This window comes from Akebia trifoliata, chromosome 11 (assembly GCF_017979445.1).
Source record: "Akebia trifoliata isolate Shusen 1 chromosome 11, ASM1797944v1, whole genome shotgun sequence".
NCBI classification, from domain to species: Eukaryota; Viridiplantae; Streptophyta; class Magnoliopsida; order Ranunculales; family Lardizabalaceae; genus Akebia; species Akebia trifoliata.
In genome coordinates this window covers 7,507,099-7,579,187 of record NC_141385.1, presented here as the reverse complement: position 1 = coordinate 7,579,187, position 72,089 = coordinate 7,507,099, and the positions used below count along the sequence as shown (strand labels likewise).

At 34.0% G+C, this 72,089-nt stretch overlaps 5 protein-coding genes across 6 annotated transcripts in view; 3 read left to right on the top strand and 2 right to left on the bottom strand.

Moving 5' to 3' along the window:
* The window catches only part of ERD4 (Early-responsive to dehydration stress protein (ERD4)), an 8,637-nt gene extending 720 nt beyond the window's left edge, over positions 1-7,917 (bottom strand). Inside the window, exons 1-5 of the mRNA XM_086458204.1 lie at positions 7,560-7,917; positions 5,164-5,312; positions 3,948-4,223; positions 1,475-2,319; positions 7-262 (exon numbers count right to left, since the gene is read on the bottom strand). Of these exons, the coding sequence (XP_086314330.1) occupies positions 7-262; positions 1,475-2,319; positions 3,948-4,223; positions 5,164-5,312; positions 7,560-7,827 (1,794 nt within the window). The 5' untranslated portion in view covers positions 7,828-7,917. The remainder of the gene's footprint in view (positions 1-6; positions 263-1,474; positions 2,320-3,947; positions 4,224-5,163; positions 5,313-7,559) is intronic.
* A 6,105-nt stretch (positions 7,918-14,022) lies between these two features.
* On the top strand, positions 14,023-16,059 carry CYP703A2 (cytochrome P450, family 703, subfamily A, polypeptide 2). Its single transcript, XM_086457964.1, has 2 exons — positions 14,023-14,925; positions 15,294-16,059. Exons 1-2 carry the CDS (start codon positions 14,023-14,025, stop codon positions 15,930-15,932), a joined length of 1,542 nt encoding a protein of 513 aa, XP_086314090.1. The 3' UTR covers positions 15,933-16,059.
* A 2,983-nt stretch (positions 16,060-19,042) lies between these two features.
* Positions 19,043-20,961, top strand: LOC147390672 (non-specific lipid-transfer protein A-like). The gene is made up of 2 exons (XM_086457559.1): positions 19,043-19,415; positions 20,933-20,961. The coding sequence occupies exons 1-2, from the start codon at positions 19,075-19,077 to the stop codon at positions 20,940-20,942; spliced, it is 351 nt and encodes a 116-aa protein (XP_086313685.1). The 5' UTR covers positions 19,043-19,074; the 3' UTR covers positions 20,943-20,961.
* A 724-nt stretch (positions 20,962-21,685) lies between these two features.
* Positions 21,686-31,306, bottom strand: LOC147390671 (Galactosyltransferase family protein). Its single transcript, XM_086457558.1, has 7 exons — positions 29,979-31,306; positions 27,191-27,423; positions 26,580-26,870; positions 23,704-23,832; positions 23,283-23,456; positions 22,800-22,907; positions 21,686-22,155 (listed from the first exon to the last, which is right to left on the bottom strand). The coding sequence occupies exons 1-7, from the start codon at positions 30,892-30,894 to the stop codon at positions 21,949-21,951; spliced, it is 2,058 nt and encodes a 685-aa protein (XP_086313684.1). The 5' UTR covers positions 30,895-31,306; the 3' UTR covers positions 21,686-21,948.
* Positions 31,307-41,060: 9,754 nt separating this feature from the next.
* Positions 41,061-51,408, top strand: PTAC12 (plastid transcriptionally active 12). 2 transcript variants are annotated; one of them, XM_086458455.1, is made up of 11 exons: positions 41,061-41,215; positions 41,332-41,411; positions 41,508-41,578; positions 45,032-45,703; positions 46,479-46,591; positions 47,738-47,997; positions 48,331-48,452; positions 49,616-49,684; positions 50,084-50,137; positions 50,284-50,391; positions 51,145-51,408. In XM_086458455.1, the coding sequence occupies exons 2-11, from the start codon at positions 41,378-41,380 to the stop codon at positions 51,241-51,243; spliced, it is 1,602 nt and encodes a 533-aa protein (XP_086314581.1). In that variant the 5' UTR covers positions 41,061-41,215; positions 41,332-41,377; the 3' UTR covers positions 51,244-51,408. The 2 variants fall into 2 exon arrangements, with proteins under 2 accessions (XP_086314581.1, XP_086314580.1); XM_086458454.1 differs by having other exon boundaries at positions 50,081-50,137.
* Positions 51,409-72,089: the final 20,681 nt, after the last annotated feature.

Here is a 72,089-nt window from a genome sequence, read left to right as displayed (position 1 = left end):
CTATACCTGATTCCGAAGAATAAGCCATCCGAGGCCAAAGTAAACCACGCCAAAGGGAATAATTATTGGAGCAATTACGGAGTAACAAAGGACAATAGTAACAATCAACATGTCATTGGGAACCCTAGTTGAATAACTGAGATTTCCAGGAGCCCAGGCTTCTTTCAACTCGGCTTCGGTTTTACAAAGATACCTTCTCTTCAGATGATAAATAATCAGAGGAACCAAACGGGACAGCTCGAGCCCATACCCAACAAAGAATCTGAAATCCAAATATTTTTGACAAATAGTTATTATCAACTATTTTTATTTACTCGTAAACTCAGCTCAACTTGGATGTCCATCAAATAGAGTTAATTACTCAGACAAGTCATTAACATGTCAACATTTTTTTATATAAAATAATATTATTATTTTATTTTACAAGGGTACTTTTGTAATTAAAAATTTATTTAATCTGGATTCTTGTATGCAATAATCACCCATCTAGCATTATTATAGTATATAGCCATATTAAATTGTTATATTTATTTAATGTTTTTTAAAAAAACAATTAAATATAACATATAATTATGATCGATCAGTCCTAGGTTTATAAGCTGGTTGATCCGAACCCCTTGCTTTAATCTGGCAAGGACAAGGGACCAAAATATGGTGTGGATACATATTTACAGTTAAAATTGTAGTATTTGTTGTGTATGTCACCCAATACAGTTTTCTCTATATGGTCCACCTCATTAGGACCATATGTATCACCCTTGTAAAGACAACAGTAGATGCAGAGAAGCTAAAATTTGAAACAAAAATTTCCTAAAAAGAATATTAGTTAATAAATATAAGAGAATGTTAATTATAAACTGTGAAACCATGTTTGCTCAAAAAAATTATTATAGGGGCTATTTAATTATCAGACTCCTCTGGGCATAGTAACCAAAATCTATGACTATTGAAAGGTTGCAATTAAATCATGACATTTTCATTCACTGATTTAATCGCGACTTTTTATTAAGTTTCGACTTTAATGAATCTTATGATTAAATCACTAACTTTGTGATTAAATAAAAAAAATAGTATAAATGATGTCCTTGATGCACTAGTTAAGAAGATGACCACCAATGAAGTGTTGGATAATGAAGATGACATTGATTTGACCAATTGATGAGTCTTAACTTTACACCCCTGATTGTTGTCTTTTTATATTTTGAATAATATAAACCTTTAATATGAGAACACCACCTAGTGGGAACAATTACATGGTCTTAACCCTAGCATGATTTTTTCCGATTGTTTCCCGATTTTACATTAGTTTTCAAAATTTTCCCTCGTCAACTTATTCCTAAACCCTGACTTGGTGACTATGCCTCAGGGTGCAAATATATATATGGTTAGATGAGAAAAAATCGAAACTCACTCTGAAATATAAAAAAAGAAGAAAAAAAACACAATAAGGAAAAAAGAGTACTAGAAAACTTACTTCAGCGCCACAAAGGTAAGGAAGAAGGTTGCATTTAATGGAAGATGTTTACCAAGCAAAGATATGATCAAGTCTGGCTTCTTTTGGATGGACTTGAACGTACTGAACAGGGTTCCACCTATTGTAACTCCAATAAAAACATTCAAAATTGTGAAATAGAAATATTTTCCAGATGTTGCTCTTGCCACATGGCTCTCCGAAGGGATCCCCTCAGCTTTGGATAAGAACATAAGAAACTTTGGAAGCAAAGCTAAGAAAACAAGGAGTGCGATCTGAGGAAGGTAAGCTTCCAACACTGTTTTAACTTCTGGTTGGTTCACAACTGGCTTCAAGAATGGGAGAAGCTTCTTCAGATTCTCTAGAGTCGTGAACGCTGAGATAAACCCAATTGGAATCATGTAGAAGAATATGGTCAAAGCCACTATGGCATACACGATATATTGCCTTATCTGCCTTTCAAAGAACTTCTTTCGAAGATTGCTCCATATTAGTTGGCGTGGTTCGGGAGCTTCTGACACCGTCCATGTGTCAAGCATCGAGGCATGGATAGACTGAGCTGCAGAGGCCGCAGCCAACCTAGTGTTGAAGAAGACGAGAGCCGCAGCTTCTTGTTTTTCTCTGATTGTGATTTTCTGTTCAGATTCTAATTTTGGGATAAGTTCGTTGATCTTCTCATTGCAGTAATCTATCGTGTCTACTTTTTTGCCTATGAGACCAAGGAAGCCAATTTTGTTTGTGGGTTTTGTTCCTTCTGGTTTGCCTGTTGCTTTTGAGGCTGCATATATGGCTTCGGCATGGGCAAGCTTCTTTTTGTACCCTTCCAACTCTTTCCAAATTTTTTTAACCTGTGTAAATTAAATCAAGAGATATTTATGACAAAGTGATCAACTTTTGATGAATTTACGATTCCAGCTCACTGTTCATTTTAACTACCAAAACGTGAACGATAACGAATTTGGAGGTTTTTAAAGTGACTATTTCGCAGGTTTAAAGTGAAAATCAAACCTGCAAAATAGTCACTTCGTTCTGAACTTTTTTTTTAACAAAAACACAATTGTTCATTTTTTGGTAATTAAAATGAACAGTGAGCCGGAATCGTAAATAACTCATTTTCAGCTCACGAAATAGTAATTCACCCTTAAATCAAAGAAATGAAGATGTAAGTCGAGCAAAGTAAAATAAATAAATAACAAAAAGAAAAGGAAAATATTGAAGGTAAACTAAATGAATCCTGTTCCTCATCCATTATATTTCAGATCCACATTTTCTATATTGGAATCCAGGTATATTTTATTTTATTTTTTGATATCGTGGGTTATCCCCACCTTCGGGTGGGTCTAAATCCCGCGGTCACACACAACGCCCCCTCGGAAAGACCTACGTGCAGCAGGTTGACTTGAGGGTTAACCAGACCCTGGAGGGTGGCCACAAGAAATTCATAGCTTCGTGGGGTTTCAAACACTTGACCTCCTCTTCCTATGGAGTGGCCACAAGAAATTCATAGCTTCGTGGGGTTTCAAACACTTAACCTCCTTTTCCTAAGGAGCTTATCAAGGTTCGGCTTGCCACTAGGCCAACCCCTTGGGGCTGGAATCCAGGTACATGCATGGTTTAAAACATAGACAAGTCCAAGTCAACTCGAACGAGTTGAAACTAATTTGGTGGGCACCGATTAATTAGGACACATTGGAATTTCAAAGATTATTACTTGCATGTGTTATGTGTGCCTAAATTTATAGTCATTTCTTGAACACATTGGAGATCATGTTGAAGAATCCAACATTACTATAAGTTGGCCTCCATGTTGACGATGACGTCAAATACCACTATTATGACAATATTATCCAAATGAAATGTTGACCTAAAGTAACGATGTAATTGGAACAAGTCCAATTTTTCAACTTCAAGTCAACTTTCAGAGTGTAAATATGTAGCAAGGGCGGCATTGGGTTGGCTTATCTAACATTATCTACATGTGTGCTCCGTCAACGGGTGTCAGAACTGCGGGAAAAAATAGACCAATTCACCAACTCTATATATAAAATTACAGACACCAGCAAATGTATACAACTATTTCATTACACATACAATTACTAAACTCAAGCCGATGAAGCAGAATTTAAATGGCAATCAACTTTTTCTTTTATTTATATTTGTAATATAGTAAACCGTGAACATCTCAGTGCAAATGCAAAGGAAAGGAAATTGGAAAGAGAGAAGAAGAAGAAGAAACGATAAATCACACCATTTGAAACTGATTTTTTATTCCTTATTTCTTTCTTTTTTTCATTGCTTTCTTATCTTTTCTTAATTATCAGAACAATTACTTTTTATTTATCAAAAATAAATAAAAATTCAGAACAATTACTTTTTGAGTCAATAGCAATTCATATACTATTTTCTTCAACAAATGGACTTGACCCATAAATATGTAAATAACAATATTTAAAGAGAAAGAAGACTAAGAACAGACCTCTTTGTGATTTGTGACAATCATTGATTTGCAAAACGTTTCCGTATGGATTGTTTTGAAATATGAATCAACTTGTTCTTTTCGGGTTTGCCCTTGAGGAATAGGAGGTATATCTCTAACTAGAACGGCAAATTGCTCAGGTTTGACTCCTGGAGCACTTAGAGTTGTACCTCTCAGATTGGAAACATGCTTGTAGGCTTTCCATAATAGGTAAAATGTAACAAAAGTAACCCAGTACGTAGCCATCAGGAATGCCCACAGCCTCATACTTTTTTGCTGAAATACATGCAAGTAGATCAGATAAACAAACACATAATGATAATAACATTAAAATACCAAATTAACAAACAAAAACATAGGGAAAGCTACCAGCAATAAGGTGTCTTGCAAGTTTCAACAAAATGAATAGATACACAATCATGGTGTCCCAACCTTTCTCGAGTGAGACGCGTACTTTATGGCCATTACCCACCATGGATAATGATATCAACGGTTTGGGAAACTAAATGAGCATTTTATTTTAATGAATATAAAAAATTCTCAAAACACTGGAGGATTTCCCCGATTAAGCATTCAGTTGTTTGAATATTTGGTTGCCATCAGTATTTGGACCTTAGTTACCGAAGTGCCAAGAAGCCCAACTCCATGTTGAAATCATTAAAGACATAGTAAACCGAAAAACCAAACTATTTTATGACCATAAGTGGGATAGGCATTCCAGTAGAAGATTCTTGCATCTAGGATTCGGACAAACCACCATTCGCCAATACATACCAATAGAAATAATGCGAAGTCACCCCAAAAAAAAAAAAAAAAAATTTGCTGATATTGGCACCACAACTTACTTTTTACACCCCAATTAAAAGTAAAGAAAATAAGTGAATGGTTGAGAATAAGTAAAACTTGAGGTGCCAATAGAAACTCTATCATTTTTTTTTTTTTTTGGTTTAGGATTTGATATGAGCTTAATCATAGTTGTAAACAATTACTGAAATTGTTCGAACGAGTGTAATAATTTTTTGTTATGTTGAGATTATAGTTTGAGTGAAACCTTCGTAATGTTTGAAGAGTGAGTTTTAATCATTAATTGGGGTGTGATAAGTAATTTAAGAAATTAAGGTGAAAAAGTAACAGTTGGGGTGCCAATATAGTAGCTCTCAAAAAGAAAGAAAGAAAGATGGCAAAACAAATGGAAGGAGAAAGACATATGTCTTACATTCACGTGTGCCATGGATATCTTGTCAAGTTCGTTGAAGGTCCCATTGCTGGTGGTATCCAATTTTGACGTCAGGATTTTCTCAGTTGCAGAAACCGGAAGAAGTACAGGTAGCAGAATAAGACCAGATAAAACCAATATCCCCAAAACTGAAAAGTGTAAAAGCAATTAAAGTTACATAAAATGACAATCTAAGTATGCCATAAACCTTATTACTATCCAATACAAAATAAAATTTCTAACTTAATAAGCATGTATTTAGGATCCCATGATTGGCGAATCAAATATAAATGTTTTGTATCACTCAAAAGTATTCAGAAATTCTAAGGCATGATTCATTTACTGTGCATCAGAGGTCACTCCCATAGTCACCAAATCGTCGTTCGGGAACAAGTTGGCAAGTTGGGGTTAGGACTCTGTAATTGTTCCTCGTAAGTGGTATTCTCATGTTATATCATTAAATACCATATTGAACTTTAATAATATATTACCAAACCCCATATTGATTCCATCCATACAGGCACAAGAAGTAATCATAGGTCCACAATATAGTCAAGATTTATATTGTTCAAAATATAAAAGATAACAATCATAAGTCCGAGTTAGGATCCATCAATGTCATCTTCATTCACATCATTATTATCCTATGTTTTATTGGTAAAATGCTCACCATCATCTTCATCAAGGTCATATTCTCTTATTAGTGCGCAATATCATATTTAATTTTTTCCTAATTAAATTGCAAATTTCGTGATTGAATCGCAAAGTTTGTAAAAGTCGTATCTTATTAAAAAGTCGCAATTAAGTTGATTAAATCGGTGAAGAAAAAATTCACGTAATCGCGACTTTTTCAATAAGTCAGACTTTGGTGACTATGGTCACTCCAAGCACTTAACAAAATCATGGACTACATGGTACAAAGCAGAATTATCAAATAGAGGAGACATTTGACATGAACATCCGTACAAATGAAAAACTGATGTGTCATCTTAATATCATAGTTAATTCCTCTATTGGTGCTCATAAGCATTGTTGAAGGTCACCTGTATTATCAGTTATAGTTGTAAACTTCCCCAAGAACATGCAATTCAACAGTCTCTCGCACATTGTTAGAGTTGGGTTTATAATAAATTACAAAAAAAATAATTCAATTCGAATATAGGGATTTTTGCAGCCAAATATCACCCGAAGGTTTAAAAATATACAGTTTTCGAGCACCCAATGATTATGGAACTAGTTGCTATATGAGGAAAAATGAGACGAAAAGGCATCATAGAGCCTTATTTGGATTGTTTGGTTCCAACAATAGCTCTCTTCAAATATGGTGAAGTTCTAAATCTTCGTAACGACATGAGTTTCTGCAATTTTTGTTGGTGTTGGGTATAAAAACAAAAGAAAATTCAGCCCAAGTTAGAGAGAGAAAAAAAATATGCACTGTTGAAAACCTCTGAAAGAGATGCAAGGGAAACGTAAGATAAATACAGAAATTATCACAAATTTGAAGAATTTTTTTTTAAAAATGTAGTCCCCAGCCCCAAATCATTCCATTTTTTAAGTAAATCATTGGTTTAGTAAGGGGAATTGGAAAGAGACGCTAAAAATAATAAATAAATAAAGCAATAAAAAATAATAAATAACATTATGAAAACCACCTGAGTCCTTGAGATAGCCAACCAACCAAACAAAAGGCACAAAGAAAACAAATTCACTAAAAATCCATCCTAACCCATAAATCAATATAACAGAGAGAAGAAAAATAGTTACAGAACCCTCTTAAAATGTCATCAAAACTTCTCATTCATCCTCAAAATTTAATGCCAAAAGTAACAAAATTTCTTTGAGGAAGAAGAGTAAGAAAACAAACCCAAAATTCCACAAAACACAAACATAATCTAGCCAAATACCCATTATTACTTGGTGAAAAAAGTAACCAAACAAGCTCCAAGTAAGCCAAACTCACCATTAAAACTTTCTAACCCCAAAAGATAAATGTCAAACACTACATAATCTCAAAGGAAACAAAATTTCTTCGAAAAAGAGAAGTAAGAAAACAAATCCAAAATTCCTATAAATAAATAAAAAAAAACCTTACATAATCTAGCCAAAATACCCATAATTATTTAATAAAAAAATTAACCAAACAAGCTACCATAAAAACACTCTAAAAATAAATAAAAACATATCCCCAAAAAAGAAAGGAAATAAAATTCTCAAACACTATATAATCTAAGAAGAAACAAAATTTCAACAAAAAAGGAAAGTAAGAAAACAAACCCAAATTTCCACAAAACCCATACATAATCTATAGCCAGAATACCAATAACTATTTACTAAAAAAAAAATTAACCAAAAAAAAGGGAGGGGGGCAGAGAGAGAGAGAAATCTCAAACACTAACCAGTGCTCAAGAAGACGAAGTGGACAGCAGTGTCAACCCCAGACATGTTGATGACATCAGCTTCTGTGGAACTCAGAGACTCGGTAATCCAACCAAATGCCCTTCTACTCCTTGAACCCTCAATTGGATCCAACCCTTTGAGAATCCTATTTGGGTAGTAAATCACATAGTTTGAAGGCTTCCTTGAAAGCCAAGTGAACACCAACACCAAAATCACAAATATTAAAAATGATGTTCCAAGAGATGTCAAAAATGAACTGAAATCCATCTCTTCTTCTTCTTGTTTCTTCCTCTTCTTCTTTGATGAGTGAAACTAGAAAAAAAATTTGACAAACTAAGAACTGTGGAAAAAACCCATTTTTTTTTTTGGTTCTTTAAAAGCAACAAAAGTAACCGTTGGACAGATTAAAGGATAAGGGACCCATATTTATGCCATTTGGAGAAAATATACATAATTTAGGGCGACCAGCTTGGCTTTGTGGCGTTACATCCGTGTTTCTAATTTTTTATTTTTTTCTCAGATTTTTTTAATCTCAAACGAAATTTGAGGTATAAGTCTAACGTGCAGTCCTTATTTCCTAGAGATTAGTCAAGCGAAATCTTTAGGGTAAGTGTTTCATATCAGCCGTATGTTTGACACTATGTGTCAATCGTCGTTTGATACTATACTTTACAGTTATTTAATCGATGAGAGAGAGAGAGGTAGGTTTCAACTTTCAAGCGAATTTGAGTGTGACATAGATTACAAGGAATGTAAGTAAATGACAAAAATGTCCTCCGTCGACAACGTAATTTACTCTTCGAACCCCCTCACATTCTCGTGGTCGTGGGCTCGTGGCCACGCACGACATTTGATCATTCGCACGTATAGCACAAACATTTGACAACTCACCAGTAAAAAGAAACATTAATAATGCCATTGTTATAAAATCCGATCGAACCGAACCAGTGGTCTGACCAGATTAGACCGGATTTTGTTTTAAAATCGATTAGATCACGAACTCTGGTTTTTGTGAATGTAATTTTTCTATGAAAATAAATTAATTTAAGGAAAAAAAAAATTATACATATTTATAGATAAATTTTTAATAAATGTAAATTGGTTCAAAGAAATTGAACCATTCCAAATCTCAAACACGTGTTAAAGAAATTGGATCCTATGGGTCGACTTGAATCTTTAGGTGACACGTGTTTTCATCTGATAACTTACAAATTTTATCCTCCACAACTTTCATGCATCATATACCCATTTTGTTACAAAATTAAATATATAATTATTTTCTTAAATACTTAGAAAAAATTACTAATTCAATAATATTAACCAAACGCATAAATATTTTAGTAATTTCCTCTACAATATTTCGTTAATCCAACACACAACATACAGATGGAGAAGAAAGGCCTTACTAGCATACATTGAAATTGTGTTTCTAAGTTAATTCCTATTACACCGAATCTCGAATTTATATGAAACGAACCAATTTACAATACGATTCACATCAAATATTTAGCACTCAATAAATTCATATCTAACCAATCTGTGAAGCCAACTATTCTAATTAATTGGATTTTGTGCTTTTGTTCAATAAATCAAATAGTAAAGATATAATATATTTTTTTTAATAAAAAAAAATCGATTATTCCTCAATCTTTCCTCTTCTTCATGTCTATATGAAGAAAATTAAATCTAGATTTTTTTTTAATTAACCTCTTACAACTTTATATTAAATAATATGCATGTTTAAACGACTTATATGTATATTACTCGTATGAACGGGGTCCATTTAAAACATAAGACTGCACATACAGTGCACTTTAAGAGTACATGTAAAACAAGGGTATTTTTGTCAATCTAAAAAAGTTTGGGTCAGCCTTATCTAGCTTTTGTTGGTGATTCCGTGTCTTTGTTCAGTGGGTTTAAAGAGAAATGTCGGTAGATCTTACGTGGCAGGAAAGATCGAATACGGCCTTTTTGAGAGTGACACGCGGCAGTATTGTATTGTTGCCGACATGAAGGTCCAACCTTGTGCGATGGATCAGATCCCTACAGCGAATAGTACTGTTTTGTCCACATTTGTAGGTCACACCTTCGTTTGTTTGACATCAAATGACAACCAATAATGATCCTCCATGTGGACCTTAGACAGATAGATTATCACTGCTTGACACATGTCACGACAGTTATAATGGTTGTCCGTCAAACCCAAAACTGTGACGTTTAACTTTTATCCAAACCCTGACAACCGTATACACGAGCCTCAGAGTCTCAGACTGGTTGCGTTATTAATAGGAAAAATTGCTTAATGAACCCTGACACAGGAATTTATTTTTGAGTCGTGATTTTCTGATGTCTCCCACGTGTCATGGGTTAGAATCATAAAATTTCCTCGGGATTCTAAGATGGGAGTGTAGGTACACCAACCTTTACTTACGCCGCAGCAACCGTGTGCAATTCTTTGGAATTGGTGATTTACATATGATTTGGTGTGGTCTTAGTAAAAGTTGGTGTGGCAATACCAACTCTCAGTGTTTAGATACACTTGATTGTTTTTCCTTATTAAACTTTCTCTTAGTCAATGCTAGGACTTGCTATCGATGGATTGGGTTTGGATTAGATGGGGGTTGATTTGGTACCGATCCAATATGACTCAAATCGGGTCAGATCCAGGATTGATCCAATAAGTATTAGATGAGACACTTATTAGATCAGAGTTCTTATTAGATCTCAATATTAATATCCAAATCTGATCCATTAATAATTGGATTGAGACAAAACCTATTATATATATAAAATCTAAGTAAAACTTCATATATCTTAACAAATATATAACATATTATTGACTAGGATCCTTATCCGATTGGAACATGGTTGATTTAGAACCTATCCAATAAGATATTGAATCAAATCTTATCGGATCGGATCCATATTAGAATCCAAAACACTGATCCATACTCAATGTTTCGAATCAGAACAAATCGAATTTCGAGCTTGATCTGATCCATTGGCAGTCCTAGCCAATGCCCCTCACCCTTTCAATTGTATTTTAAGATCAGTAGCTAAAATCACTGAGATCAACTTTTGATTCAATTGTGAAAATTGATCTTTTACAATTGTTAAAGTCAATATTTGTAATTCGTGGAATTCGACCTTTGAACATGAATCATTGAAATCAATTAATTACTCAAATTATTGAGATTGATTAATTAAATGATTTGTCTAAGTAGTTTGGGTCATCGATCTCGACAATTTGAATTTGACATTTTATAAGGGTGAGGGGTCACTTAGAAAAAGATATTTCAATAATGTTATGATATATCCCTCCAAAAGTCAAAGGAATTTTATGATCTTGCCGTTGGGTATGTTAAGTAATTTCCTTATTAATAATATTTTGTAACAATGTGGGGCAACACCCTCATTTATTAACATCAAATCTAAATACTCTTAAAATGTCTTCCCTTGAGGAGGACGTATTGTCTAAAAGAACTATAGAAACATCAAAGTGAAAAAGAGAGGTTTCCTCCTAATGATGTCTTTTGGTCCATAAATCATACTATTGAAGTTTATATCTCGAGGCATCCTAAGTCGATTTTGTTGAAATATTCTTATTTTAGTACGGTCCACTTGTATTTCGTATTTAGAGAATTTTACAATATATAAATAAGGATGTATCTCCATCACTTTAATAATCTAATTCACGTATGCTAAGCATCCCACGAGAATTAGAGAGAAGGAAAGATTTAAGCTTTATGATTACGAAGTCGTGCATTTATTGCATCAAGAAAAATCTATCAAAAAAAGATAATGATAAAGAGATTAATTTCATGTTTTTTATGGTCAAACTCTGGTTCGATTAGTTGCTTGTAAATAAGTTGACTAAGTCAATATTAATTTTCACAAAGTCAACTGGAGTTGAGTTTATGAAAATAGTGGTTTTAAGTTTGATGTATTCATCTATTAGAACTCATTCTTGATCTGATTTTTTTTCAAATAAATAGTCCATTCGAAGTATTTTCATACTCTGATATGAGAATTTTTTGAGCATGATTTTTATTTATTATTATTATAAATAAGCAAGGGTTAATGGGACCCCACCCAAGACTTACGCTGTGTTTGGATTGAGAGAAATGAAGAGAGTAGAAAATAAATGAGTTTCTCTCCATTTCTCTTGTTTGGATTATTAAGTGGGGGAGAAAAGAAAAAAATTAGAGAGAAGAAAAAGGAAAAAAATGTGACTTTTCTTCCTCTCCAAAAGTAGAGAGATTTGGAGAGAAATCTTTTTAAATAATTTTATAATTCCAATTCTACCCCTAAATCTCTTTTAAGACATTTTAAAATTCTAAAGATGGTGGGGAGAAACTGAATTCTCTTCTCTTCTCTTAATGGGTTTCTCTTCTCTCCAAACATATTGTTAAAAGAACAAGGAGATGGTTTCTCTCCAAAAGAACTCAAAATAACATTGAGGAAAAAAAGACTTTGTAATCATGAGATTTGTTTGATTTGAGATACATACTTCTGTGAAGGATTCAAGAGATTTCTATTAATTATGCAACTAATAGCATGGTTTTGAGTCCAAGAAAATAGCAACACAAGTGCAACCTTCCATACAAATTGCCTTCAGTGCCTAAAAAAAATTCCTTTACATAATCAATGCGAGCTATTTCACGTATTTTATCGATTGTAGTTTATGTTGATCAAATTTGATTAGTACATCCAACTTGAGAAGATATTCATATGATGAAAGCTTGGCTCAAGTTTGATTTGAGACAAATTGAGTATCAATGTACTTGCATGTTTCGATAAAGTATATGAAATGGGTGAACTATACAATTTATCGATATTCTTATTTTATTTCAATTTTAAATTTTGGAGCCAATTTTTTTTTTTTTCGACTTAAGGTGATTATTGTTTAGTTACGTCTATATCATTCCTAGGAACATGGTGATTCAAATGGGGTCAAAAAAGGGCATCTAATTGGGAAAAATAATTTGTATTATTTTCAACATTTTCTCAAACATCTTCTATAGGTGTAGTACTTGCCGAACACACTTTGATGTTAAAATCAAATGAATCAAAAACTAAATCATACTCCTATTTATAGATTGATTCGATGGTATTACTAATTACGTGGGTTAAGTATCTTATACTTAATAACTCTTTCTTATCTAATATTATCCATTATATTTTTTATAATTCTTGGAATCACGATCTTCTTCCACTTCATTCCATTGTTCTAAGTTCTTTTCTTCACTTGATCCTAGTTGAATAGTAAAATGCAATCATGACTTACTTGTTAAGATATAATCATGTCAATGGTTAATTTACCACATTCCTTTTTAATCGGGTTAGGGTTGAGCCCTCAAATAATGGGTCCACCCGAGGATTTCAACATTGGAAGTCGAGCTGCCCCTACATTTTAATAGAGAGATTTTTTGCTCATAGTGCACACAAACGCTTTTATGTGAGCCACGTTAAGCGTAATAGGGATGCCATTCAATACACTAGCTCATGTAATTGGTGGATTCCGGATTCTGTGTGCAAAAATTTTGTAAGATTTTTTTTTTTTTCTCATTTTAATGGTGCCTTTGGTCCAAATCCAAGAATGCACATGTGGATTCAGCGTGTTTGTTTCAAATCTCAAGGATATACATGTGGATGAGATTTATTTCTTTTGCCCCAACATCACTCATACCTTCAAAAAGAAATGAAAATTACATGTACAAAGTGTGAGACTAATATTATGTGTCTATGGGCACATAAGCGTGTCAAGTAAAGTAGCATTTATAATCAGTGGACCCACAAGAGTCTTCTGAAGCAATTTTGCGCTTTTGGTCACTAAAATATCTTAGTAACACTGGCCATAAAGACACGCAATCTTCATTTCCTTGGTAGGTAGAGTGCCCATCACTTGGTCGTGTCCCACCAACCATCACTAAACTCTCACCTCTGAATTCCATACATTATTGCTTGTGCATGCCAAGATTATGATCTTTGGTTAAACTTATTTTATTGGGTTGGGATCTTGGACAACCATTAACACTAAATTCAACAATCAAAAATGTATTCTAAGGGTATGTTACATATTCTCGAAATTCTATTTTCATCCCAACCGTTAGATTTCGTATTTTAATGGTTGGGATTACACGATTTATATGAGTTATTTTATTGTGGCTATTTTAGATAGGTGTACAAAGAAAGTTAAACATACAAAAGTCGTGACATTTTCTCTATTAAATAACAATCAAATTCAACCTTCCCCTCTTATGGATCACACAAAAAAATTTGAACCCAATCGTGGAGAGGGTAATTTTTTTGGAATGGTTTCATGTTCAATTAGTCAAATTTCAAAATCATGATCATCGTTCATTTCTCTAAATTTAGTCAATCAGTGGACTAATTTGATAAATTCTTTCGTTGAATTCACCTATATGTGAAAACCCATCTAACTTGTTGATCAAGCTACACATGGATTTTGGCATATTAGGCTCAACTCTTGTTTGTGTCATTCTCTTCACCGTGATATTATGCATCAGGTTCACAAGAAAATCTCATGAGGGTAACATAAGACTCCCACCGGGTCCACCTAGATGGCCCATTTTTGGTAATCTTCTCCAATTGGGCCCACTTCCACATAAGGACTTCGCTTCTTTCTGCGACAAGTATGGACCCTTGGTTTATCTACGACTCGGGAGTGTCGATGCCATCACTACTAACGACCCTGAAATCATACGTGAAATACTACTTCGACAAGATGAAGTTTTTGCCTCTCGACCCCATACCCTAGCCGCAGTCCATCTAGCTTACGGATGTGGTGATGTCGCATTGGCTCCATTAGGCCCACATTGGAAGCGAATGAGGAGAATATGCATGGAGCACCTCCTAAGCACTAAGCGACTTGAGTCATTTGCGGACCACCGAGCCCACGAAGCTCAGCACTTGGTCCAAGATGTGTGGGCTCGGGCACAAAAAGGGGAGGTTGTGAACTTAAGGCAAGTCTTGGGGGCATTTTCTATGAACAATGTGACTAGAATGTTGTTGGGTAAGCAATACTTTGGAGCCGGGTCGGCGGGTCCGGAAGAAGCAATGGAGTTCATGAATGTAACCCATGAGTTGTTTTGGCTTCTTGGGTTGATTTATTTGGGTGACTATTTACCCATTTGGAGGTGGTTTGATCCATTTGGGTGTGAGAAGAAAATGAGAGATGTGGAGAAGAGGATTGATGAGTTCCACAAGAAAATAATTGAAGAACATAGGAAGGGAAATGGAGAAATAAAAGATGAAAAGGATTTTGTTGATATTTTGTTGTCTTTGCCCGGTGAAGATGGGAAGAAGCACATGGATGATGTGGATATCAAAGCTCTAATTCAGGTGGGATTGTTTTTATTAGTGTTTTTCATGGTTTTAAAAATCGTCCGAGACTAAGATGACTCGCCCGAGTCAACTTGGTATCGTTGATGAATGACAAAAATTAAAAGTTATCATCGAGATTCATAACAAGATTAGTACTGAGGATGTCGTTCCATTTTTTAAGTTATTGTGATGGGCCTATCTTCCAAGATCAAAGCCTGGCCCAATAACTAAATAGGCCTGGCAACACTATCCATTGACGGGTGGGCCAAATCCTAGCCCATTGATAGCCCTAAATATCTTCACCTCTCAACATTACGATTGATGCTCTTGAAGACACATATAATTGTGTCCACAGACAATTTGACTTATATAATTTGTGTTTGCAGGATATGATAGCTGCGGCCACAGATACGTCATCAGTAACAAACGAGTGGGCCATGGCAGAGGTAATCAAGCATCCACGTGTCCTTCTTAAGATCCAAGAAGAACTGGATACAATTGTGGGCCCCAATCGTATGGTCACCGAATCAGACCTTCCCCACCTTAATTACTTACGCTGTGTTGTACGTGAAACATTCCGAATGCACCCAGCTGGTCCATTTCTCATCCCACACGAATCCATAAAACCCACTAAAATCAACGGCTACAACATTCCCGCCAAGACACGTGTCTTCATCAACACACACGCTCTCGGACGAAACACCAAAATTTGGGATGACGTAGACGAATTCCAACCAGAAAGACATATATTGTTGGATGGAAGCCGAGTCGAGATAAGCCACGGAGCCGACTTTCGAATTTTGCCTTTTAGTGCTGGTAAGAGAAAGTGTCCTGGCGCGCCACTTGGTTTGGTGTTCGTGCTCATGGGACTAGCTAGGTTGTTTCATTGCTTCGATTGGTGTCCACCAGAGGGAATGAGGTCGGACGAAATCGATACGACTGAGGTGTATGGGATGACTATGCCAAAGGCAAAGCCATTGATGGCTATAGCTAAGCCACGCTTAGCTGTCCATTTGTATGGATGAGGAAATGGCGATGTCAGTGATAATGAAGTGGTGGACCGGTTTGGCTCGTGACTTGAGTTGGCCATGTTGTGATAATGGAAGTGGTGGACCGGTTTACCTCTCATGACTTGTTTTCAAAATTTTAATGTTCACAAATATTTCACATGTTTGGAGTTTATTTGGCTCCCCTTAAATTTTTAATTTTTATTGGCCTCAAGTATAGGTATCAACTGGAGATTACTTTTCGGCCCTGAGATATTGGATTTGATTTTGTCTCATATTTTGGATTCGGAACAACAGGTGGGGTTAGGATTTTCTTCTTTGATAGTGTGTAAGGTTGAAGAGCTTGAACATGAATGGTCTTCGAGCGAAGATTTTCTTTGTAACAGGTTCGAACTTGTAAGGCTGACTATGAGGGGTAAGACGATCGGCCTCTTAGAATTTTGAAAACAAATGTGGGGTATCTCAAAATAATCTACATAATTAGGTAAAGAAATGCTATGAAATAAATTAATGATTAAAAATTGATGATCCACGATTCTTCAATTTATAAATTAGGGTTATAAATTTTAAAATAGACTAATTTTTTATGATGATGATTTCCTCACCATATAGATCATCTTCACAAAAAATCAAGTCATTCCAAAACTTTTAACTCATATAGGACAAAACACTTTGTCTACAGAACCTAACCCTATATATATATAGGTAGAGTTCAAGGGACAACAAGATGGACAAAGTTTTTTTTGTAAACAACTTTTAATAGGGTTAGAAGGTTCGAAATAGATTGATTTTAGAGATCAATTATCCTCCTGAACATCAACCCATTCTAAAACTTCTAGCTCATATTTTACAAAAAACTTTGATTATCTTATTGTCCCTCGAACCCAACCCTAGATATACATAACTTTAAAGAAAACGATTAGTTGCATGTTTATTAGTTTTTGTCTCCCTTCAAATTTATAGGAAAAAACATTGATTTCAACTTGTCACATTTTAAATAGGGTTAATATTTAAAGGTTAAAACAAGACTTCATACAAGCATTGAGAGGGGAAAAGTCTGACATAGTCACCCCTTTGATATGGGTTTTCTTGGCTCAAAGTTAGAAATCAAGACCTTTTTTATTTTTATTTTTTATAACAGGATGTCCTGATCGTAGGCCCGATTTAGGCACCATATCTTGCCCAAATCCCCCAAGTAAATGCAATACCCCCACAAACTATACATACTAGGTAAGTTAGGATAAATTCATGTGGGCAGCCAATAAGAGGATTTGAACTCAAAACCTCTCCCTTTTTTAAGGGAGGCCTTGGCTACTATGCCCAATACTCGTTGGTTGAAACATAAATTAAGATACGGTTCATATGTAAATGTGCATTTGTAGGATATTCTTTACATAGTAAAGTTTGTAGATTCTAAAGTCTAGATTCATATATTATCATTGAATATGTGCAGGCTGGCTTATGAGGACAAAATTAATCCAAAGAAATTGATCAACTTTAAAAAGAAATACCAGAGACACTATGTGAAAATTGAAAATTTTGACAAGAAAATTCAACGGGTCAAGGCCCACAAATTTAGAGACCAAATTTCGACAGCCCAGGGTCATTAGAAACCCTTGGCAAATAACTTTTGGATTCTGGTATATTTACCACTTGATTCAAAATCAATCCAAAGTCAAATGGATGTTTTTTAATAAAGCTATAATCCAATGATATTTTAGATAATTGCAAAGCCAGATCTCTAGTATTATAGAGGAAGCTAAGGCTGAATAGGTCTTTGTTGACACTAAAACTTTGAAGGTAAAAAAGTCCTCACTTTTTCTTTTAACCTAACTATTATTAAAGATCATTTTCATCAAAACAAATAAAATTACAATCTCATAACTTCTATAGGCATGCTAGTTTTCATTTTTTTTTAAAACTGTAGAAATATTATTTTCATTAATTATATTATTATCAAAATTACTTTAATTAATATTTTAAAATATTAAAAGTATGTTTGTAATGTGTTAAATAATAGACGATGATATGAATTAGGATATCTATTTAACATTTTTAATATTGTTAAGGTCCATGGGCCTAACTCAATCTCACAAAACCGGCTTGTAAGGTGAGGGTTGTGTCATTAAATACCGTACAAATCAAGCACCCATGATCGATTTGGGACTATAGTTCTAACACCCTCCCTCACGTGAGGCCACCAAGTGCAAGAATTGAGAAAGACCTCCACACATCTAGAAACAGTAACCCATTAAGGTCCATGGGCTTAACGTCTTGAAAAACCAGCTTGGAAAGTGAGGATTGTCTTCACCTCAAATACCACACAAAGTTCTAAAATAATTAAAATCACAATTTTTGTAATACATGTGTGTTTTCACACGCCACATACTAGTTGATTGCAAAAGGATGGGAAGGTATTGATTTTTCGGCACATATTTTGCTCAAATTACTTACCTCTTTGGCATTCATTCATAATCCTTTGATTCAACATATTGATGTCTCATAGATTTTGAATAAATATGTGACTAAATTTGATCAGAGATCAAGAGTAATCATTTGCTTATACAAAAATGATGTGCTCATATTCAGAATCAATCTAAATATTACTAATGAAAATAAGTATTTGATAATAAAATTTGACAAAAGAACTTGGAGAAGTCGACGTTACCCAGAAAAAAGGGTTTTCTTAGCCTGTGCCCTAAAGGTGCATTGAATACACCTTGGAAACAAGCATTTGATGGTGTTTTTGGGAAGAAAATCTTTGTAGGGCATTGTTGGTAGGAAAATAAATTTTCATGGTGTATTTAGTACACCTTAACTTATGGCCTTAGGGCACATCACACTTTTAAAAGGCATCTTCTCTTTAAACGAAGATACGTTACACTTTTGAAAGGCACTGATGGGTCAGTTAGCCAAGGCCAAGGGGCATAAGCTGCCAAATCAAAACGCTTAACAGCTCAAAAACCTACAAAAAAGAAGAGAAGAACAAAACAACTCAAATATTGTCTCTATTCTCTTTAGGTGCTCTAAGTGTCCACTTAAGAAAGAAATAAAACAAAAAAATTGTAACTGCTACCAACTAAGCCTAAAATCCATCTACATATACCCCTCAAGCCAAAAACACAAACAGATATAGAGATTTTAATTTGTAGAAGGAAAGATGAAGGGAGTGGTAATATGTGGTGTGGTGGTAGTAGCCATGATTCAATGGATGATGAGGCCAGGTGCGGCAATTACTTGTGCAGATGTGGTTGGGTTAGTGGCACAATGTCCTCCTTACTTGACTGGAGCTGCACCTCAACCAAACCCAGAATGTTGTGGTGGGTTGAAGAAATTGGTGGGGATTGTGACTACAGATCCCGAAAGGCACCAAGCATGCAATTGCCTTAAGCAAGCAATATCTGGTTTCCCTAACTTAAAGGATGCTGCACTTACCTCTCTCCCTGCCAAGTGTGGCGTTTCAGTGCCATTCCCCGTGTCGAGGGACGTTAATTGTGACAAGTGAGTCTCATTTTATGTTACGTTTTAGATTCGGGTCAAACTTAAATTGATAATTCTTGGATAGGGTAATTATAAATATTACATCAACCAAGATATGTATAAAAATTAATCTAATACAACAATTCTAATTATCAGTACTTCAAATATTCTTATCGAGTGACCTTAAGATTGTACCTCATATCTCACTTTCCCGATGAGTGAAAAAGCATCTGGATACAATCTTTGAGATCACTTCAGCATTATTCATTGATGTATACTAAAGAAAATGTTGATGTGACTGCGCAAGACATTGCATTTAACACTGAACTGATGTAAAGATGTGCACAGAACGACAGATGCTTTTGATTGAGATACGTGTACACCTCCATGTCAGTTCAGTGTTTAATGCAATATACCGATATATATTAAACATGGGAAATGTTCAACACTCTACACTTTACCCTACGCTTTACTAAACGTATTTTGTCCTACATGGGTTAGAAGTTTTGGAATGGGCTGATTTTTGGTGAAGATGATCTTTATGGTTATAAGATCCTCCTCACTAAAAATCAGCCCATTCCGAAATTTCTAGCCCCATGTTTACAAGTTGAAAAATCGTGGACCGTCCATTTTTTGTAAATCATTTTTTATGAGGTTAGAAGTTTTGAAATGGGCTGATTTTTTATGAGGATGATCTCCTTACCATAGAGATCATCCTCACCAAAAATCAGCCTATTCCAAAACTTCTAATCCATGTAGAACAAAACACGTAGGGTAAAGTGTAGGGTAAAACGTAGGGTGTTGAATGGGACCCATTAAATATAATTCATATACTACCATTGAAGATGGGTATCATCTCTCTCTCTCTCTCTTTGGGATTTGCTTTAGCAAGGTGCCATGTGTTTACGAAAAAGCTAGAGAACACAAAACCATAGCTTCAAGAAAAACACTTCGGTAATTAAGTTAGTCATGAAAGTTCCAGAACTCTAAAATTTAAAAAAAATATAAAAACCGAAGAGCATCTAAAAACCTGACCAGTAATCCGATAAAATCAGACCAGCTTTTGTAATAAAATTAATTCAATTAGTAAACCATCAAGAATTTTTATTTTTATAAAATATATGCTGATGAGGTGATCATTTAAGGGGGGAAAAAATGTGTAGTTTTTTTTTTCTTTTCTAACTGGGTATCCATGTAGACAGCAGATTGGGCCCATATCTAGGCTTTGCCCAGTCTATGGACCAAGGTCTTGTCCAAGGATTAGTCCTGGGGCACATGCAACGCCTACATATCACACGCACCAGATAAGTGAGGGTGCGCCCTCACGGGTGGCCCCTGAGGAATTAATGCTTATATTGTGTATCAAACTCACGATCTACGGGACCATCATCATCATCCATAGACTTTATCAATTAAACTATTATTCATTGTAACATCTAAATCCTTGAAAATTATTATGATATAGTTTGGATATTTTCATTGAATTTCCAAAATATATTTATATTTTCATTTTTTTTGCATTACCTTCTTTTGTACAGGATCCCTTAAGTTGAGGCTTTTGGGGGGGGGGGGGGGAATAAAGTGAGGAGCATTTCGGTTAGCTTCCTAAGTTGTACCTATAGTATGTTGAACTTGATGTTTATGAGAATAAAAGGCAAAGGTTCTCCCCTATGAGGAAAAAATTCGATTTGTTTATTTTGATTATTTCATGTTTGATTATCAAGAGAGATTTCATTAACACACAACAAACTTTATTACAACACACCAAGCTAATTTGAACCGACTATCGATTTCAAAAGGATAGGTGTGTTACAAGTAAAAGTTAGTATGCCAACAGCATCTCTCTTTTGATCAATATTAGCGATCAAATTGATATAAACAAGCCTCAATCAGCTCATTATGGTATTGGACCTCAAAAATGGAGGAATGCTTATCCTTATAGGTTTAAGTGTACAGAGGGCTTTCAACTGATTCTAATCCGATTGAATAACACAAGACTATCCGAATCCAAAAGAAATTCCAAAATCCAAAGGCTAATCTAAAATCAATATTCAAATGAGAGATTGTATTCATGCACCAACTTTACTTACACCCCAATCCTTTTGTTAAACCATGTCTACATATAGATTTGTGCGTTATAACTAAAAGTTGGTGTGTTAATAGAAGCTCTCTGTTCGCATTCAATCATCTCATCGGCTAACCGATAATATTGAATTCAGATCACCAACTTTCCATCGATTCCTGATTTATTTTTAAAGAATCTTTCGTAGAGAATAAAATAACAAAAACTATGCAAGTAAATCCTGTCTCAGAGACAAAATTGAAAGCGTCTAAAACATATACAATATACTTTTACAGTGAAACCCGAGTTGCAGTCAAGATCGAAGCAGATAAACCTGATTTCCAGCCATGACTCCAAAAAAAGAAAATTGAATAAAATCTGCTACAAGCGAGGAACAGTAAGTGATTCCAAAACGGGCAATTAATCTGAAGCCCAGAAATGTGAATCGAAATTGGTGTGGACTGTTACATGCTCTACAGAATGATTCAATTGTCATCTAAAGTTGCAGCAATGGGCCCGACCCCTCGCCAACTTGTCCCACAGACAAATCATCTGTCTTGGGGACTGATAATGTGCAGAATAGTAGTCCTCCATGCAGCCATACTGACAAAACTTCCAATTGTGGGAGTACTGGACAGGGGTGGAGCTGTTGAATTGTTCAACCCACATTCCCATGCTCACATCCTCCATCTTGAATAGCTGCCAATCAAAGAAAAAAATGTTCCAATTCCTAGGCGAGTAAGACAACTAAGGATGATTAATGAAGGTTTACATGCCAAAAAAAACAATCAATGTATGGATGCAGAGAAAATGTTCTCAATACAATGAATTTCCTAGGAAAATAATCCGAGAAAATGGATTTCATAACATGTTTGCCGGTGTTTGATTGAAGCTACAAAATATGTCAAAAAGAGAGTTGGTGCTTTGTTTTTTTTTATTTGTTGGGGGGGGGGGGGGGGGGGGGGATGGGGTTAATCATGAGAGGAGATAACACAAGGATTTTTCAACACTAACAAGAAGCCCACTTTCTCAAGGAAAATCATTTTCCCGTGATATGTACAAATACAAGCAAATTGCATTTTCCCCAGAGGAAGAAAAACACGTTCCCAATGATTTTCCCTCAATACCGTATGGACCTCTGAGTGATTGCAGTACCACTACTAATGGAAAGACAAGAAAGTTCTGGTCAGAACAGTGAAGGCAATTTTGTCTTTCAACTAGGAGGGGGGTACCTCATTTATCAAAGGCACAAGGTGCCACTCAGCGCCCAAAAGAAAATAGTGAAAGTTTATTCAATGAAAAGAACTAAGAAAAGAAAGGAAATGTTTGTTACGGTTACAAACCCTGAGACTTTGGTTGGCATGTTGAGAGACTATAAATCTGGCAATATCGATCGAAATGATGTATCCGGGTCCATTGGCATAAGGAGGATACACTGCTTCTGGCCATTCCTATAACATTAGAGAACAGTGTCAGAAGATCACATCTGGGCTTGGCTAGCATGTCTGAGAATCACTTGGGAAATCTTTTTGTGCCAAATTTGATAATCCTTACCACCATGTCTGCCTATACTTCTTTCAGACAGCAAGTTATAATATGAAAAATGACACTAGAAATCAAGATGAAAATATTATTATTCTGGTGGGAACCATGACACCAGAATTGGTTCATCCTGATGCCAACACCCTTAGTGCAACATTGTTTCGTTCTAGCAAAGGATACAACAGCACGAAACATGGTTTTAATGGATTTCCTAACTAATCTTTATACCTATCAAAATATATATATATATGGATATCCTAACTAATCCAAGCATGCGAAAATACCTCATAAGTGACTGCCCATTTTCCACTTCGGAGAGGCCGGTGCAAAAGGTTGAGATTGCCCATGTATAGGGACTTCTTGGGAGATATGCCACTAATTTCTTTCAAAACTGTATCCACCCTTACAAAGGTATCATCGTCACACTTCATGATGTATGCAGCAGTCAAGTTCTGAACCTGCAGAAGGATATTGGAGTGTTCAAGTGCGATGAACTCAAGAGATAACTAATCAGGATGTGAATCAAATAAACATGATTTTACGGCAAAGATAAAAGTCCATTAAAATGATGCTGGAAGACGATTTGAACACGATCTCGATTGACAGATTGGAATGCAGCTTGGAGATTGTGGGTTCAATTCCAGCTTACCCACCAAAAAAAAAAAAAAAAAAAAGAAGAGAAAAACAATGAAATGAAGAACTCACCCCATACTCGCAGATGGCAATGGTTTTAAGAACTACAAGTTCGTAACGATCCATGAAAGGAAGAATAACCATATCTCCAAAGTAAGCTGCCTCTTTCTTCAGCACTGCATTTACCTCCTTTCTTGGATTCTACATAATGTTCTTAAAATTAGTACAAATGCCAAAAGTAAATAGGAACATAACTCACAGGTGTAAAAATGTACAGTACTTGTACCACTAATTCAAAAAGAAATTATACCAGACATTTAGGATCTAAGCAAATTTTATAAGATTCCACTTCTTTATAGCTGTGATGAAAAATGAGGAGGAAACGTATAAAACCCATGGTACATTAGGTCGATGAGCCCTACGTAAAATAACCAGTATGCAACAAGAACTGACACAGCCCTACCATTACCATCGATCAAAGAAGTCATGCTTAGGCCAAGAGATCCCGTCTTCAGATTCCTAATGAACTGTGATTCTATCAAGTCCATCACTTGAGAGGGAAATTGCCTCACCATTCCCACACCTCCTGATTGGGGAAGACTATGGAAAACAACCACCTATATGCTAAGGGCCTGCTTGTATTTGCACTTTCTACAAAGCATGTTCGAACCCCTAAAAAACTCAAGTTCCTATTATTACTAAATGATGACAATTCATAAATCAAGGTAAGACCATTCCCGAGAAACCACTTAAAACGACATGCATTAGTTACCCTCTTAAAAAACAAAAAAAATGAAATAAAGTAAGTGCCGCATAACATGATACCTGATTTTTTTACCAAGAAAATGAATTATTAACTCAGTAAATTCAAACAGGACCTAAAGCATTCTCTTACTAGGAACATTCTGCCAAAAGATAATCAACAACAAAAGTTTTTTTGTTGCATATTCAATTTGCGGACGATACACTAGTTTTTTTTTAGAATTCGAGGGACCAGGTGAGGGTGCTTCGAGTCTTATTGAGCTGTTTTGAGGTTATGTTAGGATTGCATATTAATCTGCAGAAGAATAAGCTTTTTGGGGTAGAAGAGGTGAATGATATTCATTTGATGGCTATAACATTGGGGTGAGGGTATGATTCCCTGCCCACATCCTATTTGGGCTTACTGTTAGGAGCTCCCTATAATAGTACCAAAATTTGGGATGGTGTGATAGAGAGATTGGAAAAAAGGTTGAGCACGTGGAAGGCCAATTATCTATCGTAAGGAGGGAAAGTAACTTTGATAAAAAGCACATTAACGAATATCCCAGTTTACTTTCTCTCGTTGTTTACGCTCCCGAGGACTGTCGAAAAGAGATTGGAGAGGCTCATGAGGAACTTCTTGTAGAATGATAAGAACGAAAGGAGGAAGTATTGTTTGGTCAGATAGAAAGTGATTTGTGTGCCTAAGAAGAACGGGGGGTTGGGCATAAGGGAGCTGAGATTAGCCAATAGAGTGCTTCTAGGAAGATGGGTTTGGAGATTCGACAATGAGAGGGGTAGTCTGTGGAAGAAGATTATTAAGGCTAAGTATGGTGAGAGGAGGCTAGGTTGGTATAGCGGAGAGTCTAAACATGTGTATAGGTGTAAAGTCTGGAAAGGGATTCTTAAAGTGAGCGAGGATTTCGAGAGAAGGATTAGGTTCAAAGCGGGTTTGGGGGACAGAATCAGATTTTGGGAAGATAGATGGTGCGACACATCACCTCTGGCAACTCAATTTTCGTCTTTATACATTTGTTCTATGAAGAAGAACAGCTCAATCCAGCAGTGTTTGATTCACAACGAGTCCAGTCCTACTTGGGATTTGGGGTTTAAGTGAAACTTTAATGATTGAGAGCTAACTGAGGTGGCATCTTTCCTTGATCTCCTGCATACGTTCTATCTTAACGATAGTGAATAGGATAAATAGGAATGGATAAGGATTTAGGATAAGAGATTCTCTGTCAGATCTTTCTGTAAGTGGCTAACTCCTCTTACTGAGCGATCCCTCTCGGAACCCATCATTTGGTCCAGGTCAATTCCCTCTAAAATTTCCTTTTTTCTGTGGTTGGCTTCCCTTGGAAGGATTCTTACGTTGGATAATTTGATTGCTCGGGGTTGAATCACTCCTAATTGTTGTCCCCTATGTATGAGGGAAGGGGAGTCAATTGATCATATTTTAATTCATTGTCCCTTTTCTTATAATATTTGGTCAATCTTCCTTGGGCTTTTCCGTATTAATTAGGTATTTTCTCGTAAGTTCTCCTCGTTGTTAGAAGGGTGGACTAGTAATGTTTTCCACACCAGAAAATGGTTCTTGTGGGATATGCTTCCAGCGACTATTGCTTGGGGGGTTTGGAACAAGAGAAATAACAAGGTGTTCAACAGTAAGACAAGTAGCTCTCATGCAGGTTTCTTAGAGATCTTGGGACTTTTATACTTTTGGTCCAATCAGGACATAGATTTCGTGGGGATTACTTATGATGATTCTGTTTTTAGATGAAACTCTTTATGTAATCACTGATGTTGTAGTTTTCTTTTTTCGTTGCTCTTTGTGAGACTTTCTCGGTCTCCTTGTATCTTTTTCCCTCTTTTTCAATATATTATATTTATCAAAAAAAAAAAAAAAACAACAAAAGGATAATACTATCAGATAACAGTATGAAGCAGACTCCAACCAAAAGTACAAACAACAAATCTACTGTACCCATCAAATCTACTTTACCTTCAAAAAAAAAAAAAACTGTACCCATCAGATAGAAAAAACCTATTTTTCCAAGAATCAGACATGGGAGTATAACTAGGCAGAAAAATGCCTTGACAAGTTCATCTAACTATCTGATCCATAGAACTGGTCTTATAGTCTTTGTCTTTCTCAAACATACATGTTTTAGTTTGTACCTCAGAAAAATTAAATGTGCGAAACTCACCAATGCAACAAAGAAACGAGCCACCACATTAGAAGACTTGACAGCAGCAGATTGCATCCAGGTTTTTCTAACTGCCATGCGCTCTGCAAAATGATTTGTAGCAGAGAGAATCCCAATAAAAAGTTGGATGGGAGTTTTAGGCAAAGGTTGAGCCTTCCATTTCTTCAACATTTCCAAGACTTGCTGTAGTGAGAAACTTGGATGTGAGGTAGGAAGAGACGTAGCATACACTGAATGCACATCAACATCACCTTTAACTGCTAATCCTGTTGCATCTTCAAGAGTAAACCCCTGATAAAATAGCCATATTTGCAGTAAGGAAATAATTTTTGAAGACCATTGTAAAAGAGATCCAGAATATTATGAGATAACATAGACATCTAGATTCCAAAAATGGAAATTATGCTTGGAATTGAATCGATTAGTAGGGGAGAGGAAATGTGGTTAAAGTAGAGAATACTCATGTAATGATGGAAGGACGAAAAGAGGCCATCTCAATAACCGTGCAATACACTTCGATCAAAGTAGAGAGACGGATAGTTACTATTTCCCAATCCTCACATTATGGGTATTCCTCCTAAAAGTATTTTTTGCTCGCTTTAGTTTCATACCGTTCTATAAGGGAATGAAGTCACGTGTCGACCACCAACATTGATGTGGTATCCATCCACACCAGCTCGTATAGTGAGGACAAAGAGTCTACCCTCCACAAAAGCAAACGGCCAGGTCACTTCTGGTTTCTGCTCACGTCCTATGAATCTTTTGAACCATGAGGTTGTCTTGGACTCTTTTGAGTCTACAATATCGCTCCGCATCCATCTCTCACATCTCTGAAATCCATCCACTGTCCAACAGAAGTATTAAAAATGTGGGTGAAACTCACACTAAATATAGTAGCTTAGGCAGATGAAGAGAGAAAGAACAGAAATATTCACAGCTTATGGAAGAGTATTTCCTCAACATTGAAATTTCTGTCAATATGCATCATTTCTGTACCAAGGTGAACCAAAACAGACATTAAAGCCTTTTGATCACTTTATCACCATTTAAGAACAATGCATATTAGTCCAGCACTTGGCAGGAGACTCAACCCTCTGACCAACACAAGTCCTCGGGGCTCTTGTGAAAATGCAATGCATGGACAAGCTTCCCCATCGGCATTAAAACCATGGTCCATCAATAAACATTGATACAGTGAGTTTTTCTATTTATTTCTTCTACATTTTTTCTTGTAACCAGGTGTAATGAAATGATTCCTCCGTGTAAACAGTGCTTATACAACCTAAGAGCAGTTGTCAGTCATTATGCGGTCACATTTGCTCCCAACAAACCACTGGGAAAACCACTATGATATATGAGTTAAAGTTATATGTCTCAAATATTTCAATTGTTTCTAGAGAAAGTCATGTGCCATAACCTCTTAAGAGACATATTTTAATGGAAACACGAACTTGAATCAACTGTAACTCATAAATCCTTAAAATCAACATACACAAATATAATAGAAAACCCAAAAAAATATAATAAAAAAGATCAATATATTTTTTAATGGAGTCCTAGAAAAAAATAGTTTTTTATTGTAGATTAATGCTAATGCCTTAAATGCCATCATCTACAGCCACTAGCCAAAAAAAAAAACCTTTGGTTTTTTTCTCAAAATCCATCATCTTCAGGATCTTTAACCTTTATGGAAATGTTCTTGTAATCTATTTAACCTCACCTTACCTTTGTAGAAAACCCCTGAATTTTCTATCCAAAATTCCATTGTTTTTTTTACTTCCACAAATATCCTACCTTCTCTTGTGGTTTGAAGGTTTAATTCTAGGATTCAAGATGACTGGTTTTGAATATGCAAAATCAATGGTTGAAGATGATTGGTTTTGAGAAAATAAAGCAAATCAAATGAAAGGTTTTAGGCTACAGTTTGAGGAGGAAGGGATCCAAGTCATTTTCTATATTCTGTGACTGGAAACTAAATTCAAGGGGTTGTATCAAAACTTGAAAACATAAGAGGGCATCTCAAATATTCTCCAAAGAGGAATGCTAGCCCCACACTCCTACTAAGGAGTGTGGCCATTACTATCCCCAATGTGTAGACACGTAGTTGTGAGAAAAAAAGGTGAGATTTTGCTTCCACCCTAGCATTTTTATGGGTGTTTGGATTCCTCCATATATTTTTAAAATAGCAGTCTTTTCTTATAAGTTTATGAAAAATGACCTAAAAATCCTTGATTTTTCTTCTCCAAAGCAATCATCTTTTTTTTCTTCTTTTTTTTAAAAGTAGACCCAGAGCAATCATCTTCAACCTAGCTCTTTTATCAATAACCCATTCCAACATTTCCTATAACATTCTAATCTACAACAAGCACAAGATTCAAGATGAATGAAGATTTAAGGATTTTTGCAACCTTCAAGAATCAAGAGTTCAAGATCAAGAAGCTTCTTTTCTATGGACTTTTATGTTTTAAGTTAGTCTAATTATTATAATTGTAATTTGTAAGTAGGTGGATAAGGTCTATGTTTTACATGTACGATATTTACCTAGAGAGACTCTCAATCCCACTTAAATCATCTAGAATAGTCGTTTGGGACTCGTGGCATCAAGAAGAATTAAGGACGTTCAATAATTACAGTTAATAATGTTATAGTGGGGGTAAATCGAGTCTGAGTAACCACACTGTATCCCCCCAACTGTTTTGAGAGGTCCTATTTATACCATAGTGGAAAGAAAGAAGAAAAAAGGAGACATCCACAAATTAGTCGAGCTCTGCCTCGCCTCACTCCCTGTTGGGGTAGATATGCCGGGTCGCTTTCAATCAGAGGTTGGAAAAATGGGTCAATATGGCCCTGATAATTGCAGGCCCTTCTATCATGTTCAATTATCAACGCGTCTTGTCACATTTGGTACTTGTCAGGCACCATTTCCTCACTGGCGCATCTACTCCGTTTCTCATTTACGCCAGTCAGTAAAACTGCATTGGTGGATAATACCTCAATAGCCACATAGTAATTCCACGTCAATGTCCATCAAGTTCTATCTACAACAATCAATCATCATGTCTTCTTCTTCAGCCAGTACTATTTTAATGCACAAATCTAACGACTCGGGTTGGAAGTACAAACCATGTGACCAAGTTTTATTATGATTTCATATGTCTATCCTAGTCCATTGAAATTTCATGTCAGTTCCTCGACATTCAGGAGCCCAGTCGAAAGGCCCTGAAAACTTACATTAAGTACACCTACTGGTCCCTCATTTAACCGAATGTTTTAAGAATTTCTTTCAACTAATATAATGCCTATAATTCAAGTTACTATAACAAATTTATGCAAATTGTCACTGCTAGCAATGTTGTTGTTTGGAGATAAAACTCAAAAGAAGTAAAATTTAAGGCTCACCCAGCATGTCATCATCATTGTTGGATGGTAACCCATCACACCTTTGAGCCGTTCCCCACTGCATTCTATAACATGTATTGTGCTCAATGACTGCCCGATGACTCCAATCCCCCTTTAATCGAGGATTCAGATGCAAAATCCTTGGTGGATCCTCACCATCCACTGCCTTCAATCCTTGCAATTCAACCATAAACTGCGAAACAAAAACTCTAGAAGACCCATGTCTCAACCTTGCTAGCTGAGGCACGTATTCCTCGTGAGCAGTATGTGGTGTTCCTACAATAGTTATCGACGAACCTGCAGCGAGCCCACAAGGGAGAAACATCATATGGTCTCCTCGTTCAAGTTCTTCTCCACCCGACGATACTGACGAAGGACATGATTCAGAATTCCCCTCGAGCACAGTAGTCTGATTTGTTTGTTCCTTTGGATCAAAATTCTTCAAATCTTCCCACGCCTTCACTCCTAATGTCCATGCCTCATCCGCCATTCTCTCCAACGTCGATAGATCGTTTGTTTTATTAATCCGCCTCATAATTTCACCAGTTATTCGCCCGTAACGATGCCGAAGAGGCTTGATTGACTGCGACAACGAACCATTTTCCTGTCGAAAAGGTTCTTCTTGAGGCATCAATGGTGCATTTTGATTTTGATTATCTTCCCATTTTCTATGAAAAGCATCCTTATAAACCGAACTAAAGATTGGGTTGTTGAGATCGGTGTCATCGTCCAAATCGCCCACTGTCGATCCATCGAGACCAACGAGATTTTCGTCGCCGCTCAACACTGTGGCGATCTCCAAGAAATGAGGGAACTTTAAGGAGATGAAGATCAGATACAATGCAGCTATGCCGAATAGAAAATGAGATAATTTCAATCTCCTCACACTTGGAGGATCGGTTTTCAGTCTCTTCATCTTCGTCTAGAAACCCTAATTTCTCGAAGAAAACCAAAATTCCAACAATCCATCTTCTCTAACTAGCATTTTTGCAGATCACATAAAGCAGGAACCAATCTCGTATAATAATCCATCAGTTTGCACTCAAATTTTCAACCTTTAAAACCCTAGATTGTGAGGCCCTCGAAAAAACAAACAAACAAAAATCTGATCTCCAATGCATAGATGTTCGTGGAAAATTGAATGAAACCCTAAAAAAAAGTAAGAGAGAGAGGGTGGGGCTAATTTCGCAATTATATCGGCCCTTAGAATCTATTTCTGCAGTCGTAAAGTTACCTCCAAGACTCCAACCAACTTTTATTCTGCAGTTTTAGATAAATTCAAGGGGCTGTGTATGAGGATCTCATTTTCTAGTTGGATGAAAGTTTGGAGTGACAGTACAGAATTGTTGCTGGACGGACAAGGTACTCTTCCCATGCGACAAGAGAAACATTTTCCTTACTAATTAAGTAAAGATTTTAAGTAGGCGTTTGGATAGGACTCCTTGGCTACTTCTGACTCTTGCGGGGAGTTAGAAGTCGTTTGGATGCGTTTGTTTGAACTACTCCCTCGAAGAGTTAATCCGCGCAAGAGTAAGAAATTACTCTTTATGAAGAAGTCAAGAAAACCTATTTCTCAAAACTCTTTTTGCGGGGAGTCAAAATCTAACGGTTCGTTTTACCAAAATACCCCTAACTTTATTAATTTTCTATGAAAATATTTCTAATTCATTTGCCCTTAAATCAAACAAAAGAAACATTTATTAATATTAAATTATTTTTTTTTAATTTTGAGTATAATGGATTTAAAAAACACATTATATTAATATTTAATATTTAAAATATTATATTATATTATATTAATATTTATAGTTGAACACATTATATTAATATTTAATATTTAAAATATTATATTAATATTTATTATATTATATTATATTAATATTTATAGTTAAAATGTCAAAAATAATATAGTTTGAAGGCATATTATGACACTAAAAGACAGTCTGTCAATTTTTTTTAAAATTTTGAGTATAATGGATTTAAACACATTATATTAATATTTAATATTTAAAATATTATATTATATTATAATAATATTTATTATATATATTATATTAATATTTATAGTTAAAATGTAAAAAACAATATAGTTTGAAGGCATATTATGACACTAAAAGACAGTCTGTCAATTTTTTTTTTTAAATATTATGTCATATTATGTCAAAAACAGTCAGTATGGTTCCCAAACAGACTTCCAGCACAAAAGTACTTCTGCCAGTACTTCATAGAGTTGATTGCCAAACGCCATTTCTGCACAGAATTACTTTTCCAGCTCCTCCATAGAGTATTTCAGCTTCTGTTCTTTGGAAGAGTAGTTCTGCTCCTGGTATCCAAGCAGGCCCTAAGTCTTACTGAGAGTCTTCTTGCTCAAATAAATTACTACATCGGCAATCCGATGCAACATCCCCCTAAGTTTCTTTGACAAACATAAATTCGAAAAGGAAAAAAAAAACAATTTCTTAAATTCCAAACTTAAAATTGAAATTCTAACTGTGAGAAAAAAAAAATTTATTGAATTATTCTTTTATTTTCAAAATTCATACAATTTTATCATCTCCAATTTGAAGCGTCGGTTCATGTATTTGGATGCCGCGTGTAAGCCCAAGGAACCTTAATGAGGGTGAAATTCTTACTAACTAGGTAACGTTGGTGGGACTGATGCAAACAAATGGAGGAACAAAGTTTTGTTGTTTCGAATTTGCGGAACACTTTCCTTACTAATATGATAAGATGTTTAACTTATTAAGGGTCATTTTGCTCAAATGGATTGCCACATTAGCAATTCAACGCCACAATCCTTTAGATTTTTGGAAAAACATAGATAAAATAAAAAATAAAATTTTTTGAGCATGATCCAAGGTTTTGAAAAAAGACAGCTACCAAACTTCCAACGAACTCCCAAATTTAAAATTCAAATTCAAATGTGAAAAATAACTATTTTTGGAAAAACAAAATTTCAAACTTCATATAATTATGTGTTGTTAATTGTGTACTGATTTCTTACGAAAAGAGAGAAAAAATTTAAAATAATTCCTGATTTTTGAATTGAATATAATAGAAAAAACGTTACTTAAAATAATGGTTGAAGCATGCACAAAGCACTGTCTTAAAACGAAATCCGTCCCTACTATAGTACCATATTCTGTAGGCGTTCGCTCTTCAAGATACAACAACTCGCGTTTCCAATAAGGTACTCTAATTGGAACGTAACTTCGAACTCGACGATATTTTGTCCTCTTACAACGAAGAATAGAAGTATACTGATGACGATAAAACAACGAAATTTTTTAAGAAAGTGATCAGAGAAAATTGTGTGTTAAATCAACTAAATAGAAGCATATTATACTGGTTCATAATAGATACCAATACAAACGAATTAAAAACGATCATTCGCGCGCACCCACGTCGTGAGGTATAAATCCAAGATGTGGATCCAAATCCCAATTGGAATCTTGGATTTTCCTTTTGGGCCCTCGTGTGCGCGTATGAGCCCGCAACTACTTCTATCAACTTTAAAATTATTAGAAGTACAACTATTTAAGAATTGCAAATCAACTATTCTCCTAGTCGATGTGGAACTAAAATTACACAAAGCAAAATCAATACTAATAATAAAGCTTAAAGCATAAAGCAAAGAGTTGAGATTGGTTTATTCTATGGTTTAAACCTGTTGAATATTAAAGGGTTTTCAAATTCAACCATCTAAATTCCAACATTTTGTCATTTGCGACCTTGAAGCATCGAATAATGTTTTTGAATACCACAAGGTGAGCCCAAGGACCCTTACTAACTTAGTAAATAGAAATTTATGTACTAAGTTAGTGACCAATGGCATGATGCCATATGTATCAAATGAGTAAAGTGATTGGTTAGTAAAGAGAAATTTTCGTTGGAGTTTAAGTACTTTATTTTAGTATATTTTTTTACATTAGTTTAGCACATAAATTTCAAGCCAACAAATCTCTATTGCAATTGGAGGGATGTTCTACATGGTTCACTTATTTCATCCATTTAGTTTTATAACTCAACATTGGATCATGCTCCCCTCTATATTAGATTGAATCAAGTTAACTTGAAAACTAATTAACTTGTTTTGAATGGGTCAAATAAATATATTAAAATTTAAAATATTTAAAAATAATTTATAGTGTTTAAAATTAAATAAAAATATTTGTGTATAAAATGCATACAATAAATTGGACAATTGTTCCTCCCTTGGCATTTAGTAATACACTAGAGTTTGCCCATGCCAAAGAGGAAATATAGTAACATTAGAGTGGTACTATTAAAAAAGAGGGAACAATAAACTTGAAGGTGTTCTTATTGAAAATGGAGGATAAAGTAGAAAGATTTTCTTGAAAAGGGGGGAAGAGAATAAGACAATAAACTTGAAGGTGTTATTATTGAAAATAGAGGATAAAGTTGAAAGATTTTCTTGAAAAAGGAGGGATAGAAGGAAGGTAATAAAGTGAGTTGTGTGAAGCTCGTGTGCTCAGATAAGAAGAGTGGGCAAGTTGGGTGTCATGATATTAAGAAAAGCAAATTCGACCCTTATGGGAAAGTGGTTTTGCAGCTTCATAGTGGAAAGAGATAGTCTTTGGAGACGAGTTATAACAGTAAAGTTTGGTTGTACAACATTTTGGGTGGGAGAATGAGACTGTTAGGACCTCTCATGAGTGTGGATTGTGAAAGACATCATGAAGATTTTTTCAGTGTTCAAGGTAAGAACGTAGTTTAAGGTGACAAAATGTAACATAGTGAAATTCTGGGAAGATACTTAGTGTGATACCCGTCCCCTTAATGAGGAATTTCCATCTCATGTATACTCCATATCTTCAAAGAAGGAGTTACCAGTCTTTAGTTTCAGAAGGTCTATTGATGGATAATGGGTTTGAGATTTTTATTTTCACAAAGCGTTCAATGATTGGGAAATAAAGGGGGTTGGAAAGTTAATCATTTGCACTTCTTCTTTCATTTTTGATCTGAAGAGAGAGGACGAGAAAGTGTGGATGGTGAGCAAGGAGGGGAGGTTCTCGTTGAAGTCCTTCAATCATTCATTGCGTATTAATGGGAGGGGGGTCCTCTTTTCCTTCGTGTGGTTATTTAGGGACCAAAAGTACGAGTGAAGGTCTTTTTTTTATACTTGGATCGTAGTTCTAGGAAGAATTTAGATGATAAAATTTTTGATGCAGAGAGGTTTGTGCAAGGTTGACTATTGTTTGTTGTGAGTCAGAAATATGAAATCATCTAATCATCTTCTCCTTGATTATAATTTCACCTCTAAGATTTGGGCTCACTTCTTCAATTTGTTTGGAGTGTCGACTTACGTACCTAAAATGGTCGTGGAACTCTTTGCTTATTGGGCTTCCCTTGGTTACTCATTCATTGGTGCGGAGAGGTTGTTGTGGAACATCATCCTGTTTGCAATTTGTTGGGGGATTTGGAAAGAGCGAAATAGTTGCACGTTCTATGGAAAAAAATGATATATTGTAAGAAAAAAATCTTGTTTATCTTGGGTCTTATATTTTTTTGGTCTAAGGTTTTCAAAAAATTTAAGAGGACTTTATAGGAAATTGGGCAAAGGTGTGTTGTATTACTACTAAGTAGATTTCTCTTGTACGTTTCTTCACTTGGTTGGTCATCTTGCTTTTTTGCTAATGAATCTTTGCTTATATAAAAAAAAATTACAATATAAAAAAATAAAAATAAAAAAAGAGGAATGGGGTCCACCATTATATTTTATAGGAAAATTTAAAATAAATAAAATAATATTTTTAATAAAAGTAACAAATTATTTAACATTACAAAAAAAAAGAAATTCTTGAATGATCATTCAAGTGGCATTTTTGAAAAATTACAAAAAAATCCCATAAAAAAGGTCCATTGTAAAGTAATTTTTCAAAATGATTTCAAAAACTACAATTCAAGGGTATTTTTTCAAAATGACTTCGAAAACTAAAATTCAAGTGTAATATATATCCGTTATAAATTATAATATTTTAGTATTATATTTTAATATTTAATATTATATGTTGTTATTGTTATAATTGTATAATATTTGATATCTTATTAAGTGTCATTGGCCCACTTGGACTCTCACATTTGACAATCCAACACCACAATCTTTAAAGATTATATGGACAAAGTAAGATTCAAAAAGAAAGAGAAAAAAAAAAATCAAATACTAAAATATTGATTATCACATTTGGCACTTCAAGGTTTCTTTTAGTAATTTGGAAAGTATTCTTACTTTTTTTATTTTAAATATTATTTTAATTATAATTTTTTAACAAAATTATAAAATAATAATAAAAACATATAATATTAAAATATAATACTAAAATATTGTAATATATAGTGGATTTTTTTTTCTTTTTGAAAAACCATATTTCAAGTGTGTATTTCATGTCTTTCAAAGTCATTTTGAAAAACTACACTTAAACAGTAATTTTTTGGTCATTTTGAAAAACTACTTTACAATAGGCATTTTTATGGTGATTTTTCTGTAAATTAACAAAAGCACCACTTGAATGGCCCTTCAAGATTCTTTTTTGTAGTTTTAAAGAATTTGATAATTTTATTAAAAATGTTATTTTAATTAGTTCTTTTTAATTTCCATATTTTATTAGATAGATTAAGGGAAAATTACTTAATAGACCTCCGAGAGGGTTTTGTTTTTGTCTAAATAGCCCTAACTTTTGGGTGGTAGCTTGCGTCCATTTAGTAAACTTTTTATTTGTAAATGAGCCTAAATCTTATACAGCATGAGTGGAGGATTGAAATCGTCCTCCCACACCTCAACCTCATCTATCTTGGGTGTACATGCGCTGGAGTCTTTCTTAGTGGTCATTCAACATCATCTATCGATATTGTGTTTTTTGAAATACTCAAATTACCATTCTTTTCGTCTTATTCACATACTTAGACTTTTCAATGGTGATTGCATTCATTTTCGAAGATTTTTTTACAGTGAATGGCGAGTGTGGAATAATATACTCATAATTTTGAACATTTAAATTTATTTTTTCGACTAAAAAATTTTGAAGAAAGAAGTTGAGATTCTGTTTTTTTTTTTTTTTTTTTTAATTATGTTGTAACTTTTGATTCGCGTGTCCATTTCGCAACATGATATTTGCATTTTGAGTATTTCGAGAAGATTTGTGTAGTACCGAAGTCAAAAATAATAATTATGGATCAAATTTACACTGTCGAATTCATTGGTTTTTATTGTCAAGTTCAACATTTCTATTATTGAGCTCACCACTTTTTATTGTGGAGTTCGTCGATTTTACGACGAATTTATACATCGCTATAATTGATATGTATCCGTCTCAATGGCTATTATTGTTGAATTCGTTAATTTTCAATAACTGTGTGTATATATGTGAGAATACTAACATCCAATACTTCATGGGAATGTTAACATTATCCATTTTTTTTTTTCTAATAATACTCCTCATATTGTCTTTTAGTGAAAAAGACAAGGGTGTAGTAGTCTTTTACATAATAAATACTTGTTTTCATAAATAAATGTTATGAGCATTTCAGTATTTTGAATTACATTTCTTTTCTTGTAGTAAATGGTTTAACAATTAATGCCAATATAATAAATGTATTTATTAATAGTGTAATAAATGTATTTATTGTATAAAATACAAACATGCCTTTTTTTTGTCACTAAAAGACAAAATAAGGAGAGGTATTGTTTAAAAAAAAAACAAGTGTTGGATAATGCTAACATCCCCACGAGGTTGAATTCAAAAATTTTAAAAATCTTCAAACTTGACAATAAAATATTGAATTAAACAATAAAAGTGGTGAGCTCAACAATAAAAATGTTGAACTCAATAATAAAAAGTGGTGAACTCGACACTGTAAATGTAATCTAGATTTTTTTGTTTTTTAATTTTTTTTTCGTTTTTTCAACTTTGATACTAGATAAATATTCTCAAAATAACCGAAATGCATATATCATAGTTGCAAAACAAAAACTCGAACAAAAAGTTACAACATAATCTTCAAAAAAATTAGAATCTCAATGTTATTCTTCATTTTTTATATAATCGTCGAAATAAATAGAAAAAAATACATCTAAATGTACAGAATTAAGAATCTATCATTCGTCGTTTGTCATTCACAGTAAAAAAAAAAAAATCATTGAAAATGATAACAAACAACATTAAAAAACCTAAGTATGTGAAGAAGATTATAAAAAAGGTAATTTGGATATTTCAAAAAATATTATAATAAAACGAGACTGAGGGACCATTAAGAAATGAAAAATTTACTAAATGGACTATCAAGTTACCACACAAAATGGTAGGGATTATTTAGAGAGAGAAAAAAATCCTCACACACGCTCTATTTTGTAATTTTCCCTAAAATCTTCTACAAATAAACGTTTAGAGTGGTGATCATTTCTATTACAACATACAATGTCTACTTGGCACATCTTGATTGGAGATTATATACATTTGGCTGCATGCCATGTATAAATCAACTTATCTTAGGAGCCAATGTATTTTAAACTAGGACTGGCAATGAATCGGCTCGGTACTGGATCAATACCAATCAGATATTTTTATTGGCTGACCCAAATCCAATCCGATCGGATCAATAATTTGTTGAAACCAATTCGATCCAGCTACTTATTTCCAATATCCAAAACTAAACGAATCTGATTCGATTTGAAAAAGATCAAGTTAAATGCCATTTACATTTACGGTACAAACCATCCAAATCTCTAGAATTTTCCTTTTCTACCCCTCTTTCCCATCCCTCTCTCTACCCCTCCGCCATTGAAGAATTTCCAAAACAGGGCATGTTTTTTCGTTCATTGAAGCTCGCACCCGACACGAACTATTATGTGAATTTTGAGCCCCAGAAGAAAAAACATGAAAAAGGAGTACCAAATCAACAATGGTGGAAGTAGTAGTGGTGTTGGTGGCACTTCTTCAAATGGCAGAAGGTTCAGGAAAGACGAAGATATGGGAAGAGACACCACAATTAGATTGGATGATTTGATGACCTTCTAGCTATTTTAGGTTACAATGTGAGATCTTTAGACGTGGCTGAGGTTGCTCAACTAGGATTGGAGCACGTGAGAGAGAGATTACTTGTAATGTGTTGGAGAGGTAGCTTGAAAGAAAACCATAGTTCATGTTCTATCAATGTTCGAATCAACCCACTTAGCCCATGTTCACAATCCTCTCTCAATGGCAACGAGGCAATCCATATCTTTATAAAGCATTTGCAACAGCCATGGTTTTTCTTGGGGAAAATCAAAAACTCCTGTTGAGTGTTTAAACCAAGGTTTTAACACGAAAAGAATTATATCTCTGGCAGAGATTTTTCTTTAACGAGATGACAGAGAAAACAAGGGTCTGTTTGTTACAGATTCCAGATTTTGCTTCAGGATTCTTTGGTCCAAAATAAGTAGAACTGCTTTTACGAGAATCTTGTTTGTTACAAAAGCTGACGAGAAATTAGTAGAGAGAAGTCGAATTCATTCTATTAATTGATTGACAAGTTAAGAGGAAAGAGGGTTGAAATTATCATCTCACCCCATACGTTTTTCACTGTCGACTTCTCATAGTAGCTCGCGCTCAAAAGCAACCCATCAAGGCTTCTAAAAAAAACACAATTTTAAAGGATCTATGTGGATACACCTTTCCGAGTAAGAGGAAAAGCTCAATCACTCCCCACAAGAGCAAAAAACCTCTCCGTGGAAGAGTAAGTCCTTGGAGCTTCTTCACAAAGAGCAAAAAAACATCTTCCCGCAATAGCAAAAACCTCTCCGCTCCAAAACAAAAATCTATCCAAATGTTTGCTAGCTTCTCACAGGAGTAGAAGTCGTCAAGAAGCTCTATCCAAACGCAATGAAACTTTCTACAAAAATTAATGAAATAAAATTCTTTACCAACAAGAATAATACTGAAGTGACTTCTGACTGGAATCTTATATCACACTTGACGTGCAAGTGTATGGAAACCATATATGCTTTTCCTCGAGATAGAGTGAAAAAGCATCTATGATTCCTTTTCACGTCAAGAAGTGTGATATGAGATTCCAACTTGAGGTCAATTTAACACGACTCTACCAACAAATCTGATTTTTTGACTTTTTTCAACTCAAAAAACAAAAAGTCACATCAAAGATACCCTAAGTCAACCCTAAAGAGAAGAAGTGAGCAACGAGAGTAATACGTATATTTATATTCGGATCAGACCTTTATCAAATTGGACCAGGGTTGATTCGAATCCAATATGAAAATTTATCCGATCTCTAAATTCGAATCCTATCCGAAAATTGAAAATATGTATTTGAATTCTATTTTTTCGAAATGGAATGGATTAGATATCGGGTCAAATCTGAATGATTGCCAGCCTATTTTAAACTCCTAAAACATAACACGTAGACACTGTTCCAACGGGATACAAATCACGATTCTAAAGTTTAAGAAAAGAGAAATGATTTCCTGACTCCCCCGCATCCATACTCAAAATACTCTCTTGATGTGGCATGCGTTAGAACCATTGATATTTTCTTTTCGTGAAACAAAATTGCATATATTTACATAGATATGAAAATATGTATCCCGAGGCATAAAATCTATGATTTAAGCACATGCCACGTCATAAGATCATTTTGAGTTGCCACGTGGAGGAAGTCAGGTAAACACATTAAGAAAAACACTTTGCTTACTCACCGGTGAGATTTCATATTTTATTGAGTGACGTTGAGCTCACATGAATTATCAAATTTGTAATCTAACATCACAATTTTCTACATTTCATTGAAAAACTTAGATCCAAAACACACAAAAATTCTAAGTTTCGCCTTTTTTTTGTTTGGGCGTGAGATATGATTTTGAAAATGGATGGGACTCCCACCAAATTGCCAAATTTAAAATTAAAATTTAACAGTAAAAAATATATTTGTTGTTTTCCTTTTAATAATTTTGTCCTACATCTTGCGGCATCGGATCATGTTTTAATGCAAAAAAGCGAGCTCAAGGACTTTTAGTAAGATTTGAAATCTTACTAAGTTAGTGAGGCTAGACTTACTTAAAGTTTAATCCTATCTTTTTCTATCTCTGGATATTTCCACCCCCAACTTCGCTTCTCTTCGCCATTGTTACTCCCATTCTCAGACAGAAGAACTCCAAGACAGTAGTTTTTATTTTTTATTTTTTTCCGACTTCGTCAACTCCACCATGTACTATTTTGACCAAAACGGTGAGTTCCCCTCTTAAAATTTGCAGAAATTATAAAATTTTCTTCTTTGATTATTTGAACTTTTCCTCTATTATACTCTGAACTAATCAGTTTCTCCAATTCTGAAAATATCATAGAAATTCGAAAGCAAAAAAACCTTAATTTGAGCAATCATTGATAGAAATGGCGTCTCTACCTACAAATTGGCTGTATCAAGGTTTGGTTTGGTTTGGCTTGATTTGATGCATTTCTTGCACTGTTTAACGTTTCTCTTTCGTTCAGTAAGAAAACGAGTTTTTAATTTTAAATGCAGATAGAGGAATGAGGGGTTTGGTTTTTGCAGATGGCATTATTGTTAGCAAATCCTGTTTTCAACACTTTCAGGTTTGTTTGTTTGTTTTTCTTTTTCAAACTTCCAATATTAGATATGTTCTTTACTATTTAGTTAACTAGTTATGATTGATGTTAGCTTTAGTTGGATTCAACTCTGAGTACTAGTTTGAATTCTCAAATTTCTTAAAAGATTTTCCTTTTTTTAATGTTAGCTTTAGCTTTTATTTTATTTTTTCCGACAAACTCACAATCATTGGTCTGAACAACGACTCTAGGATATTTTCGTTCAATGAAATATATTATTTTGATAAAAAAAAAAGGGCAAACTAAATTTTGTTCTCCTTTTTGGAAAAGCTTTGTTTGTCTGTGTATGTCTATATGTGCGTGTGTGAGTGCGCGTGCTTGTTAATATGAAAATTGCACTTCGTTAGGGTGTTAACTCGGAAGGGAAAGTTGAGCATTCCATTGATTTGTGAAAGAGGGGTATGGTCTTTAATCCTTCTTTGGATGCATCTCGAGGATTGTAGATGTGAGGATTGATCTTGGACTGATTGAGGGTTCGTCAAACCTTAATCCCAAAACCTTTTTGAAATTGTTGATGAATGTTTGGTGTGATGGAAATATTTTTGAAATTGTTGTTGGATGTTTGGTGTGATTGAAATGTAAAGCTTTTTTCTTGAATCTAAGAGTGGTAATGAAGTTTCTTATGATGTCTTGGGTTGGGGTTTGTTGTGGACATGTTTCTGTCAATGTAATGGAGCTTTCTCCATTTGTAGATAGTTTCCCCTCCTTGGTGCATTGCATCATTTTCCTAGTTGAAAATGACAAGTGTTTAGACATGGGAGTCCTATGAATGTTGTTAGTGTTGATGATCCGTTTTATTTCCTTTTTTTTTCTAGCAAGTAATTTTGGAAGTCCCATTAGTCTCTTTACTCTCTTTTATCAACCATCATTCCTAGTACTATCATTTGGTGTTCCAAGGTTTTGTCCAAAGTGTCTTTTTTCATGTGACCTGTGAGTCTTCATAAAATTTCTAGTTTGAATCATCTTATTTGTAGAGACTTTCCTATTTGTTAATCATCACATACTAGTTAAGGGTGAAAGGCACAAAGGCCTACAGGGGCCTGAGGCTCAAAGCGCATGCCTGAGTGATGTAAGATGCATTTAAGTTATAAAATTATAAAAATTAAAAAACCAAACAGTGAAAGATGAATTCTTGATATTTTTACAATTATAACATGTATAAATATGGGTCTTATGAATAAGTTAAAGTATTCAACACTTCAAGAAGAAGAAGAAAGAGGGGAAAAAAGAAGTAGCAATAGGCTAGCAACAACAAGTGCTACAAGTAGCAACATGCCAAGCAGTAGTAGTAGAAGCATGCGTTGCTACCATGCTGCAACAATATCAAAGTAGGGAAAAAGAAGAAAAGGAGAACCTGGCTATAAATGATGGGATGTATGATGTCACAACTTTAAGATGCACAAAACCTATTTATAAAGCTGACTTACAATATGTAGGAACAAGATAAGGCTGCTCAAATTTAACTAGATCTTTATGGCATGGTAATATAGTAGATTTTTTATTTTTATCCTTTTAATGAAAGGTAAATTATATTTTATTAACAAAAAGAAAAGGAAGAGGAGGATGTAATGGCCTCAGCAGAAGAAGAAAAAGAAGCAACTTTACCCTTAATCCTTACATAATGATTTAACCTAATCGAAAAATCTTCAAAAAATACTCCCTTAAATTCCTTGAAGGCTTGAAGCAATAGCACAAAAAGAACATCAAGCCCATAGTGCTAATGATAACCTCCTGCAAAGAGTGCTCATTCCCTTTCAAAAACCTATATATTCTTCTCCCTCCAAATTCCCCAACATACAGCGAAAAGGAGGAACCTCAGAAAAACCCCTTTACCAAGAAGCACCCAAGAATGCCAACTTTGTATGCAGGTTTCCTTGACCACCCTTTCTTAATAATTTTTTTTACTTATAAAAAAATATCCCAACTTTGAAACAAAACAGAGACCGAGAGGGAAAAGGAATAATAGAAATATCTAACAAAAAAGAATCCTTCTCGAGTACCAATCCATGTTCTCCAATCTTTCCTCTGCAGGAAAGATGCGATTCCAAAATATCTTGCCAATGACTCTAGCAATAGATTGGAGTATTGGACCTCCCAAACATTAAAGTTTCCAACAAATTTTGGATTTTAAATCTAAGTGTATTAGTCGCTATTAACCTCATATGAATGTATAAATCCATTTTTGAAGAAGCAATGTGGTTTAGAGGAATTTCTAAGAGCTGAAAAGTCCAATCTCCTCAAATTATTACAATTTTGTAATAATTTTAGGAGGGAGGTGTTATTTTCATTGTCCTCATTTATAATTCCATGTTAAATGCATTTGTGGACAAATCCAATGATTTTATTATGGCTGAAACCAACTACAATGCTTTTGGTATTCATTAAACCAGCATCTCCCCTTCAAGGAACAACGAATTTATACACTGCTTTCAACAATTAGTTGGAAATATTTTATTCATAGGTTATGTCATGATATGAATGTTATTTTGACCTGGATTCTGTTGAAATGAAATGTGTGCACCTTTCGATGTTGGTACTTAGTGAAAGAGAGTTTAATGGAATTATGGAAATTTAATACCCTGTTTTTTGGAGGTATTAAGTTACCATGGTTGAAACTTGAAACATCGTATTTCTCCATTTAATTCTATCATGAAAATATATCTTTAGTTGCTGCTTGTTCCTTCACACATTTTTTTTACTACTTCCATCAATGTCTTCCTTGATCTTCCTTTTTCCCTTTTGGAGCCCGACTTGCGCCAAAATGCTTTTTCTTACTGATGCTTGTATTAATCTTTTTTGCAAATTCCTGAAAAATATTGAGCAACTTTCCCTTGAGAAAATCTCTGTTTTCTTTACCAAGATACACCACGATGGAGGCAAAATAACTTCCTTTTCTTGTGATTATGCTTTTTATTGCTGTTTTTTCAAACTTTAATGCCTACAAAGAGTTTTTTTTGTGTGTGTGTGGAAAGATTTAATAGGAGAATGGTTGAACACGTGGAATTTGCATGAGATTTCTTACCTTTTTAGCACTTGGCCTCTTTCATGAACTACTACTTTAAGAGTACTTGAGTCAAGAAGGAGATATTGGAAGTCTAGTCCTCCTTGCCTCTGTGTACATGAGGGATGTGGTATGTTGGGCCTTTTTTCCTTCTTGGTAGGCAGATCTTGGGGTTGGAACCCACCAACTGTAGGGTCCCACCGACTTTTACTTGTAAAAAATTGGTCTTATGAGATGAACTTAACCATTTCATTATACCTTTTTGAACCATCTATAACACTGTAGATCAGAGTATATTGAGCGAATTTTGGTCAAGATTCCTCTTTGGTGGGATTTATTAAATGGTGGGACTCAACCCTCTGAATGTGCACCTTGTGTATGTGATGGCTGATATGTCGTATTTTTCTGTGAACCACCAGACATCGTATGTAGGTTCATTTCCGGCAGGAAGGATACAAGTTAGTGTTGGATTGGATAGCAATTCATTTGGGAGGAGGCCCAATTTACTTCCTTGTGTTAATTGTGCAAAGAATAATGATTCCTTTGACCCTCTATCCGTCGAGCGTCCTCCATACCATAGCTATATGGATTCCACATCCGGGCAGCTTGAACCCGCCTCTGGTGCTCGTGCAAGTATTCCTGGGCCAGAATACTGGCCCGAAGGCACAGCCGACCGAGTTAGGGCTGCCAGGGCTCCTGAACCAACCGGTAAATCCGAAGGGGTGCCATCATTTGGGAAAAGCCCTGGAAGCAGAAGAAAGAAGTATAAAACTCAGATATCTGCCCAAGAATCTTCGGAACTAAGTGTGGATTCAAGCGTCCATGCAGAACTTGAAACTTCAGATGATGTTTTGGAGGAACCTAAAGATGGTTCCACAGAATATGTTGTTTATCAGACGGAACCCGAGGAAGAGATACTCACCGATTATGAATTAAACAAGAAACTTGGGAAGCCTCACCCCTTTATTGACCCGAAGGTGAAGAAGCCAATAGAGGAAATACTTTCAAGTGAAGAACTCTGGTGGAATTGGAGAAAGCCAGACAAGGAACAATGGTCTAGGTGGCAAAGGAGGCGCCCAGATGGTGAAACGGTTAGTCCGCTAATACAAGAGAATAATTCTAAGATACTTGCAATAACTGTAATGGCACATTTGTATTGAATGTACGGAAGGGTGTGACCCAATTCCAGATGCTCACACCTAGGAGATCTCCTCGGCTAAAGTTAGACTTATGTGGATAAGACTGACCACCTAATTTTCAATGGATCAGATCAGACCCAAAGTCCAATCCTATAACTTCAGGTCTGGATTGATGATTTAGATTCCGATAAGGATCCAATCCAATAAGGTTCCGATCTGATATCTTATTGGTTTGGATCTGGATTGACCATGTCCCAATTGGGTAAAATGTTAATTATATTATGTATTTGTTTAAATATATGAAGTTTATTTAGATTTTGTACATCGAATGGGGTTTGGTCCAATCTGATGTTATTGGATCGTGCTTGGATCTTAATATTGAGATCTGATAAACCTGATTTGTTAAGAGCCGAATCCGATCCTTTGACAGGCCTACCACCTAAGTTGTCCAATCTACTGCAATTTGAAATGTTAATGGAACATAAAATATTCAATGGATTGAATATTGAAGATCCTTGATTTGGTCAGTTTAGCAGAGGAATCTCCCGGGTGTGGCCCTATTCCATGCGACTACTGCATATACCAACTGGCTTGTTGGTTCTATGTCCTTGCAGTCTGCCTGATGAGTTCTATATAACCTCAATGGGGAATCGTAGCTAAATATTTGTCTTATACTGAAAATTGATGCCATGCCACACTAATTTGGAATTCTGAAGATGTTGTTCAGGTGTTTCTAAAAGCCATGGCAGAGACAGGGCAGATAAAGCTTTATGGAGATCATCCTACACTAACTGAGACTTCTCTTTATAGGGCGAGACGACATCTGTTCAAACAGGAAAGGTAACATCAATTCTTGCAGTTGATGCTGTTTCATTAACCTTTATTTTTCCAGGTATTTGCTCCATGTTGTCTTTAGTATTTACTCACTTGGAGTAAACATTTAATGCATTTAGCATATAAATTTGATGTATATATACTCTCCGTTGGCAAATAGTGGGATTAGGCATTATTGATTAATTGACTTGATGTGTACATGTACATTGGCAATTGTTTTCCATAAACTTCATGATCTTTTTTGAGTTTAGGGGTTTTGACTCTTGCTTTCCTTCCCCTGTTTCATCCTCACTTAAAAAACGTTAAGAGAGAATAAATTTTGTACATAGTCTCAAATCAGATTTTATAGGTTGATTTTATTTCCAAAGGAAATAATAACTTTGCAATAAATAACAAAAAAAATTTCTTTCGCTTGATAAGTGGAAAATTTATAAATAAGAAGAAAACTACAGGGCTTGGTTTTATATATTTTCTCTATCCTTATCATCTCTTGCTAACACTCTTTCTGATAGATATAAAATTTTATTTCAGCAAAAGAAAGGAGGTCAAAAGACCTACCTCATTCAGGGAAAAGGGAAAGCAACTGAAGGAGCTACAACTTAAAATACCATAACTCGGATTTATAAATTCTCCTTACAATCTAGATTCCACCTGAAAAGAAAGTAGTTGAAGCACATCCCCTTGAAGTTGGTAAAAGATTTGTACCAATAAACTACAAGCCCTAGGATTCCAATAAATGGCCTCTTGCAAATGGTGTTCATTCCCAAGAAAACCATTACTTGGTCTGGTGTGTATAATAGGTATGAGTATAATTGTAATCTTTGTTTCAATGTTGATATAAGACTAGTAGAGCACATTGTGCCTTCTGTTCTATTTACAGACTTGAAGCTCTTAAGCCATCATATTGTTTGGTTCTTATGTCTGCTAAGATTCTCTTTATGTTGTACCTAGTAGGTCATTGGAGCACTTTAGATGAATGCCTGTCTGGTTGATGGCATCCTATCAGTTTCTTTTATGTTTTTGCCTTCTAATTTCCTTTTCTGTTTCTTGAAGTATGCAATCTTACTCTTGAGCCTCCTCCAGAGATGTCATGACGTGTACTCTAAAATGAGTTTATGCACTTATGTTATAAATAATTTCTTGTACATTCAGGCTACAAGCTGAACAGGAGAGATTGGAAAGCATAGGTCCAATAGCATACTATTCAGAATGGGTTAAAGCATGGAAGAAGGACACTTCGCGGGAGGCCGTGCAAAAACATTTTGAAGAGACCGGTGAAGATGAGAACACACAACTCATCACGATGTTCCAGCATCAAACAGATAGAGAATACCGAATCATGATGGGCAATGATGTCCGTATTCGCCGGGACCCTTTAGCAATGCGAATGCGGGAAGACCAAATAAAACAAAGTATATTGCTTCTGCTATTACAAAGTTGTTTTTACACCATATATATTTCTAATCGTACTTTTGTCTTGAACTTGGTTTTGTATATGACCTATAAATTTCAACTTTTGCCTTCACAATAATGTCATTTTGGTCTATAACCCATTATTTCATTGTAAATGTTATAATTCACTAGTTAAATCATTTGTAATGGTTTACCTTTAATATTGTTTCAGTTAGTGTTCTTATCTGATACTCAAACTATTAAACTCAAATCTGTTTATAGGAAATGCTTCCATGTATTACTTTTCCAATCCTCCGCTCCCATTTGATTGTTAGCCACTTTTTTTTCTCCAGTATGGGGTGGAGATCCAGTTTACCCGACGGTGAATTACATTCAAGATCCAAATGAAATTATCGATTACAGGGGTCCAGATTTCCATGAGCCAACACCTAACATGTTGAGTTATCTTATGGAGGTTTGTACTATTAACTATTATATTTAAAAATCTTATAGATCTTTTCTTTATGTGCTGTTCAGAAATTTGAATTTCGCTAAGTGGTAATCACTCCTGTAGTCAGTCTAAATGACTCTTATGTTGTTTCCTGCAAAAGGTCATATTCTAGTACATAATCCATCCTGGGTCAAGTCTAATGCTGGCCTGGGTTATTGTCTCAAAGTTGAACTATTTTTCTTCCTGGTTTGTCGTTTGGTTGAATGTTGTGCCTTCTCTTGTATATCCTTCTGCAACAACAGCAAGAAGGAGTGAATCTCTGGATTCAATATGGGAGAAGAGGAATCGCTCAGTGATTCCCTGGCACACCCACCCACTCACACCAACACCCACACTAACACACACCTCAAGTGCTGGTTCGATGTTGCAACCTATTTTTGAAGAGCCAAGATTGAACCCATTTTTGTGCCAAATCAGAAAAGGCTGGCCTCGCATGGATACCGAAACCTGTCCAGAGTAAATGGACCTGATTTGACCATGGGTAGTCCAATTTCGGGGATTTCCAAACTGGCGTTTACTTCTCGTGTCAGACTGAAACCTTTACTTACTTAGAAAGGTCATATCTTGGGAGTTAAAAGAGTATTCAGTATGACGAAGACAGGTATTCTTGAAAAGACAAGAATATCTTGCTTTCTCACCCTGTGATGGTGCATGCAAATAAAGTGTGTCGGCATGCCCTACTAAAGGTCAGCTAGATTGGATGATTGTAATTCACAATTATCTGATCACTAGAGATGGTTAGCCATATTTTCCTTCCATCATAGGAATGCAATTGATCAAATCGTTTTAGTCCTGGGATATCTCATAGAGAATTTATCATAGATGTGTCCTGGCATACCTTACCTGGATACATTGAAAACCATATGGGTGTGAACATGGAATGACCTTGGTATGGGTGTGGGATTTGCATAGACTATGGCCCAGACCCACGTCTTCTCTTATTGACAGATTGTTCACATCTGTTTTCACCATCCCCATCCACGCTCTTTTAGAACCTTCAACTTGAATATTCTAAAAGCATGAGAGGTAGACCCAAAAGAAGGTGGATGGAGATATATATATAGTTATTACTTTGCATTCATGTTTAATTGCTGAAAATTTCTTGCCCTAACTTTGTTGTTTCTCAGCATGGGAAAGTCATATCAAGGGAGGAACTTCAGAAAATTTTGGCCAAAGAGAAGACTGAAGAACTTGAGGTAGTGAAGTTAATTGAGTATTAAACTTGTACCATAACAACTTACGCTAGTTTTTCTTTGAAGTTATTTCGAAATTTCTATGTTTCAAAAACAACCGTCCTTTATACCCTAATCATTTTAGTGTCGTTTTCTTTAGGTTATGTTTCTAAGTTGGGTGTGTATCAGAAGTTCCTTTATTGGAAAATATTAATTTATATTTGTAAATATGTTACACTATTGTCATTATATATAAGTTAGTAAATCTAAGGTGGATGTCAAAGGAAGGGTGGCATATCTTTTTATTGTTTCTTTTCTCTTGTAATACCAATTGAGGAGGTTTTGGAAGGAACCTTTAACACATTTCCACTCAACATTTTTCTTCTACTAATTCTTGTGTTACTTCTACTATCATAAAAGCAGATTGCTGATATTGATGAGGCTATGGCCCGAGCCGTCGACATAGGTGAAAATGATGTGAGTTAACACACGCCCATTATTGTTTCAGTTACTTGTGAGATTTTTTTCTCTTTTTCTTGAGTGATCTAGGATTATTTTTCTTGCTTATGTGATTGATTTGTAACAACCCATGGGTTTCTCTTTTTGACATTGTTTGTTAATAGGACGAAGTAGAGGATAGCGATATTGAGGGAGAGGATGAAGTAGCAGAGGAGAAAATTACACGTAATTGGAGTGTTCTGAAAAGTACCCCCGAGCTTCGCAAATCTAAGGTGATTCTGGTTACTGCACAATTATACTTTTATTTACGGGTTTTATAAGGGCTATCTTGATTTAGATTAACATCACCTCTTTCTTGACTAAGTTCTTTATTATTTGCTAATAATGGAAAAACAAGAAGGATAGCAGTTTAGAGAATGGACCCTCTTAAATTAGGAGAGTCGAGTAGCTTTTTTATTTAACTGTGGAACCTAACAACCTTGATAACACTAACAAGAATATGCTAAGAGACATTCTATTGGCACTCCAACTTTTACTTATTACACCCCAATTACTTTAATTATTTATCACACCCTCAACTAAAAATTACACACACACCATTTAAAATGGGAATTATCATTTCCACATCAAAATTTTGTTTGTAGTACTTGCACAAGATAAAAAAGCGATGAATCGACAACAACTCATCAGAAAGAACAAGTTGACATCAACGTTGATCATCTACTCCAACCTCTTGATGTTGATCTCCTACTCTTCGATATCTCTCCATCAAAGAGAAGAAAATATCCAGGCCTAATGATCTCTCCTAAAGTGAGAATGATGCATGTCCTGTTTTCTTAAATTTAAGTGGGTTGTAATAAGTAAAAATGGGGGTGCCAATAGAAGTTCTCATATGTTAATCTACTGAAGTTTATTTTCTAATCTTCAGGCCTTTTAAACAAGTAGAATTTCACTGGATGACCAAAAAAATTTTCAGTTGTCATAATCAGTGAAACTAAATGCAAGTTTGAGTATTTTTCTCTCAGGAAAAAACGAAGAAAGAAGAACCCATATCTCTAGAAGAGGCTGTAGATGAGTCCGAGAATTTAACTGATTTCCTTCTAGACTTCGATGAAGACGAGTAATATTACGCTCCTCATCAAAATTACGGTAAACTTTTGGAACTCGGACAAGCATAAGTTTAGTCCATTGTAGGAATTTATTGAGAAGGTCTAGCAATAAAACTGAAAGTTCTGTACTTGATTTTTAACAGCTATGAATGTTCTATGCTAAAATAGACACACAACTCATCAATAGTCCACATGATTACATTCAATCTGATTAGTTAAGTACACCAACTGAAAAACTTGGATCGTTGTGCCTGGAACGTCGGATTGTCTTTACTGGAACTCTGACGCTCCATACAAAAAAGGAGAGAAATTGGTTTGCTATCCGAGCTTTGTGTCAGTAGTGGAACCACGGAGTCGTTGATGCAAGCTTTTGCATCAAAAGTTACCTTGAGATGAAAATTTTGATGCATTAATTAATTAGATCAGATAAATGTTATATTGCATCCACAAAGGGTTTGGACCATGAGATGATCCATTAGATGTCTATGGTGTGAATTAAGAATCCTTTTTTTTTTTTTTTTTGGGTATGAAATGACAATGTTGCAACTCACAATGATACATCCAACTTGACATCTTTACTATTATAATCATAGTCACCAAGTCGGAGTACGGATTTAAAATGGCAGGGAAAACGTTGGGGAAAAAAAATTTAAAATGTTTTTTTTTTTTTTTTTAAGTCGAGTTTTTTATTATTTATTATTGTTTTAATCGTTAGAGGTTACAAAAAGTGTTTTAAATGAGATTTTTTCAACAAAAGAAAATGAGTTTTTTTTTTTTTTTTGTTACCATGGTTATAATGAGAGAAGGCAGAGTAAGGTGATTCACACCAAAAATGCCCTCTCATTTGCTTGTAATCTGATTATTATCAAGGTTATTTTCGTCAAAATAAATAAAATAAAATTGTGTGCCCTTAAAAAAACGTTAATTAGTTTTAATGTTCTAAATTTATAGAAAATCCTTTTTTATGATGTTATCTACAAAATTACCTTAATTATGATTTTAAATTACAAAAGGACCCTAATAATACAAGCCACATACTAGCCCAATTTTTATTTATTTATTTATTTTTTTTTTGAACTAAATTCTGTCCTCTCATGATATATTGTTCGAGTTTGAATTTGATAGAAAAAGAGTGTTTGATCGAATCTTCCAATGTATATAAATATTGATTCCTTCCAAGATTTCTCATTTGAAATTTTTTCCAGGAATGGCAATTGATGCTACATCTGAACAAAGATTCCCTTAAGATCAGATATAAATCCCAATCTCTTATCCTATCTGCAAGGATCGTTAGGCCAACACTTGGGTTGGTTTCGGGTCTTCTGTACACGATCCTCATATGAGTTGTTTATTATTTAATTTTGACATGTCCCTACTGTTTTGGTAATTATTTGAGACACCATTTCAAACGGATGACAATGTTTCTAGACCTTGGTCTTCTCTAATAGATTAGGGTAAAATGACCTAAATACCCTTTCCTTCAACTTGTAACCAAAATCCTTGAAATTTTTTCCCAAAACCAGTCATCTTCAACACCTTGGGTAAAAAAAACATCCCCCCTCATCTTCAATCTTAAGATTCTACCTACTTCAACTTTCCCAAAAAAAATTATACTGTCCTTGTGAACTTTAAGATTTCACCTATTTCAACATTCAAAGCTCAAGAAGATGGGATTTTTTATGTTTTTTATGTAGAAGGTAAGGAATTTTCGATGGAAAAATCAAGTGTCTTTTACAAAGGACTGAGACGAGGTTGAAAACAATTGACTGCTTAAAGTTGAAGGAGAGAGAATCTTGTAGAGGTATTTTCCTGAGTTTATCTCGAATACCTCAATGTAGCTTTAATGGTGAATCTGTTTTTTTTCCGTCGAGTTGGGACATCAATTTGGTGCCTACCAAACACTCTCCGACCCTCAAATTAGCATAAAAATAATGAGAAGTAACAACTAAAACAATTGAAAACCCTCCAAAAGTTATTTCCTTCATGACTTCCTTTCTTTATAAGTTAATATATTTCTTTAATCACCTTCGAATACACGTCATCCCTTTCCATATTCTAGGGGATTCTGGACAATCCTCTTCTAGATCTTCAGATTAGTTAAAGAAATTCGTTGCAAAATAAGAAATTATCCATTTAGGAAAGAACATGATTGACACATTCAATCACTCATAGATTCTTGGGACACTTCCCTGATCGAAAGAGTATTTGAGCTTGTTTTGGATATTTGTTCTACTAATCAGATAAGTAACTAAGGCAGTGTTTGTTTGCGCTATTTTTCAGCGCTTATTGTTGAAAAAAATTAAATTCAGCATTTTTTGTCAAAATAGCGCATTTGTTTACTCTATATTTTCAGCGTTTATTGCTGAAAATAAGTGAAAAAAATTCAGCACTATTTTGATGCTTAAAAAAAGTGCTGAAGTGGTAAGCACTTTGCTTTTTTCGACACCGACAAGTATACCCTTCATTTTTTTGAGCATGGACAAGTATGCCCTTATTCTTAAAAGGATATTACCTATTATATCCTATGGATAAGTATATAAGCACCCCACAAATTAATAAACCCACACTATGGCTAAATTATTTTGTCTTATATAAGTTAAAAGTTTTGGAATGAGTTGATTTTTGGTGAGGATGATCTCCTCATTAATATATAAGCACCCCACAAATTAATAAACCTACACCATGGCTAAATTATTTTGTCTTATATGGGTTAAAAGTTTTGGAATAAGTTGATTTTTGATGAGAATGATCTCTATAATGAGGAGATCATCCTGACCAAAAATCAACACATCCTGAAACTTCTAACCCTATCAAAACAAGTTCAAGAACCGTAAATCGTTCATTTTTTTTTTTTATAACTATTTTTGACGAGTTAGAAGTTTCAAAATGGACTGATTTTTTGTGAGGATGATCTCTAAACCATATAGACTATTCTCACTAAAAATGTGCTCATTCCAAAAACTTTAACCCATATAAAATAAAAAAAAATTGGCTATGGTGTGGGTTGCCCTTATTAATTCATAGGGTGCTTTTATAATTACACATTCTTTATTTCCATTGAAAATTATTCATCCAAAATTAAGTTATTTTAATGATGATTTCAAATTTTGGTGACTTGTATGACATTATTATTTTTAATTTGAAATTTGTGGGTTTTTATAAATAGAAATTATTATTTATAAATTAAAATTTTGAGTATTATTTATTATTTAAAAATGAATTATATTTTAATTTTATAAGAAATAATATGTTTTATTGTGTTTGATAAGAAATAAGCATTTGAAACATGCAAACAATGTATAAAATATGATTGTAAGGATAAGAAAGACAATTTACCAACTTTAGCAATGTGTAACATATATGATTCAGCATCTAAACAAATAACTTTTTCAGCACTTAAATTCAATGCTTATTAGTTTCAGCGTTTAATGGTATTCAACACTTATTTTTTTCAATTTAACAAACAACACCTAACTTAACTCAACCAGGCAAAGCTAATTAGAGCCGCAAGTACCTCGAGGTTGAATTGCACTGCATTGACATATAATATTTCTCGTCCTTCCAACCCCTCTTATATCATGTCATGTGTACAGTCGAGATTTAGTTCGAATTCTATCCTATACAAATTTTTAAGTTGAAAATCAAGTAAAAATATTAGACTCTAGATGATAGGTTTGGGTGGGTGGGGGGCAAAATCAAGGGGCCTTGGTTAAAGGTTTCGAACAAGGATAGTTTGGTAATTCTAGCTAATATTCTATAGTACACTGAATTCAAGTTAGACATATCGTCAATTTGAAAATACAAAGGTATCTCAAATATTTATCAAAATGCAGGGGTTTTTGTCTAAATATTAATGAAGATTGAAGAATTATGTTTTGGGTAAAAAAGAGAATATAGTAGGGGTAGTTGTGAAAGTCTAAGTTGAAGATATTTATAAAAAAAAAAAAAAAAAAAGTTGGTGGAGGATATACGTTCATATTTTATTTTAATTTTGGAAGGAGGACCAGCTGGAAGAGAGAAATTGTCAAGTACCAAAGAATCGCATTGATTTCTACTCTCTTTTCTTTCTTTAGAGGCTTGGAATGAGACGGAGATTTGGAGAAAAAGTGATAGCTGTCAAAATAGCAACAGCTCACCACTAGATTTGTGGGACCAAACCCATATTTCCTCTCCATTCTCTCTCTCTCTCTCTCTCTCTCATCTTTGACGCGACGGTATCCATTATTATTTATTTTATTTTATTTTTAAATTAAAATTTAATAATAATATTGTTAAATAATTGGATTTTGTAATGGACAGCTACAAGGTTTTAGAAGAATTCCAATTCCAACCATTCCGTGTCGGCTCGGGCGAATCAGGATAAATACTAACGATGTCAATGGATCTGATTAAACCCAAAATCTAATCCATTCCGATCTGATAACTTTGGGTCTAGATTAATGTTTTGGAATCTGATAAGGATCCGATTTGATAAAGTTTCGATCTAATATCTTATTAGATCGGATTTGAATTAATCATGTCTCAATTCGTAAAAGATTGGGAAGTGTATAAATTATATTACATATTTGTTGAGATGTGTGAAGTTTGTTTAGATTTTGTATATAAAATTGGATTTGACTTGATTCGATCATTAATGGAATGGATCTGGATCTTAATATTGAATTTTGATAAAATCCGATCGGATAAAAGTTTGATCTTTGTTGTATCGGTACCAAAGCAACCACAACCCGATCCATTGGCAGTCTTTATTATCTAAGGTGAATTTATCAAAATCACATTTTTTTTTATGTGGTAATTATTATTATTTTAGGGAGGGGGGGTGGGAATTGGTACTATCTGACTTATTTGCCACAAAATGTGAGACTAAGTTTATCCTTATTGAAAGTTAATATAATTTTTTTATTTTTATTCTAATAAAATCAAAAGTTTACAGTTAATTCATCAAATAAAAGGGACATTTATTTTTCTTAACGGACAAACCTAATCTTGCTTTTGGTAAGATAATCTAATATGAATAATGATATTATGACGCCCCCCATCACATAACCGTAGATCATTTGTTTTAGAATATGCAAAGTCATAAATCTTTTTCTTGTGTATCCAGTGGCAAAAGATCTATAGTTCTGTCATGAGGGTGTATGTCAGAGGAGGCGTCAGATTATACGAATCATCTAATATTACATTTTGCATGGGTGAACATAACATCACTAATATTGCATGAATTATTTCTAGAATTTTCCTTATTAAAAAAACAAAAATGAGGAGATATTAAGGAAAATTTTCAAATAGTTACAAGAACTTTTTTTTATTACTAGAGTGTTATGCGTATTCTTTTTCATTTCCCAATTCAATTTTTAGGTCTCGTGAACTAATTTTTTTTTTTTTTTTTAATAATTGCTACATAAGTTTTTAAAAAAATGGTCTAAAAATGGATTGTGAGTCTATTGGGGGTATTTAGATAAATTTCTAAGAAAATGTGAGAGTTTTTAGTTATTGTTCAAGTTGAACCAAAATCAAGAACTTTTATGTCTGGGATGGTTATTCTCGGGATAGTATTTTCCCATGCATGTCGTGGTCTCCAAGGGGTATTTTGATTATTTCTCGAAAGTTGAGATTTTCTACAATATTTTGCATGGATAAAAGGAGATTGTTTCTATTTTATTTTTTTGGCTAATGATTTTCTGACTTGAGTATTTCACTCGATTTGACGTGGCAAGGGCACATAACCATTGATCGATTTCTTCTGGATACATAAAAAACCAATCAACGGTTCTATGCCTTTGCCAAGTCAGACCGAGTGAATATACTCAAATAAAAAAATCACCACTTTTTTTTCTACAGATGTAATCATGGTATTTAGAGCTTTAGAAAATGTGGAAGGATGATTATAGAAAACTGCCAATCATTGGGAATCAACTTCAACAAGGTGACAATTTGATAGATCAAGCAATGAAAAAAAAAAATTGGGTGTCTATACTCTATAAATTTTAACATTTTAAAAAATTAATTACCATTCTATCTAGGAAGTAAAATAATTTCTAAATATCCTAAAAACCTACTTAACCCTTATTAACTCAAGTAAGTCAATTTGAACACTTCAATCATTTTTTACCAAAGTCAAAATCCTCAAAACCCTAACCATCTGTACCAAATTCTCACTTCTAGAAATGTCAAACCAATTTGGAACCTCATAGCAATTTAATAATTAATCATTGAAAAAATTCAAGAAAACCCTTAAAAAATGAGTCTTACAAGACACATTACATTTTGTATTTATTTTACATCCTTGACATTTTTGAGGAGGTATTCTAAATATTGACAAAAATGTAAGGATGTAAAATAAATACAAAATGCAATATGTCTTGTAACGAAGAGGGTTTCTTCAAAATTTTGTACCGAGATGGCCACTTCAAAGTTTTTTCTTAAATAATCATACAAAGGAAAAGAAATTAAATTAAAAAAGAAATAAAACCACTACAATAATAATAAAATATTCCACCTAAGTTTCACAAAAGCCTCTAACGTCCCTAACAAGCCCCCCATACTGCATAGGTCCCACGAGATCTATTTACAGAAAGAAACCCTTAATTAGAAGAAAAAAATAAACTAACTGGAAAATAACTTAACCAAAAAAGAAAATTAAAATCATTAAACAATTAACTAATAAATTACTAAAAATAAACTAAGATATTCACATGAAATAGCCCAAATGACAAGTGTTGCAGTTTGTGACTCATATTGAGTGGAACATGTATATAGAGAAAGTAGGCTGATGTCAGAGTGAAGCGGAGTGTAACGATCCGAACAGAGCAAGGAACGCATAACATCATAATTGCCACACGTAGCACAACAACAAGCATTCCCACATCGATTCCAAAATCGTAATTAAAATCTAATTTAAAATGTAACTTTTTTAACAAGATAAGAAAAGGTAAGAAAAATCAATCAAAACAAACAGAAAACCATAATAAAAATAAAAACAAAGATATATATAACCCCTAGTCCTTCCATTGCTTGACATGCAGCCATCTTTAATGAATTAAAGATACATTAATCAAACTAGAATGGAATATCTCAAAAATCAATTAACCCAAAAAAAACCAACAACAACAAAGTCATAGAATCCCTTTGAATCGTCCTCTTAGGGCATAAAAATTTTCATCCAATTAACACAACTCTTACACAAAATTTCCCATTTTTCATTCAATTTTAGGGGCAAATTAAGGAGCAAAATCCCAAATCATTATCCTAGTTATGTCGATAAGAAAAGGAACTTCTATCATATTACCTTCAAGAATGATTGTCCATCGAATTTCACAACAACATGGAAGCTGCACAAAACCTTTATTAAATTACTTATTTATTTATTAGGTGAATTACCATTTCGTGAGCTGAATTTGATGAATTTACGATTTTGACTCACTATTCATTTTAATTATCAAAATGTGAACGGTAATGAATTCAGAGGTTTTAAAGTAACTATTTCACAGGTTCAAAGTGACAATTTCGTGGGTTTAAAGTGACAATCTCACTAAAAATAATTAAATGTACGAGATAGTCACCTTAAACCTGCAAAATTTTCACTTTCCACCTTTGAAATAGTCATTTTAAAACCTTTGAATTCATTACCATTCACGTTTTGATAATTAAAATGAACAGCGAGCCAAAATCGTAAATTTGTCAAAAGTTTATCACGTTTTAGTAAATATTTTTAATTTATTTGTTCATAAATTATGAAGCAAGAACTTTTTTTTATACAAAAGATACATATGAGTCCTAAACCTCTCATTAATTTCTTTATATTTTTCATTTTTACACTTTTTATTTTATGGTTTGTATCAATCAATTGGCAGAATCAAACAAAAGATAATCTCATTTTAATTGAAAAGCCCAAACAAACCATTATCCGTTAAAATTTGATAAGAAGATAAGGTTAATTCACTATGTAAAAATGGGGTAAATTCAATGGAACTTGGCGAATTTACCCCTTTTTTCACGTAGTGTTTAATGGTCAAGGCAATAACTATGCGACCATCCCCTTGATCATGTGGAAACATAGTGCATGACTTTAGTTTTGATTATCTTAGGTTTTTCATATTTCTAGTCTCTTGTTTTTTTTTTTATAGTTTTGTTAGAATTATGATGTTTCTAGTTAGTTGTTATTATTATTATTATTATGATAATAACTTAAGGTATTTTCTAACATGTTTTTTTTTTTTTTTTTTAATGACGGGGTGTTCGAACTTAGGTCCGACTTGGGGGACCAGAAGAGCTAGGGCCAGAGCCAAGGAATATACGGCTCCCTCCCTCGAGCACGTGTAACACTTGCACATCACACGCACTAGATAAGTGAGGGTAGGCCCTCACGGGTGTGCCCCCTGAGGAAATACTATTCATACTGAGTATCGAACTCACAACATACAAACTCTCACCACTTATTGAATTTGAAATTGTGATTTTCTAACATGTTATTTCATGCTTTCTATGATCTTTTATCATGTTACATGCCTTCTAGTTTTTATTAGGGAATTTATCATGTTCTCATGGATTCTAGCTAGAACTCTAATCATGCATTTTATTGTTTCATGCATGTTAGGGATTGTATTTATTTTGTTCTGATGCTAGTTTTTTATGTAATCTTATACATGTTAATATGATATTTTCATGATTTCTACTTTGTTTCTATGATGCTTAAGGTTGTGATTTCATGATGTCACATATCATAAATACATTTTTACACATGTTCCATCATCACATATGCTTACTATCATGAATACATGTATTTTTTAACATAATTGCATGAATTCCAGTTTAGATAAAATTTAAAAAAAAAATGGTGTAATTTTTTTTTTTTTTCAAATTCTGATAAACCATACATTAGATCTTACCTTTTTTAGGTCTTTAAAGTGTTTCCTCAATCTTCCAAAAAGAAACACAAACAGATTTGATGTTACAACAGTCTTGGGAGCCAAAAGTGCAAAAAATTTAAAATTAAAAATAAAATTGGGAGCCAAAAACTATGCCCCCACAAAGTTCCCAAACACCAAACATATGGTCTGGACTAGTAATAGTCCCTGCTGGCTCAATTTATGGGGTTCCAAACAGGATCTAAATTGGAGTCCAATCATGATCAAAGGGTATTGACGTTATCATGTATTTTCTTGTTAAGGTGGTGAAGATGAAGCGTATAAGCCAGGACATCCGACTTGATCAAGCTACTAATCCTAGCCAATTCTCATATTTGAACCACGATTTTCTAAACCGATTATTGAAATTGGATCGATGCCCATTGTCTAGTTTTACTCGAAGAATCCAATCTAACTCAAAAAACCCATTTTTACAACAATTAAATATATTTATAGGTATTTCAAAATAATTATCATTTCTATTACCATGTAATTAAATGGATCTACAGCCAAGAATCTTATTTGATAGTAAAAAATCATTTGAATATATACAAATGACATTAATATAAACTAATTAATAACTCAGTCCATTTTTTTCAAAATGTTGAATTAAACAACTTAATTTTAGGATAAATCATCAGTGAGATGATTGATTCATAGGAGAAAACTCGCTCGATGACCTCTGAGTCTATTTTAACTCATCCAAGTCAACTCAAACACATCCGACTTGAACCCAATGTCATGGGCTTCAGATATGTCGGTACGGATACATAAAGTCGTATCAATTATACTAGAATATTCTCCAAAAATGACGTATTGCATCGTAATCCATGTGATCGATAAGTAATAAAGGTCGTATCCATTGAAGAATGTTTAGTGTCTAATCTAAAACTAAACCTTAGATGGCTTAAAATAAAGAAAGAGTCCTTATATTAATAAAGTAGCCAAGGCTATCCCATAAATTTTGATATAAGATTTGAGGCCTATCTCTAAAGTGTCCCCATACAATGGAACTATATGTTAAATAGGTTGGTCCCATGTGATAAATGAATTGAAGGATGCCCCTTCAGCTAGATGTTGACAAGGCCCGTCATATCGATATATAATGTACGGGCCAGGATTCGGTGACTCATGAAAAATGACTCTTGAAAGACAGCGTGAACCTGACAGTTAAAATTTGTAAATTTTTAACTGTTGGATTCATATTCTTTCCATAAGTCATTTTTCACGAGTCTTCCAATCCAAACTCAAGAGATATTTTAAAAGTGAGGAATTTACCGACTCATGGGCAAGAGATATTCCAATTATTGGGATAGTACATATTTTAAAAATATCTATTAAATTACAATTTCACTGTTGAAGGTAATTTTTTAAAATGACACACTTAATAATACTTAAATACCTTTCTTTTGTGCGTTTACGGGAGGAAAAAATAAATATGTATTTCACCTTATAATCATGAACTATTTCAAAAAATAATTTATTTGCTGAAATCATTTTTTAACTAACTTTGTAAATAGTTTGGAATGTGAGTTCCCAATAAATAAAATGATTTCAGCTCAATGAAATCATGATTGGGTGACATGCCCTATGTTAAGAACTGTTAATTAAGCAAATTAATTAATGAGAATGACGTGCAAATTAAATGCAAATATCACAAAAGTTAACATTAAATAAAAATGATCAAATTCCTAATTATATATTCCATTCTCTTAAGAAAGAAACAAAAAAATGAAAAAACATTTGTACATCCAATTGGTATTCTAGCCAATGTATTAAGAACAAAAGCATGATTGGATTGGAAATTTGTCATATTACTTAACTACAGTTGGCTCTAGTACTATTTGTTCTACTGTTTTATATTTATTAAAAATTAAAATGATATAATATATTTTTTTTCTTTAATTTTTTTATTATAAAAGAATAATATTAAATGTATATTTTTTACTTCTAAAATGCTTACTAGTTGCACCTCATATAAATAGTTCTTTCTCCTCCAATTAATAAGATGCTCTCTCTAATTTTTCTTGTATCCAGCTCACATGCTTAAAAAAAGAGTGTTGATTTTATAACTCAACCTAACCAAGTAACTCAAAAATTCACTGACGTGGCAGGTGTAAAAATCGTAGATTTTTTTCCCTCGAGATACACATTTTCATGAACACGTATATTTGTGTATCTCGAGGGAGAAAATCTACGATTCTTGCAAGATACACGTCAGTTGAATTTTTTAACTACACCCTGTCAAGTTACGTACAAAATCATTACACTTTAAAATAAAATAAAAAAAAATTGAAAAAAATTGAACTACCAAAGAAGAAATGTAACTTTTTTTTCCTTAATTTAAACTCAATTATACCAATAAAGTGCTGTGTGTGTGTGTGTGTGTGTGTGTGTGTGGAACTAGTTACTCCCTTTTCATTAAATTATAATAATTGCAAGGTGCATGTCATGAGGTTGAAATATATATGAGTTATCTCAAATATCCACCGAAAACATGGACGTGTATGTCTAAATCACCTTAGAAAATTGCAAAACTTGAAAATGATAGGTTGACCAATAAATCTCCATGAAAAGGAAATATTAAAAAAAAAAAAAAAGTTGTATTTTAAACAGACCACGAAATGATCGATTTGATGGTTGAACCGTTGATTGATTCTGTAAGAACCGACACTTCTTTCAAAGATCTTTGGTTCTATTTGAAATTGAACTGACTTCAAATTTTTGGCTTTGTTCTGGTTTTAAAACAGTGATTTTCTAACACACTATTCCATTCCAAGACAGATCTATGTTCTAGTTTTTACTGTTATTAGATGTCACATGCAAACAGTGTACTTGCACGTGCGGTACATCTTTAACTTGCACGTGTAGTAACGTGCAATGTTAGAGAAAAATTGACAATCTAGGTATCGTTCACGAGCTGAAGAAGACAGGTTTTACAGTCAGATTACGTAGCACACATCCATGGTTCTAACATGTAGTGGAGTCATCTTATTTACCAAAACAGTACATAATTATTTACCAAGTTGGTATAAAACATGATTTCAAATCTCATCAGGGCAAGTTGTCTCATTATCGTCCATCAGCAAGACGGATAGATAAGGATTTTCAACATCTCATCCGAATTAGTAAAACTTGACCGAGTCAGTCAGGATTTTATATGTTTTAATTAAAATAATATATTTTTGATAATTTAAATATATTTTATTTAAATAAAATATGATTTCATGATTAAACATCTTCTAATCAATCTTATTTTATAAAATAAAAAAAAAATTATTTTTATATAATATATGAATAAATAATTATAAAACAAGTTTAATAGTTTATCTCGTCCGAGACAACTCCGTCTGTGAACGAGATGAGATGTCAAAACGAGATTTAAAACCATAGAATAAATAAAAGGGATTTTGGTAAATAAGTTAATTTTGAAAGGTGTCCAAAGATAATTAGTAAATGTCTCTATAATTAATTTGGTGAAATAATTATTCGGAGAATCTACTTGCACATCAGTACATCCTTACACGGCAACCTTAAAAAAAATACCTAATTTTGTTGGGGGTGCAAAGGGCTCAAGTAATTGCTCCCAATTAAGAATGGTCTTCTTATTCTTCTCCACACACACACATACACACGCGCGCGCGCGCACACACTGCCTAATTATTTTATAGAGCTTATATTGCCACACCAATTTACTGTGTGCAATTTTTTGGTGATTTATGTCGGAATTGGTGAGGCATTAGTAAAAGTTGGTGTGGCAATATCAACTCTTTTATTTTACCCTAATTAGTAGAGAAAAGATAATTATCCCAATTGTAAGAGACTTGATTTGATAAATATTTTGAAATGTAGGCCATGCTTGGTACCATGGAAAAGCTTTGCACGGCAAATTTTTTGCAACATGTTTTTGACTGTAAACTACTTGCTAAAATTTGTGAAGGGTATATGAGATTCGTGCAAATAATTTGTAATGTAAAAAAATTCAGAATGTAACCAAGCATCTGTAAATTAGATTCTAACAAATTATTTGCATTTGCAAATGATTTACTTTGTACCAAGTAGGATTATAGTAATTTTGATATTTCTCATCTATGAGTTGGTAAATTTCTTATTTTAAAAACAAGTATTTTGTCATGTATGGTCCCCGATACCAAGTTGAATTGTCCGAGTTATGTTATCTTGAACAAGATAAATCATTGAACTTGATTTATTGTTATGCATTTATGTTTAAGTAATTATAATTATACTTTCTTTTTTATAGTAGTGAGTCACAATCATATTTTTATATAGAAAGTAAATATTTGATTAATTAAAAAGTTAATTATGTTTATCAAAAAGTAAAAGATGTTCATTCGACTGAGTTTTGTTAACTCAGCCAATGTTTTCCAAATATCCAATGAATCATAGTGAACCAATCTTATCACCTCAATTTGGAAACTTGAGCGAGTCGACTAGGAAATGCATTGAACATATTTGAAATTCAACCAGGTATATCATTAAATTTAAAATATAAAATATTGAAAAAATAAATATAAACAATTATTCTTTAAATATTAAGAAATTAATATACGTATTGGCTCATATATCTTTGGATTAATTTGGCTCATTGGAATGGAGGGATGTTAGCTTGAAGCGGATTTTAATAAGTTTTTTTTTTTAATCATGGGGAATTTGAATCATGGTTTTAAAACTCATCTCGATGTCTCGTCTCATCCATTAATGAGACCGACGCGTCTTAAATGAGTTTTTCGATACATTAATGAGAAAAATGAACCTAACTTTTAAATCTCGTCTAATATGTTTGACATGTATTGGTGGACTATACATGGTTTGAATAGGAGGGTTATGTAGAAGCTTTTGATTTCTAGATCGAACATTAGATAAAATGTCACAGTAACAAGAGAAGACTTTCTCTTTCTTCCCCCTTTAACCAAAAAAAAAAAAATGGTTCAATAATAGACATGGCCCACATACATTAATTGATCTGGACCATCGTCTTGTTAGAGTCACTCAAATGGTATTTTGGTGGGGTCGAAGCTAAGAGTGAATCAATGTCACATATGTTATAATTATCATAATAGCCATTATAGTCAATGAAAAAGGCATATCTAGAAAGATATTATACAAGAAACAAAACATGGTACGATTTGGGCATCATTGTTAGCATCCGTATCCTCTTATGGCCTGTTGGTGGTCCTTGGGATTCGTACCACTTATATTGTGAAGATAGTACTAACCTATTACTAAGAGACGTATACATCATGGGACCTTTTTTGGAAATGTCTTTGATGCATGGAAGTGCGTCCCAAATCTCTTTATAGAGTAAATCTCATTTATATATAGATAGATAAAAAAATCAAGTAAAAGAAAATGATAGTAGATGGCTACATCCAACGTATGTAGACCCAATATATTTTCGGTCGATCACATGCATTTCAAGATTACCAATAATTTAAGTATTTACGTAAATACTGATTTCGTTGTCGCATTTATCACCCAAAACACTGATGTGGTACCTACCAAAAGCTATCGATACTTAAATTAGAATAAAGCTTAAATTTAGACAATAAACAAAACTCCTAAATCTATAGTTCCTCTCCCCTAATTATAGATTTATTTCCCTAATCAAATAGTTTTCTTATGTTATCAGTGTCCCACGTTTTCTTCTATGTTCTCAGGGATTCATAATTATCCATTTCCAGGATTCACGCCGTGAACTACGCTTTTCAATCATTGCACCATCCAAACATTTATATTACAATGATGGATGCATTCTACCCTATTTAGGAAGACGAATTTTCTTGATAATCTGATTTAGATCTAGCCCGCAAGGGTCATATCTTGTCCCAAGGTATCACTATCCCATTCCTTGCCAAATTACATCATAAGGAGTATGCTTCTATCCCTGGTTAGCACGTACGAATTCCTCAATGACATATGTTCAATCACGATTAGTTGTATATTTTTACCTATATAGGACTATTGATTTTCGAAGTACAACTTAGTTTTTCTTGGTAAAAAGCTCAATAAATTTTTATGATCTCCCCTTATGAGATTAGGAGTGTTAAATGGGGAAAAAACTATACTTAGCATGCCCATGATATATTTTGCTTCCTAAAAAAAGTTCCCTTAAGTCCATATTTCTAAAAATAATAATAAACTTGATCTTACCTAACATTGTTTAAGTGGTTTGGTTTTCGAAAAAAGATGTTCTCCAAACTTAAATAATGGTGTAGTTTTGTATCTTATTGAAAATGACATTTTTTTTTTTAATAACCAGGTATCCTATAGACAGGGGATTGGGGTCGTATATGAACTTTGCCCAATCCATAGATCACGGTCTTGTCCAAGGACTAGTCTCGGGGAACATGCAATGCCCACACATCACACGTACTAGGTAAGTGAGGGTGCGCCTTCGTGGGTGGCCCATGAGGAATTAATGCTCATACTTGGTTATCGAACTCACGACCTACAGGCATTAATCACTTTTTGGTCCGAAATTGTTATTTATTGGTTATTGTTTCCATCATCTAAGAGTATATTTTAATTTATATTGAAAATCATAGTTCGTCATCAAATAATATGTCATATTTTTACTAATAAATCAAGAGAAAATGGTTCCTTCGTGACATATGTTATTACAACTACCTTTTCCTGCAACCATAATATAACCTAAGTCGGATCCACCGATATTACTCAACGAGGGTTTAATTGGGTTAATTCAAATAAATTCATAAAAAAATTATAAAAAATAAAAACAATTTCAAGGAATATAGAAATGATGCTTTTGAGTTTTCTTACTAAAACCATTATCTTTAACCTCCCTATAAACCTTATCTTTTTCTCGAGATTTGAATGTCAAAAAATAAATAAAATTTTGAGGGTGATGAATAGAAATGTTACCATATTTGGGGAATTGACAATTTGTCTCTCAATTCATCAATTCGTTTATCTTATTAGTTAGTCACTTATTTGGAGCAATTAGCAAATTTTATTTATAAAAATAAATAAATTGTAGGGCTATGCCTAAAACTAGGTTACACTACAAAATAATGATAGTAGCACATTTTTCATCGAATCGTGATAATATGACTCACTAGGTGGCATACTCAAATGACTCTATGACGTGACAAGTTCGGGTACCATAGATTTGAATGCCTTGGGATGCACGATTGCACTTCCTCATAAAAAATGTATCCCGAGACGTACAGATCTATGATTCCCGAACTTGTCCACATCATGGAATCATTTGCCTAAGCTACTTGGCGAGTTGTATTATCAAGACTCTTTTCTATATTGTAACCATGTCGTTTGTCAATGGAGTATGATATCTTCAATTGGTCTCGGTATCTCCGCCTATATTAGTATCTTAAAATGCTAATAAACAAAATGCACAAGGATTACTAGTAGAGTCATGCTGAAGTGTACCTCATATCGCACATCTTGACGTGAAAGTGTGTAGGAACCATATATGCTTTTGACTCATATCTCGATAAAAACATACATGGCTCCTACACACTTTCATGTCAAGATGTACAATGTGAGGTACAATCTTGAGGTCACTTTAGCATTAGTCTTACTATTATAACGGTGTAGAAACACACTTGACTATTACTAGGGGTGTCAATGGGTCCGTTCCAGTCCAGTTCCTATGAAAATTAGAAAATAACCACTATAGTTTTTCAATTTCGAGTTTAAAATACATGGAATAAGAACCATAAAAAATCATGGGTACCCGTCGGTTCAAGTTCTCAAGAATCGAATGGAAAAAATATTTCAAAATCATTATTAAAAAAAATCTTCTACAAAATAACATTTTATTTGCAAAGTATCAACTCAAGAATAATTGGTTCCAGTAAAAATATAATTTAATGACTTTTATTTTCAAACATTAAAATTCATCTCCTTTACAAGTAATAAATTTAAGAAGAAATGACTCATTTTAAGCTACAATATTTAGTTTTTTTAAATGTGAAGGAACTTTATATAATATATGTCCATTTTGAAATATAGGAAAAACTTCAATCATGTATAATGTAAAAAAATAAATTTGTTCTAGGTGCCTGTGGATACCCATCGGATAGAACCTAATGGTTTCGATTCCTATCGATTCGATTCCATATTAAACTCAGCTCTAATTTGTTCCAATAAAGAGGGAATTGGAATTGGGGTTTTTCAGTTTAGTTTCGGGTAAGTGGGTACCTAGTGACACCCCTAATTGTCACATAGCCATAGAAAAAAATTCATTAGCTTGATTATATTTGTGACCAAAAATCTAATTAAATAAAAATTATGAGCATGCCATGTGAAGAAAAAACTGGGTATATACTCATATAAAATAGCCCGATTTATATGACATGCCATAAACCTTAACAAGGCCCCATGGATTTAAAAATTACCCCCAACATGACTCGTCCAATATTTTATAAAAATAGACTGATTTATATGACACACCATAATATCAAGCGAGTCATTACAACTCGATTGAATCAATTAGGGTATGTTTGATTGCATGGAAAGTCATTTTCCATGAAATTTGAAATCCAAGGAAAATTAGTTGTGGAAAATAGGTAGGGTTGGAAAATCAAATTCCATTGTTTGATTCACTTGGATAAAATCATGGAAAAAATATGAGAAAAAAGAAGAAGAGGGGAATGAGGAAGAAGATGAGAGGAGGGGGAGAGGAAGAAGAAGATGACGAGGAAGAGGGAGGGGGAAGGATGTGGCGACGGTGGCGGCGACGGCGACGATGGCGACGGTGGCGGCGACGGCGACGATGGCGGCGGTGGTGGCGACGATGGAGGTAAGTGAGGAAGATGGGGGGAGATTATGGTGGTGGTGGTGGTGGTGGCGGAAGAGGTGAGGGATGGAGAAGGAGAAGAATAGAGAGAGAAAAGATGGTCGGAGACGGATCCGACGGAGATGGCGATGGTGAAGACGACGGCGATGTTAGTGTAATGGTGGTGGTGGTGGTGGTAGAAAAGAATTGAGGATGGAAAATATGGGTGGATTTCATTTTCCCACCCATATGGGTGGGAAAGTGAAATCCATGATTTAATGGACTTTTTAAATGGGGTGGAAAATGAATTTCCATTTCCATGTGCAATCAAACACTTGAAAAATGTCATTGTCCATGGAAATTCATTTTCCACCCTATTTTCCATGTGCAATCAAACATACCCTTAGTTTTTTGGGTTTTTTTTTATAAAAATAATTATTTATATAATAATTTCAATTTTATTATCTATATAAAATATGGTCATGTGATTAAGAATATTTTAATAACTTGATTTTTAAAAGGGGCTGACTGACTAGTTGTACAACACCTATTACAAATTGCACTCCATTACTTATAAAAATTCCCCCGTGCACTACATTTGTACGATTGCACTCCAAAAAATTAAGATTGAACTCTTCTTCTTATTTTTTATTTTTTATTTTTTTTTGGGGGGGGGGGATAGGGTATCTTTGAGTCTAGCGAGCTGATCATGGCCCATTGGACTTTGCTCAACCCATAGGATAACCTTATCCATCATAACTAATCCTTGAGTGTCACGTCTCATCCAACACCCTATCACATAACACCAGTTACATTGTTGTGAAGGGGCATATAAAGATTCGAAGTGAGGACCTGGGGTACTCAGTCCCGCTTTACCATCTCAACCATGCCCACATAAATTATTGTTAGTGCAATTTTTTTACAAAAAAGATTTAGTAAATTTTTATTAGGTTTTTAAGGGATCAAGACAAGTTTTCCACTACAGAAAACCTTTTTAATTCAATCAATCTGTTAATAAATAGTGAGGACACACTAAAATCATTCTTTCAGTTTACTAACGAGATGATGAGTGAAAAGCTTTAAGTGTCATGCAATCTTGTTATATTCATGCATCTTAATTATCAAAGAGCAAGATAAGAATCGGCAAAGAATGCAATCCACATTATCTTATGTGTCTAATTGGATTCAAGGTTGAGATCCAAACACATGTTTTTATCAATTTCTAAATAAAAAGTTTCAAAAGTCAATACTTTGCGATTGTTGCCAAAGAGAACAAGAGCATAATAAAAAAAGATTAACAAGCAAGTCATCCTAATGAAGTGCAACTTGTATTGTAGTGCGGAAGCATGCCAAGAGTAAAGATAAAATAACAAAACAAATACACAAGATGTATGAGGTTCGACAAATTTGCTTACATTAAGGAGAGGGAGAAAAATTCACTGTTAATGATAAAGATTATACACCCTAAAGTTGCAAAGAACATCACAACCACCCCCCCCCCTCCCCCCTCAAAAAAAAAAACACACACACACATAAAGAAACCCTACTCGAAAATACCATATATACCAATAAAAAAAATTCACATCGAGAAAGGTCCTTTTTGATATTTCCTTGTCTCTTGAAGTCCAAGCCCAATAAGAATATTAGACATCTCACAACATGTATGTTAAGAGAGGGACAATAAAAAATGATATATATAAGAAATAGAGATTGGGGTGCAACCAACCACTAGTTTTTAAATTGTAATTATATATTAAAAGATAGTTATAAATCAAGTTTATTTATTTATATCCTTTGAGAAAAGATGACTATGGCAAATCAACTCGGTATCGTGGGAGAGGTGACAAAACAAAATACCAAGTTTTTAAACCATTAGTCAAGCTCTAAGTAACCCAATCCTTTTGTTAGGGTTGTAATATGCTCTCGTTCTCAAGCCCTGCTCTGACACTTTGGGAGTTAATCCTTCTCTAATCCTGCTCTCATAATATGGGAAACACTCCCAAAATGATGGAAATGCACTCATGAATAACATAGTAACATTGGTTACATAGTAAAGCAGTATAAATAATACAATAAATTAAGACTGTCAACAGATACTTATTGATTCAGATATAGTTGTATTTGAATTATAAAAAAAAAAATACAGGATATTTGAATTTGAATCCAAATATGTTGGATATTCTAAAACTCTATTCGAATTCGAATATGATTGTCCTATTAATATCGAATAATATCTGATTCGAATAACCTATAGAGAAAAAATCTCGATTTTTTCTCAAATCCAACTGGTTTTTCCTCATCAAAACCACCATTCATCTTCAAGATGCATTAAAAAAAAACTTTTAGTCTTCATCTTGTATCAACAAAAACAAAGCCATGGTTTTTCTCAAATCCACCCATCTTCAACCCTTCCATTTTCTTGATCCCATCTTCGACCCATTCATCATCAAAGCCAATCATCTTTAACCTCAATCCTCTTCAGACAATATAGGATTTGGAGATTTGTGAAATATGGAGAAAGGTTAAAGATGAGAAAGAGAAAGAGAAAAACAAAGAAAAATTGAGTGCAACTTTCGATAAAGCTGAAATAAGGCTTTGGCTAGATGATAAAGAGTTTTTCAAAACATTCGTCACTGTTCACGAAGCTTTGAGAGAGAGACACTACGTGAAAACTGAAATTTTTGACGGGACAAAGCCCCCAAATTTTAGAAATCGAATTTTGACGATTTCGGTCTCATAAAAAAAAATTTGACAATGAAAAATTTGATGCCTCGGTCCATCCAATTTTATGAAATTCAACGGTCTTGGCCCGTCAAATATAGGTTTTTTTACATTTGAGAGATAGAGAGAGAAAGTTGCATGGAAATGGATAGTAGACTAAAGTTGTTTGAGAACATGATGGAAATAGTAGCTCCGCTCTTCGCCAAACCTTGGATGGAGATTGCAGATTGAGGGAAGGGTGGTAGAGAAGAGATTTCGAGGAAGAAAAATATCTTTTTAAGTTTTGTTATATATTATTATATAATAAATAAAACAATATAGTATTTTGAATATGATATTATTAGATTCGGTATGTCAATATCCAATTTTTAAAATACGAATTCGAATTTTCGACTATCCATTGACACCCCTACAAAAAATACAACCAAGTCATGGATATAGGCAAGTGGACATAT

Bases quoted from the DNA above. Each gene is read 5' to 3' on its own strand.
- CYP703A2 (XM_086457964.1), top strand. From the start codon at position 14,023: ATGGATTTTGGCATATTAGGCTCAACTCTTGTTTGTGTCATTCTCTTC. The intron at 14,926-15,293 runs GTGGGATTGTTT...TTGTGTTTGCAG, and splicing joins ATATCAAAGCTCTAATTCAG to GATATGATAGCTGCGGCCAC.
- LOC147390672 (XM_086457559.1), top strand. From the start codon at position 19,075: ATGAAGGGAGTGGTAATATGTGGTGTGGTGGTAGTAGCCATGATTCAA.
- LOC147390671 (XM_086457558.1), bottom strand. From the start codon at position 30,894: ATGAAGAGACTGAAAACCGATCCTCCAAGTGTGAGGAGATTGAAATTA. The intron at 26,871-27,190 runs GTATGAAACTAA...CTATTTTATCAG, and splicing joins CTTCATTCCCTTATAGAACG to GGGTTTACTCTTGAAGATGC. The intron at 23,457-23,703 runs GTGAGTTCTTCA...ATCCTTCTGCAG, and splicing joins TTGCCATCTGCGAGTATGGG to GTTCAGAACTTGACTGCTGC.
- PTAC12 (XM_086458454.1), top strand. From the start codon at position 41,378: ATGGCGTCTCTACCTACAAATTGGCTGTATCAAG. The intron at 46,592-47,737 runs GTAACATCAATT...TTGTACATTCAG, and splicing joins CATCTGTTCAAACAGGAAAG to GCTACAAGCTGAACAGGAGA. The intron at 48,453-49,615 runs GTTTGTACTATT...GTTGTTTCTCAG, and splicing joins TGTTGAGTTATCTTATGGAG to CATGGGAAAGTCATATCAAG.